Below are 72,089 nucleotides of genomic sequence, written 5' to 3' on the forward strand. Positions count from 1 at the left end.
TGGATCTGTGTGGACTCTGAAGAAAGTAAGGCTGCGAGATGCCATCAAAATCTTCCAAGATGAAGGTCAAAACCTGACTCGAAGTGGAAAGGGAGTTCTACCAGCAGCCTTGGGAGAACCGTGGGTAGAATTGGCAAAGATCATTCAGAATTACATTACCTGTGAAGGCAGAAAAGATGTGGTAAGACCATGCCACCTTAAGCTCTTAGTTGTATTAAAGCAAAGATGCACTGTGAATTTGCCTGCGTTTTTAAATTCTTTACTGCATGATGTTGCTCGAAGCATGAAGAAATCTCGCCACGTAGAATCGGTGGTAAGCCATCACGGGTTGATACATTTGATAGTTAGCTACAATCTTGCTCAGCAACAGAGCAGCTGGGAAGAACTAATTTTTACAATAGATGGGGGACTGGCTTTACCGGCCCCAAAACAAAAGCATACTACAAGTACATCAAATAGACCATTTAAACGAAGAAAATATATCAGATTGGCATGGATAAGGAGGCCAGAAAATTCCCAAGGGAACACCAGTCAACCGATGGAAATAGTTGATTTAGGGGATGAGCAACCCCCGCAATTGGAAGGAGAAGTGAATGAAAGAGAATTGAACGATGAGGGAGAAACAGAGGAAGAGACCGAACAATCTGGTCAGGCTAAAGAAGAAACAGAGCAACGTGAGGAAAGCCCGTTGCAAAATCCGCTGCGAGAGGATGAATTGGCCCAGATTTTGGCCAATATGGGAGAATGTACTCAACCTCTCAGCCCACTATACCTCCACATTGAATAAGAGCCACAAGAGCACTCTGTTCGTGATAAGAGTGCATCCGAGGAGTTATGCGATGAGGAAGAAGAAGAGAATCACTCCAGCCATGATGAAAGTGCATCTAGGGAGAAAAATGATGAAGATGAAGAAGAGGAGCAATTTGTTCCAAGCCAGAATACAACGGAAGAATTTGATGAGGAAGAGAGGGGGTAAGAAGAAGTTACCCAGGGGATTGCAGAGCAAGCTAGGGTTTCTAACCCTAAACAACTCGATCAGCAGAATAATGAGGAAGCACCCCAAGAGAAAAATAAAGAAATTGGTCAAGGAGAAAATCCAGGCCCGAGTGTGCAAACAGCTATTCCTTCCAATAAAACGGAAGAAATAAAAAAATTATGGAAGGAACAACAAAGACTGCTTAATGTAATTGCGCGACTTCGACAACAAATCAGGATTCTGAAGATGGGGAAGAGAGCAAAAAGGACCTCGGTGGTAAGGCATGCAACCACTCTAGCGAAACCCCTTAGGAAAAAGGTTAAGAGGACTCAGGTCCAGCCTACCATTCAAAATCAAAAGGAACAACATTCGGCTGTTACCCATGTCGAAATTCAAACAGATGACATAACGGCCTGTGACAAAGAAATTCAGACAGAGGCACAGTCCTCTGAGGAAATTCGAACCATAATTACGGAACGACGCAATAAGAAGATTCAAGTGAACCTCCCGCTTACAACTACTATGTGGGATAGTGACCCGAGGATAGTAACCCTATGAGAGGGTTTGATGCAAGCTTAGCAAGCAGTAGAAAAACTTACAGAACAAACTGTCTCTCGAGAAAAGTATGAAGAATTACAACAGCAGCTAAGGAATGTCAATTTATTTGAAAGTCAGGCTTTTGAAGGATGGCGAAAGGAAGAAGAAAGAGTCACAAAGGTAACTCATAGGTTAGATGTAGTTATCAAACAAATGGATACCTTATGCTCTTTGTACACTGACGTCCTAGCATGTAGAGCGCCTGCTAAGAATTATGCTTTGTTTTTAATGGAAAGATATTTGCAATTGAAAATTAAGGCTATCAAAGCAGGAGCCCCTATAGAAATTAACACTATTGATGATTTCATAAATTGTTGTAAGCACTATGGGGTAAAGGTTCAGAGATTATTATGCGAGTTCTATTTGCACAACCTTGTGTTAGATCAAGAAACAGAGCAGAATCCTGGCCCTTTCGTTGGGGATATCCAACTGCAACATTTATTTCATTTGGAGTTAATAAAATAAAATGGCTTAAAGCCTATAATGCCTTCCAAAGACAAGAAAATAGATTAGACTTATGGGTAAGAGCTGAGCCTAGAGATCCATTGCAGTTATGGAATAAACATAGGAACCTCATGAGGACTCTGGGCGTGATTGAAGCATTAGGACCCATTCATACAACAATCAATCGACAAGGGATAGAATAATTTTTTACCATCAAATACCTTGCCATTGCAGCTGCTAAATTTCGATATTAGACTTCTAATCCGAATATCCAACTCAGGGAACCGTTTAATTATGAGAACTTTAAGTTAGCTGTTGATCACTTGAGCCTCTATGGTGATCTTATTTTGAGGGAAGGGCCATCTTGGTTAGGTTGTAGGTTCCAAAGTCTGGTCATTTGGCATCCTGCACCAGGATACCAAGCCTTATACGAAATGCCTGAGGGCCAGACATGACATCTTTTTGAGCACCTAGCTAGGCATCATGGTTGTAGACCTCCTCATGAGATCCCATCTCTAGCCTACTCTCTCACCGCCTTGCATGTCAACTACAATGTTTTCATGAGGGCATGAAAAAGGGTAAGCAGGGGCGTGTGTTGGGCACTGGAGAAGGTATGTTATTTTCATTTACTTTGTTATCTTTTCTTCAAAACTCACAACCTTTTCACATCATGAGATAGGCATATGACAAAAGAACATGATAGAATCTAGAATATTTATATGTAATATGAAATAACTAATAATTACCCTTTTCTATGCAAAAAGAGGAGAAAACGAAAGACCGTCATCCCAAAGGAAAGAACGAGACCAAGTTAATTGTTGTCCCTTTGATAGGGAAACATGTTCAAACAAGGCGATCCAAATTGGAGCGTAATAGCCAGAAAAAGGAAAAGGAGATCTCCAATTAGCGCAAAAGAAAAAAAGGATAACTGCAAATTAACAGTTTGGTGAATCCCTCAGGATCCTTCGATCCTGAGGGATCGCTATCTTAACAATACTTTGCATTGTTGGTATCGCCGCTCGGCTGTTATAAGAAGGGGTAGCACTGTTAGCATGGGGGAGGAAGAACTATTATTATTTTCATGAAATTTTCCGTGATACGTGAACTTTGATCATCGACTCTCGTTGAAGAGCGACTCATTGTAACTCTGTTTAATGTTTTAATATAAAAACCTGGTTGATGTTCTATCGTTGATTCTGGAGTAGCCTTAAGCAGTGAGTCCCTAGAGGATAAGGGCCTGGTCTCGGTGGATCACTTGCTCCTGTATCATATTTCTGATTCATGTGTGGTTTGATTTCTTTCATTTACTCTGTTTAGTAATCTGATGCACTTTACTGTTTTACATATCAGCTCTGTTATATATACTTGGTTAAATACTATTGTTATCTGCAATAGGAATGCTATGTTATCATTCTAACGTTGTATCGCATTGTTGTTCCTTTTGACAATTGATATAACACTGTTGTTCCTTACAGATTTCCATTCGATTACAGTTTAACTGCGCTGTATGTTCCTAAATCGGTACTACTGTATGATTTATTCTTAAATTGTGACTGTTGTTCATTCGAAATTGCTGTTCCGTTACAACTGTTGTTCCGTTATAATTGTTGTTACTTTATAGCTGTGATTCATGCGTATTGTATCGAAGCTCAGATTACTGTTCCTTTTAATGTTAAGTGTGTCGCGTGTTTAACTTGGGTTGCTGTACATTCATATTTAAGTTGTTGTTCTATACTTTATTTCTGATAGTCTGCTGTTCCATTTCTGTTTGTTGTTCAATTCGAAAGCTGTTACTTAATTCTTGTAGATTATAATTATTGCTGCATTCATTTCCGTAGATTAAGGTTTTGCTGTTCAATCCTGTTTATAGAGATAGTTGCTGTTCTATTTCTTGTCATTTGAAGATTATCATTGCTTTGGTGTGCAGAAGGTCTGAGACTGTAGTGAACATCGACATACGCTGTCTAGTTCCCAGTTTGATGATCCTTCCTTTGAGTGCCTTTTTGATTGCATCAGTTTACAGAGGGAAGAGTTACCGTTACTGTACCCTTGACTGATAAATTGTTGGAGCTTTCTGAATGCATGATTTGAGTCCTAGGTTTCTTTTTGCAAATAGATTTCATTCCAAGCATCCGTATTGAGAACACTATACTACTAGCATTACTCTGCCAAATGACTGCCTCAAACTGAGTACACTCTTTGAGATAACAAATTGTTCCTGGATTGACAATTAATGTAGGGTAAATAGGGTGAAAAAGACCCTTTTTACTGCTCAACATTCACTGTCATTAGTAATACTGAAAGATTCACATTTATCCACAAACCGACAAAGATATATAAATAAGAAATGTTACTCTCACTATCATACTTCATATTAGAAAAGGATTCTAGTGGCTTCTTGGGCATGTCTCTAGTAGGTTTACATGAGCTAAAAACATGACCCAAAGTAGGAATGCTCATAGGAGCCATGGTTTTTTTTTTTTTTTTTAAACAAGACTCCACACAGATAGTCAATATAGACCCTCCTTCTAGCACCAAAAATGTTGATGGCAAAAAATGACCTCATCAACATATAAGTGAGACCACTTTTTCAGAGCCCCAACTAGGCCCTTATCCTTTTGATTTGGAGGTTTTGACTAGTTCTATTGTGATCCAGGTGGATATTGGTGGCCACCCACCTATTCCACCTAGAGGCTGGTTCCCCTCCAGAATTGCGCAATTTCTTGAGGGAGATGCTCAGCCTGCAGCTAGACCAAGTTTAGAGAAACAACCTATAAGCGTGATACAACGAGCTATCATGCACAACCTGGCAATTTGCTAGAAAACCATTGAAGCTCATGTACTTGATAGTGTAAGACATGCTGCTGAGGATGGTTGGTAGGGAGGCTCCAAAACGAAGCAAAGGAAAAATTTTGGAGGGTGGTTGTAGCTGCTACAAAGCTTGGCGACACACCGGTAGACCTCCATCTCTTTGAATGGACCTTTTTCGTGAAAAGCAAGTCTAACACCTCCGGAATTATTGTTTAGTTCTCTGTTCATCTTGGTTTCCACACTTGCTTGATTGTAAGATGTAGCATCTGCCAAGCCCTTGGTCGGTCGACACACATTCCAAGCCAAGCCAACACAGTTGTTTCGATTGGGGATGAGGGGTATATTGGTGCACAAGAAGTATAGTTGTCAAAGTTTTAGTTTCATCTCTGGTGTTGCTCCACTGCCAGTAGGCTTGGACAGTACCCCGACAGAGTCATGCAGGAACACAAGCATCGCTCCATTGCCAGCAAGCCTGGTCAGTACCCCGACGGAGTTACTTGCATCACCTCTCTGCACAGGAAGCCTTTCTCTTCTTTCACCTAATTCATTTTTCATTTTTTTGAAATTTTTTCACTTTTTCATTTTTTCATTTTTAATTTTCATAATTATGCATAACTCTTATTCATTTCAGAGGCGGAAGAGGGATCCCAACTTATTTGGAGCATAAGAGGTTGTTCCTTCAGAGAAGTAGTTTATGTATACCTCTGACGTGCTTATTAAGGTTTTCCCCCTCACCTTAGTCTACTTGACTGAGCTGACAAGGATTAACCCAAAAACAACCGACTAGAGTAGGTGATTCTAGTTAGCATGCAAGCATTGTGTTTTCACCAAGGTTCACTTTGAATAGTATGTATTTTCCATTAATGTATCATGGACTAAAGAAAACAAGTTCTTACATAAGAGAGTGGACAACATATACCCAAATGTTGATAGTTTTACAAGTCCTCTTGTACTTTACCCTACTTGTTTCAAGAGTCGCACACGGTCCATGCGAAACTAACCTATGGAAAATAACAAGCAAACAAACCAAAAGGAAAAGCAAGAAGAAGAAAATGTGAAAGAAAGGAGAGTAATAAAACAAACAAGCAAGCAAACAAACACACAAAGAAAGAAGCAGACATGCATTCAAGAAAACAACTCAAAAGCAAACACTACTCCTACTCCTAAGCTAATAGTGCACGAGCCTAATCATGTGAAGTGATATTTCCAATGCAGCCACCGGCGCATTGGTTAACCCATGTTGGTGAAGGCATGGTTTACGAACAAGACAACTATGTGAACCAGAAAAAAAGAAAGATATAATAGTTAAGAAAAACACACACCGAGTTTACAACGTCCACAGAACAAAAATGAGTGAAAGCGCATGACATGCACTCTATGGAATTGCCATGGTGTTGCGCTACACAACATGCAGATGTCGAGTGTATGCATTTTGTTGACTGTGACAGGAAAGAAAATGTGAGAAAGGTAGACCACTTACATTGTGTACGTGTGCTTGCTGTTTAAGATTCCTCCAATGCATGAGCAATGGGTTCATGTAGTTCGAGTGGAGGAAGTGAAATGCGAGTTTTATATTGATCTTGAATGAAAATCAGAGATTGATGAGGAGCCTTGCAAGTTTAAACAATTTCCTAATCAGAAGTGAAACTAACCTCAGGACAACGAGGGCCTGACATAACCATTAGCTCAGGATGAAGTGCCTCGACAGTTTGGGGGGTTTTGACTTCATCGATAGATAGATCATTGTAGACCAATGTGTTAGATATATTAACAATGATTGAATCAACATCGTGATTAGATAAAGAAGTTGAGAGATAATGACAAACAAGATCATAAAATTCAGGATGTTTTTCGGGATCCTCATGATTTGATGAATCATGCGGAGGGGTAGATGAGAAGCAAGGATGTTCACCCTCTGTGTTTCTAGAAATGACAGATGATAGATTGGATAGGTTTTTGGAGGAAGATGTGTCCTCTCCACAATGTAATGACAGACTGACATTTGATGTGTCCTCTGGATGATCAGAAGTAGAAACATTTAGAAATGAGTTTTCATAGGGGAAATCGACAGTGTAAGAATCAAAAGGCATGTCAGGATAGAGTGGGTGAGGCACAGATTGAAGGGAGTCATCCTTCATCGTAGGTTCTTCTTTAGATTCCCGCACACACTCATCATGAATGATGGCACAGGTTGGCTACATAACATAAAATCTGTCGACAAATTGATCCTCATTCACAATAGGTGAGGAGTCTAGAATGGAAGAGCACAAAATAGTAAAATTCGGAGGATCAACAGAAAGTGGGGACGAAGGTTGAGGGAACGAATCCACATGACAACCAACAAGCTTGCAAGCCACAGTTCAACATATGTGTGTGCATAATCTCCCACATCACTTTGCGATGGTGGAGTTGTTTGATGAGGTGAAGGCGGATAGTCACTCGTGATAGCAACTGTGCCTGCCTGTGATTGCGCAACTCCATCACTGAAGTGTGTTGAGCAGGATTCGAATGATTTCAAGAATTGCAGATTTTCGTGTTTGTAAATAAGATACTCAAATCTTCCATCGAGAAATTCCCAATCAATCTAATCTTTGGGAAATCGGTATGCAAGATTACAAAAGCGTGTGTAAAATTGTTCAATGGATTCATTGGGTGCTTTTCATAATTCCATAATTTCTTTATCGAGTGCTTTATGATTAAAGTGATTGAAAGCACAATCTATCTTAGCGACCAGATGAGCAAGAGAATGAATACATTTTCTAGGCAGCATGGCATATCTGTGCATTGGGTTCCCTCGAAGCATGTAGACGAACAACGCGCAGTTCATGTATTCTTCAAAGATTCCATGTCTTTTGCATGAGCCTACAATGTTGTCCGCATGCCTAACCAAGGCTATGTGGGCTCCACCATCGTATGTTTTATGTGACAAGTTATCTAAGAGATTTTCCAAGATAATGAAGTTGTTCCCATAAGATATACACTCTGGAAGAGAAACTCTGTGGTTAGTCATGATAGATATGTAGAGATTCAAAACATATGTGAGGACTCAGCTTGTCATGTGGCCCTCCTTCTAGCGCCAAAATGTTGATAGTGCTGGACCCGCCAACATGTCAGGTGATCTCCCTGTAAGAAGTCCCAATTAGACCTCAGACCGTTTGGTGTAGGAGTCCCAACAGTGGGTTGTACGGTAATGCCTTGATTGCGGTTGCGCATAGAGGCAAGTAAGATGTTGTCATTTGTAGCAAGGGTGTGACATATGCAGTAAGTGAAGGAAGGTGCATGAGAGGTTCTAACACATGGAGGGTGAGGTGAGTGCGCCCCTTGGAAACTTGTGATAGCACAGAGTTAAGAAGGGAACACACGAGCAAAGATGCATCACAACATGGAAGGCAAGTTAGCTAGAAATCCAAAGTGATGGTTAAACCAACAACACATTTTAGAAAGATTCATACATACATATACAGAAATAGCTACATATGCATGCATAAGCAAACATATACATATATCATTTAGAGTATTCAAGATAGCTGAAATACCATACAACATATGCATGAAACGTGCTGGCTCCGTTATATTAAGAAGTGTAAGTTCCAGTGATACAATACATCCATGTCCAACCACTAGTTCCAACAACGGAACGTTATAGCCAAAACCACCTACTCCTCCAAAGAGATATACTAGCTCTGCGTAGTGGAGAAGCTAAGGCTTGTTACAATATTGTCCAAGATTTCTCTAAGATACTCCTATTGGAAGCTTGGGTGACCAAAATCATATACAATGAGTTATGAGGGACTATTTATAGCAAAGGGTGGGGTGGCCCTTAACATTGCCTTTGAGACTGTTCATCTATCCTCGTGACTCTTCAACTACTCTATGATGGTTAAATTCAACCATTGACAGCTTGAAATTCCACTTGACAATATGTTACATTATAATGCACATGTGCCCATGTGAGACAAAATGGCTTGAGCAAGCCATGCAAGACATCACTAACACTCGGACTGTTGTGGTGAGACCAACTCTTTGACATCCTTGTGATGCTCGAAGGTGGTGAGATGATGCCAAGCTTGGTCAACCGTGCACTCAATGGTGACATCTTGCTGAAGCAAACTCTTGCCTTCGCTGCATCCAAGTGCACTGATATCACTCCTTTGTCCAAATCGTCTGATAGAATGCACATGGTCATCTTGGGTGCAACTGGAGTGGAAATATGTTGATGCATAGTGTCTACGCTATTCTCCAAGCATGTGCTAGTGGCCGTGCGCATCAACTTGTTAAAATACATGTTCAACTCCAGTTGGACTTGCTTCTTATCTTCACCTTGGCGAGTGTGCCAAATGGGTGGGATTGCCTGATTGTGGACAATGACATGCAGGTTGCTGAATTCCCTTGCATGCGATCAACCACACTTCTCACCTTGTCTTCTCTGCTCCAGCTGCTGGGATGGACCTATAACTTGTACAGGTACAGTTTCATTCATTTGTGCATGTTGCACTCCCTGCTGTACCTATTCCTGCTGAAACTCATTCTCTCGTCTATGCAACTCCTATTCTTCCTTGAGTTACTACTTCAACACATGCAACTCCTTCTTTGTTCCATTCTCTACCTTCGTGTGATCTTCATGTTGTGCTGTCACCTCATAGCCTTAGTCTCCAAAGTTTCTTTCATCACAAGTGGATCTGCTTGAGCTTGGAACTTTGTTCCGCCTCTATGTTGTCAACAACCTTCCTCTTGCATCCATTGCATGCAGGTGTGTTGCCTTCTGCTGTTGCTGATGGTGCTGCTTGCTGTAATGCTGCTGCCATATTATCTTGATGTCCTTGTCTATGAATAACTTGATGTATTCATAGGTAGGCGAGCTCATAAACACTTGCTTGGCTGCAAACCCCATTGGGCTCTCAACGGTGTCCTTTGACTCTACTGTCTTGAAGGCCATTGTACTTGTGCTGCTAAGAGACAAACAAACACATGTGATGCTTGGAGACATAACAACACTCATGGAAAGAAATCTGTTAGTTGAAAACCAAAAGAAACTTGAGGACTGACTTGTAACATACCCGTGTGATTGATCCTAAAGGTTGCGTGATTTCCATCGGAAGGTCGGGAGACTGACTACAAAAACTGCACAAGGCATAGCCTGGACTATCAAGAGGCTAACTAACTGCTGGAACTGCACAATGCATAGTCTAGCCTGGCCTGCTGAGGATTGAAACTGCGAAATGCATAATTTGAATTAGTAGTGACATGCAACCAGTAAACTGCATTGTGCAGTTTCTGGGGCCAACAGGACAATGCCTCCAAGAATTTCACAATGCAAGTCTGGAGGTCATTTCTGGGCCAAAATTACACAATTTATGGAGGGAAGGTAGAGCCTTCGCTTTCGGAAATGCGTAGTACTAGCCGGGTAGTGCACGGTCCGGGCCAAGGTAGCCCAGACCGGCAAACGGGCAACTGAAAACATGAGAAGTATGGATTCACGGTGAGATGGGTGAAAATAAGAGTGAATGATCATTCATGCAAACAACAAGTGTAGGATTCAGAAAATGGGAAAGCATGCATGTGTGTGAAGCGAGTCATCGCAATGATGACCATCCATGGAAAATAGTGTCATGCATGTGACAACAGTGAGATGCAAACGAAAACTGAAACGGTGCTTCTACAAGCTAATATACATCAAAATGACATCAAGCGCTCACTGAAATCAAGCAGACAACAGAAACAGAATGCAAGACATGAAAAGATGGCTTACTCCAAAACAACTGAGTTGAATGTGCTGATGACTCCTAGATAAAATGTGGGATGTCAGAGCTGCAAGGTCAACATGAGGAATGAACTCTGCGGTGTCTAGTTGATGAGTTTCAATAAAATCGAGGTTGTGATGGGCATGCCACAAATATAGGAAAAGTGACACTTGGCGGGAGGTTTCTGAAATGATCCTTGCATGTAACCTCCAGCTGCTAAAAATATATACCTGAATTAAGGGATGCCTTTGCATGCTGCCTTGGGAGAAGCAGTCCATGCATGAAAAAAAAAAATTCTCGATCCCGGAGGGAACTGGTCAAATTTGCGCATTTATGGGAGGGTGTTGGGCTGGCTGCCCAAAGGGATAGTGCAATTTATGCGCTAAGAAGCTGACTGCTACCCATAATTGCGCAATTTATGGGATGAGCGGTCTTGCTGGGATAGATTGCACAGTTTTTCCAGTGAATCTTAAATGGAAGAATTGCGCAATTCTAGAGCCCAACAGGTTGCCAGTCAGGAGTGCACAACTTCTAGAGGGAAGGCTGGTTCCCCTCCAGAATTGCATAATTCATTGAGGGAGCTACTCAGCTTGCAGCTAGACCAAGTCTGAAGAAACAACCTATGAGGGGGATGCAACAAGCTATCATGCAGAGGCTGGAAATCTTCTAGAAAACCATTGAAGATTGTGTACTTGACAGTGCAAGACATGCTGCTGAGGATGGTTGGTAGGGAGGTTCCAAAACGAAGCTAAGGAAAAATTTTGGATGGTGGTTGTAGCCACTACAACACTTCCTTTTCCTTTTTACTACAACCTTATGTGTTGGGCTGTAGAATATGTCGAGTGGTGGTATTTCCTCAATATTTATACAATTTTTGACGTAGGGTGTGCCAGGATGATTTCAATATCTTGAGTAGAGACAATTTCTTGTATCATTGTTTCTGGATTTACAACGTGCTGAGTGTGTTATGGAGTCTGGAATCCAGAAGTCCCTTCAAGATTAGTCTCTGTTTGGAGCTTTTTATTAAATTGTTCCCACTCCTGTTCAAGATTGATGACTAGGATCGTTTTTGTTTGAACCTGTGCGGAATCATTTTCCATGTGCTCTTTAGTTGATTCCTTTTCAGTTGTTTATTCGAGTTTTTCCTCTATGTCCTATTCTGGGTATGCCTTAGGGATTCCTTCTTTATTCTCAGATTGGTGTTTAGAGTCTTCTGAACCTTGAACTGAATTTTCTTGTGATTCCTCATCAGAATTGTGCTTGGAACTCTCCTCTAGGCTTACGCTGGGAGTAGGTTCTCTTACTTCTTCAATTTGTAACAGGTCCAAAGGGACCTATTCGAGCCTTCTATTTATGTATATGTGGAATTCTTTGAGGTCCTCTGGGTCTAGTTTTATTGATGCTAAATGTAAAACCTGTGAAAATGTCTCAGCTTGCTCAAAGAGATCATCAAACTCATCATCCTCATGAATGAATTGCCTGATTTTGACCATAGCAGTGAAACTCTTGGTGATATTATTAGGGTCATACTGTCTACCTGGCATGGTAGCTAGATTTAGAGACGTGATGTTCTATATTTCTTTTGTTGCATGCCCAAGATCATGTAATGCGAAAGCACCACATTGCAACGGGAAGGTTGGCCAGATGGATTTCTTCTGCTCTTTGAGGGTTTTGGTTATACCATCACCCACTGTCTGATAAGCAATCTCTCTTGCCAGTAATTTATCCAGAACATAATATGGAAGAACATGGGGAGTTGTAATACTCCCGAAAACTCTGATATAAGTAAATAATTCCTCACCAAACCATCTTGCCACTGGCAAGATGTCTATCTTTTCTTCCTCTGAAAGCCTGGGGGCTTTCTTATTAAAAATGGTCTGATAAATTGGAAACATGATGCCATGACAAATTTTATAAAAATGGGAGCCAAACTGTGATTCCCACAAAATTTTATGATAAACATGGATGGGTGTAGGATCCTTTAAAGTCCATTTCCAGCCCATGTTTGGAAAATGTGAGAAAAAACATATAGCATCCATGACATAATCACTCATGTAAAAGGGAGGGATAACCCGAGTGGAGACAATTATATTGCGTCTGTATTCTCTAATGGCCATGGCTAAATTGTCCGACAAAATAGTACTCCAGTTCATAATCATAGCATTTACAATTGCATCAATCAAGGGAACCCATTCAATAGAAAACTTGGTGGTATCATCTTTTCCAAATAGCCTACACAACATTGTGGCTGCAAAATTGTGTGGGGCTGACAGAGGTGCAATAGGGTACATACCAGTTTTCTCCCGCCTGAACTTGTTTGAGCCAGACCTCCAATTCTACATAACGTCCATCGGGTCTTCATTTTCTTTGGCAAAATTCTCAATAAAAGATTTAACATTGATCTTCTTTGACTGTGGCAGGTGGTACATTTCGCTCAAATTCTCTGGTTTGAATGACCCCATGATGTCTTGCATGGAGTTTCTAAACATTCTATCTGAAACATCCACATCATCAATAATCCATCTTACCATATCCATGTATGGTAAGATTTTCGGCCTTGCAACAATCCTGTGTAGGAAAGATCATGCTGCTTTGAAGTAAGAAGCATTGGATGAATCCATGGCATGTACTGTTGCTTTAGTTTCCATGGGCCTTGGGTTTTCTTCGTCCAATAAATTATACATTGCCTCCCAAGATATAGTTCACCATCTTTGTTACAAGTGGTATCAGAGAAGAGTGGTTGCATGTCTGACTGCTCAGGCACAGTAGCCTTTGCAGTCTTTTTTCCTTTCTTAACCATTTCTGTGAGTGTTGTCTTCTTTGAAAATTTCCTGAAATTCGGGCAAATGGAGAAAACAGGATAAAAATGTAGAGCGGTAAATGCAAGTGGAAACACAATTAGCACAATAAATTCTAATAGAATGTAAGGATGGAGCTTTTATCAAACACATATAAAAAATATATGTATAATTTCGAGCCGTTAAACAAATAAATGCATTTAAACCTCATTAACTATGCATTAAGGCTTATACAAGATTTCCTTTATGTCTTGTCAAAATATCGCATTGCAAGTTTCAAAATGATGTTTCAAATTGGTTTGTGTTATGCGTGATACTGATCTTGCGATTGCGATGAATCGCAATATCGCAAAGATCGCAAATCGTAAATCACAAATTTGGAAAGATCGAAAATCACAAATCGAAAATTTGGAAAGATCGCAAATCACAAAATTCAGAAAGATCGCACACCGCAAATCGTAAATTCGGAAAGATAAAAAATCGCAAATTTGGAAAGATCACAAATCACAAATCACAAATTCGGAGATCATGAATTGAGAAATTCAAATTTTCTTTAATGTTTTTTGCGATTTGCGATGAGTGGCATACCTTTTTCCTTTTAGAGCACATTTACTTTATGCAGAGGCTTATTTCATTAAAATAGACATTTACGATATGTTGGATCCAATTGAAGTTTTATAACTTTTTTAATATTCCACTGGTCTGGACCATATCACATTTCACATTTTCTTGTGGTTTGTATGTGTTGCACCCTTATAAAAGCCACGATGTGATTGCGATAAATAGTTTAAAGAATATTGTTGGGCATGGAATCCCCTCCAAGGCATGTTTTGGGGCTCAAAGCCCAAGTTTTGACCCAATATTGTTGTAAATCCCCACGAATTGCGGGCGCAGAGCGTTAAATATATGATAGAGTGATAGGGTTGTCCACCCTAGTTTTGTAATGTAATGTCGGCTGGATAGACCTACACATGGTCCGCAGACCATGGGATTGTATAAATAGAGCGAGGCTCTAAGTTTAAAGGAAAAAAGAGAGTAATAGAGAGATAGGAAGAGAGTCTAAGTGACAGGGTGAAGTGTGTCTTTGGGTCGTAGAGTAGGAGAAGGCTCTGCAGCTGAGTACGCAGAGGCCTAGTTGTCCGGAGCTGAGTGCGCGGACCCCTGCAATTGAGTGTGGAGAGCGAAGTCGAGTCTGTAACCAAAGAAGGAATTAATAAAGGGAAGTTTTATCATAATTTTGTGTATCTGTTCGTGGGTTAACGCATGGTTGATATAAACTACAAATATACTGTTTATTTACCGCGCGCACCTGTATGAATGGTTTATGTTTTTAAGTATAACTTAAAGCACGCAAGTAGGCTAAAATAATCAACTAACATTGGAATACCAGTAAGGACTTGGGTAATAGTGTAGAAGCACAGCGTTCGGCCCCCGAGTAGGGTTGCGCGAAGGCAGTATATCAGGCTGCAAGGTATGGGATAGTGTGCGAAGTGCCTTGTACGCAGGGTCGAACTACGGACCACTTGAACTCATCAGACATCTCCATGGTGTGGAAACATGGTTCTAGCACCCTCCCATGCTACTTCGGGTGAGACCTCAATCCGTGCTCCACGGACTATTGCCGAAAGGGCCAGTACTACCGGGATTTGTTTGGCTAACTTAACTCTGAACTTGGGTCAGGCCCCAATAAGCCAGCAAATGGTTCTGTTGCCGGGACCGGGATCTGCATAAGATATGTCTGATGTCATGTCACTGGAATACGACAAAGAAATAAATTGAAGAGTGGTTTGACATGAAGATTCATGAGTTCACGGCACAGGAAAACATGAATCTGTGGTTATCAAAGGAAGAGTGGTTAGATTGCTACTTATATATGGAAATCCATGAATTTTTCTTTGCATCCTTCCCCTCTGAGCTGTATGAGTGGATCGCGAAGCTAGCAGACAGTTAAGGAAGGTGTAAGCTCGAAAAACCTATTGTGTGGACTCCAGAGTTGGTGCGCAAACTCGAAGCATTAAAAGATAAGATCGCGCGTGCTGTGGGCCATTGGCTCGATCGAATTATAGGAGGGTTTATCACTGAGTTCGTAGTAGATACTTCAGTTAGCTATAGCAAGGCAAAATGCCACTTCCTTAAAGGACCGCGAGGTAAGTACGTTAAATCTTTGAACACTTGGATTAAAATTCTACTCCGTGAAAAGAGGGTTATGCGAATAAATTGATGTTTGGGGCTACGCAGAGTGGGAGGATCTACAGAAACGAAGGTAGTGCAGAACTAGAGTCTAGCCCCCTGATTTCACCTCCGCGGGAATGTGACGAAGAGCTCACAAAAGTTTCACCAAGAAGTGTGATCAGTTTGATAAAGCAGCGAATTCCGCGCATACCACCCCCACCTACACCACCACCAATTTCACCATATTCACCCCTGTCTTCGCCCACACCACCTCTGCCACCACAACAATTCAATATGGCGAGCGGGATAAAATTGCCGGTATTCAAAGGAGTAGGGAACGAAGATCTGGACTAGTTTTGGTTCGTGGTAAAGGCTGTATGGGAAGCGCAGGGAGTCACGGATGACAATATAAAGAAATCAACACTGGTCAGTGCTTTATAGGATCACGCACTGACGTGGTACATTAAGCATTCCAATGACAATCGAAATGCATGGATCACGGATATCCAAGTTGTGCTAAACAGGGAATTTAGCAAGCCAAAATTAGAGACATAGTCGGTTATTGGATTTAAGGAAATCACGATGCTTCTAGGCAAGACCCCCTAGGAGCTGGATCAGAGACTGAAGTGTATGATTCGTGAAGCCAACATGACCTTGATGGATGGGCAACACCGCACATGCTTTGTAGCGTCGCTAATGCCGCATCTAAGGAACGTGCTGTCACAACAGAAGCTATCCACTCAGGCCGAGGCTTTGGAGATCGCAATGAGACTGCATGAGACCCCGATACAAGATCCTAACCTAGGAGTCCAACAGATCCATGTGCAGTTGAAAAACTTGTTCCTTGAGATGCAGAGTTTGAAACATGATAGGATGGCTTGCTCGAAAGCGCACGAGGAGGTATGGTGCGTAAAGTGCAAAGGCTAGGGACATGACAAGGATCATTGTCCAATATTCCCGAATCACCTCGCGGCAGGAGGACCAATGCCATTGAGACTAGAGGCATAAGCAGGACTGAGCGTGGCGCCTGCATTATGGTGTGTGATTTGTCAGATCGGAGGAAATCATGCTATAGATAACTGCCATCCATTACAGAAGTATACACAGAGTTCCTAGTAGTTGTTTTGTAATTTCTGCAGGTCAGTAGGTCACGATGAGCGCACCTGTAGAAGTTATGAACTGATGATGGATCGTACTCCTAGCTACAGAGTCCAAACCAAAACACGGGCTCTTGATAAAAATGTATGGATGGCGCGCACTGGATTTTAGGGGCACGGACGAGGTCAAGGTGGAATGGGACCAGGAAGAGGTCGCAGACAACTCATTTGTTACAACTGCAGAGGGCCAGGGAATTATGCCTGCGATTGTACAAATCTGACGAGACCATCATGCTTATATTGTACCCAGTTTGATCATGAGATGGAGGACTTTCCCATGCTAATAGTGAGATTGCATGATAAAGGAGTGCTCCAATCTCCCCCAACTCAGAACCTGCAAATGATGAGGTCTGAGCTGCACGAGGAAGACCCGAATGTAAATATCGTGCTTTGAAGTGGTATCACGACAGGAGATGACAAAGGCAAGCAGCTCGAAGAGAGTGCTTGGGTTTGCAAGGCTCCAACAAAGGAACCAGAATTTGATTTGGAGCGCGCTAAGGAGACATTCATGGAAGCTAAGAAGAGCTTCGTGGAGGCCTCCACTTCAGGTAGTAAAGACAAACTGGAATCGAAAATGGACCCATCAATGCTCACTACCTTTTTGGAGACATGCATGAAGCTATTGTGTGACAGCAAAGCTATGAAGGGACTACAAGAACTCATCACTAGATGTGCTGGGACCGTGCTAGGAGAACCGCGCATAGTCTGGAAGCTCAGGAAGCATACAACATGAACAAGAAGGGAGATGAGATTGACCGCGCAGATCGGGGAATATGAAATGGATCAATTGATTTTGGATCTAGGATCAGACACGAACGTCCTGCCAAAGCATACATGGGAGTGCATGGGTAGGCCCATGTTGCAATGGTCTCTGATTCAATTATGAATGGAGAACCAACAAAATATCCTACCCATGGGAAGATTACAGGGAATAACAGTGGATATCGAAGGTGCGAGCGCGCTTGCAGATTTTGAAGTGATAGAGATTGTTGATGACAGCAATCCCTATCCCGCGCTACTGGGAATATATTGGGCCATTGACATGAAGGATGAAATAGATCACTTGACCTTGATCACATAAAGGATGAAATAGATCACTTGACCTCTGTCTTCAAAAGCATTGGATACAAGGAGTGGAACATCAAGAAAGCTATAAGAAGGGCCCGGGATAAGGCGCTCTCTGAACATCCCCCTAAAGACAAAAAAGAAAATCAAGGGAAGGTTTACCTTCCATACATCCAAGGGATTACAGATAAGATTGCAAAAATTTTAAAGAGGAAGAACATTCACACTCAATTTACAACCTGTGGAACAATAAGGCAAATAATGAGGTCGGTTAAGGATAACATTGATCGTCAGCAGCTCAAGGGGGTGTACAAGATCGATTGCTCCTGTGGCAAGAGTTATATCGGGGAAACAGGTCGATCTTTGAAAATAAGGCTTAAAGAACATGCCGCGGACATAAAGAATGAAAGATCCCGCTCATCAGCCCTTGCTGAGCACTCGTCCAAAACCAAACATCAGGTGTGTTTGGAAAGCGCGAGGGTGATTGCAAGAGAAGACAACTATCATAAAAGGAAAATCAGGGAGGCCATTGAAATTATGAAGTACCCCCGGAACCTCAACAGGGACAATGGGAATGAAATCAGTGGAAATTGGCTTCCTCTAATTAAACAAATGAACACCCCCCCGGAACCCTTGGAAGCTCAGGATCAATAATATTAATAAATTAAAAATAATATAAGTATATTAATATTAATAATATTAATAAAATAAAAATAAAAATAAAATTAATTTATATCAATTAATTTTATTAAACATTCTTATTAATTTATATTTTTTTTTAGGCTAAGACTAAACTAAGTACCCACGGGGAATTGAACCAGTGACCTATCGCAAGGAGTGTCTTAACAGCACACCCATTCACCGTCAATCCAAAGCCCCGTGGGTTCTTATTAATTTATATTAATTATATTATTAAAATCCTATTAAATCTTATAAATTATATTAATTAAAATTTTTATTAAATTATATTAATTAATTAACTTATATTAAAATATATTATTTATATTAATATAAATTAATTTACATTAATCTTATTAATTATATTAATTATATAATAATTCATATAAGTATATTAATAATTATTAATTATATTAATAATTCATATAAGTATATTAATATTAATAATATTAATAAATTAAAAATAAGAATAAAATAGAAATAAAATTAATTTATATCAATTAATTTTATTAAACATTCTTATTAATTTATATTAATTATATTATTAAAATCCTATTAAATCTTATAAATTATATTAATTAAAATTTTTATTAAATTATATTAATTAATTAACTTATATTAAAATATATTATTTATATAAATATAAATTAAGTTACATTAACCTTATCAATTATATTAATTATATAAATCTTATTAATTTATATTAATTATATTATATTAAAATCTTAAAAATTCTTATAAACTATATTAAAGATATCAATTAATGTTAAATTAAAGTAATTATATTAATTAGAATAATTATATTAAAATTTACATTAGATAGATTAGTTATATATATTAATTATAATAATATAATTAATATAAATTTGGTTACATCAATTAATATAGATGAATTATAGTATAGTTTATATCAATCAAATTAAAATTAAATATAATTTATACATATTGAATATTTTTAAATATATTAATATAATTAGATATAATTTAGTTACATATTAATTAATATAAATAAAATAAATTAATTTAGCTATATATTAATTAATATAAATAAATTATAATATAGGTTTTTAAAAAATTTATTCATTTATAATTTAATAATTAATATATTTTTATGATAAAAAGTTTATTCATAAAAATCTAAATAATAAAATCCTGATCTAATTAAAGGAAAAGAATAAAAACAATTAAAGCAAAAATTTATATTATTATTATATTAATTATATAAATTAATATAAAATTAATTTATATTGATTATTATATTAATCATATTAATTATATAAATCATATTATTAATTTATATTAACTAGTTTAAATCATATGTCGGCCTTTTTCTATGAATTTAGGGTTCTTGTATTTATTTCCAGGTCGCATTCTCTTCTCTCTCAATATTCTCTCATTCCTATTCTTTCTATTTGTCCTGATGATGGACCCCCTTTGGGGTTTGAAACGTTGGCAAAATGAACTAAGAACTGTGGTTAATCCAGATCATGAATCAAAAAACGCCCACAGAAGTCTAAAATCTAACATGAATGGAGTGATAAATCTAAAAAGTGCAAGATGATTTTTGGGAAAAGGTCACTACACGTAGTGGTACCCTAAGACCCTATGAAAGGATCGTGCTACACAGAGCCAGTGCACGACTATGAGAGTGATGACGATCTAGAATGTATCTACAAGATAACCATGTAGGAGTAGGACTCGGTGAATCCAATAGTGGATGGCAGGATTTCGTGGGAGCACAAATGCTCCTTCACCTCATATTCGGACGAAGAGATAGAACGATGGAATAACCGGTTACACGAGGTAACCATGCTCAACTACAACATGATGACAAGGTTGCTGTGCTGCGTGACAACAGAGGTAAGAGATCTGCCTATGTATGATGGATTGACCGAGGTGGATGATTTCCTGAACAAATTTGAAAGCGAAGTACTGGAACAACAACGTTTCAATGCTCTGAAATGGGCACTACGCGCTACGCCTACAAGATGGTGGGGTACGCATCAAAGAAGTTTTGAGGACTGGAACAAATGTAGAAGGATGATGCTCATGCACTTTGGAAAACCTCAGTTGCAGATGAAAGCCAGGTATGACGGACGAAATAGCCTACACGCCCACCTCTCCAGATGGGTACAGGCATATGGTGCGCAACCTGCACAAACACACACCGTCCTCGCGATAGGAAACATGACCAACAAGTAGGAGTGGGCAAGACAATGGCGCGAACGATGACCAAGAAGCATGATAAGACCAACCGCGTGGAATCCTTTGACAAAGTATGCAAAGTACTGAACGTGGTCCACCATGGGAAACAAATTGACTAGGACCTAAGCGTACCAGCTGTTCACAAAACCTTGACCGCGCGGACACTTCCAAAGTTGAAGTATGAAGTAGATGTTGTAATCCCTATGGAACATGTGAAGCCTAGACCACGCACAGTAGCACCCTTAGATACGATGGTTCTCTAAGCCTGGAAATGAGGGATCACACAACCGCAAGGAACAAAATGCATGGGACTTGAGGAAGAAGTCCAATAGAGAAACCTTAGACTCCACAAACTTGAAAAAGAAAGGGTATAGTTAAGGAAGAAAAGTGCTTTGATGGATGTGGAAGTCAAGAATATGGAGGATGAAATAAAGAAATATTTTCTTGGCAAAAAGACCAGAATGGTAAGGCAGGAGGCATGCGATCATGATGACAAGGTTAGGGCCTATTGCCGCGAATTGATCAGTCTGATGCCTTGGCTTGGACCACATATTGCTAAGCATAGTGACCAAGGTAGCGCGTTGCAAATGGTGAAGTGCGCGATGCCGACTGTAACAATACAAGGTGGGGATTCTCTAGGAACCATGATGGAGGACATGATGGAACTCTACACGGGTGGTGTGACCACCTGACTAGCTAAGGGAAGGACAGTCTTAGCACTCCAGGCAGTTGGAAGGGAGCGCGGGACTATAAACTATCCTGCTGGGAGCTGTGCGATATTGGAGATGCACGCAGAAGCAGCGAGTCACAAGGTCTGCGAACACGCACGGGGGGGCTGTGTTGCTGTGCGGGTTGGCCAGAAAGTGACTGTTTAAGTCACTATTCATGATGGGATGCTCGATTTGAGGCCAAATGGAGCGGGAGGCGGGCATTTAAGACGCGATTTATGGGCAAGATTTGGGAAAATATGCCGCTAAGAAAGCATTAAACCCGGAATTGGGGGGAACGGTCGAATTCGAATTCAAAAAGAACTATAAAATGCAAAGGGCTGCCCAACAAACAACACTTGGTCATTTGTGAATTGAGTGATTGAGCAGAGCCTTGAGTATTATGAGCTGAGCATTGATTGAACCCCTGAATTTGTGAGTGATAGATTGCAGCACAGATATGATGACATCAACTAAGGATGGTATGGGGATTGAATAGGTGACCGCCGACGAGGCTGCACAGGCCCTAATTGTGGAGGATGTTCCAGAAGGTGTCGGGATTGTGGCAGAAATCCCTAAATCACCACGTATGCCAAGACCCAAGAAGGATGAATAAGCAATGGCTCTAGTACGCGTGTCCCTGCGGAACCTGCTGTGCAGCAAATTGTCGATGGAGGAGAAAGGGAAAGCTGTCATGATAGAAATAGATGAAGAAGAAGAAGATTTGCAGGCCCTTATTATCATAGAGGAAGAAGACACAGGCATGGAGGTGGATATTCAACCTACACACTCTGCGAAAAAACTACTTGCCTATGTCCCCCCACAAAAAGGGAAGGCCAAAGTGCCCAAGAACCTGGACAAGACTAAGAGTTCGCTCCAGACCCCACTCCTCCCAGATGGCATTATGTTTGAAGGGATGCACCTAGGCCTTGTGCCGACCATGAGATTTTAAGTTTGGGACCTCGCTGATCGTGAGAAGTTCCCTTGAGACTAGAAATCTCATGAAGCAGAACACCGTGGGGGTGGTGACAACATTAGAGCCACGAAAGTGGTTGAGCGATGTGGAAAAGGCCGGGCTATTGAATCTACTATGGGTGTCGCATTTCCACCGCACCCCAATAACCATTTTCATCATCAGGTAGCTGCTCTGCCTAGTGCATGATGGGTATTTATGGCTGGAGGAGCCCATCCCCATCACGGAAGACCTGATTCATCGCATCTCCCGACTCCCATACAAAGGAAAGGACCCCGCGACCATATTGGAAGGGAAGGGCAGTGATTTTGCCGTCGTGGAAGCCATGAAGAAGAAGTACAAGTTGGAGAAGAAGAAGAGGGGCTATGCCATCTCCAACATCAAGGAAAAAGCAATACGCGTGGCAACCCAAATCCTGGCAGGCAAAGTTATGCGGAAGTGCCGCACCGACGAGGTACCGGTGCCGGTGATCGCACTGGCCAAGTAGTGCATGGAGGGGGTCCAGTTTAACTGGTCCGAATTCCTCTGCATAAAATTCTTAGAGAGTTGTCACGAAGCCCAGAAGAAGGGTAAAACCTTCCACTATGCATCAATGTTGTTATCCACAGTGCTCATAGCAGGGGAATTGTCAGAGGACAGTCAATTCCCCATAATTGATAGAGAATTACCAGAGGCTGCGAAGTACGCTTCACTCTGGGCCACGAAGGATGCTACCAGGATACACAACAACAAGATCTTCTGGGTGCTCATGGAGATGAACATCCGAATGTGGATCAACTGGAAGCTACGCTTGTCGCCAACAGTGTACAATAGTGTGCAGAGTTTTGCAGAATTTAAGGCAGATATCTACAACATATATATCATGGCACGTAAGGATCCGACAAAGCAGTGGACAAAGATACCCTTTGTAGCCACTAACGATGCCATTTTCACTATCCCCCATATTGCAGAACTCTAGAGGGCGACAGCATAGAAGAAGAAATATGATGCCAAGCTACGCATTGTAGAGTTGGTCGAGAAAAGGCAGAAGGAAATAGGAGTAGCCAAGGTGCGGGCAGCACAGGAAGTGGCACAGAAGGCAGCCAAGCAGGAAAAGGCCGCAGTAGCAAGAACAACATAGGAAGTAGCCACGAAGGCGGGCGAGGGCCAAGCAACGCCTTCGCAAGGGCAGGCAATAGAGGAAGAAGAAACAGAAGAAGGAGGTGCAGACCCATGGACCTCGTCCACACAGTTGAAATTCCAACACCCAGCAGAGCGAGCAAGATCGAGGAAGAAGGTCAAGGCCTCGAAATTGTCCATTGACCCGATCACCCTAACTGAGGGTGATTTGCATGACAACGGTGAGACAATGCGCGATGTCACAAATGAGGCTCTCCAGGATTTTATGCTGGAGCACCATATTTTGTTGGGGGCCCTTTGAGCACAGTTGCAGGAGTTACAGGTGCACCCCCCTCAGGTTGGTACCCTTTCAACCAACCACGCAGTTGGATCCACGACAGCAGAGCAGATGGTACATACGCAGAAGAAGAACATAGTAGTGTTGACGGAAGGGGCTCTGGTGACATCAAATGAGGATGACATGCTTTCAGTTACCCCAATGAAAGGCCTCGGTATTAATCTAGCTGCCCTTCTGCGCCAGACACTATATCTATTGCAAGATGGGATAACGACAGAGCTGCGCACTAGGGAGAGCCATGCGCTCCAATTCCTCAGTGAGCAGAAGATCAATATGGAACAAATCAGCTTGCAGCATGATGAATTGGTGTCACAAAATCAATAGCTGGTGTAGGTGATAGGCGATGCTTGCCGAAGCATCCCGAAGCTGGCCATCCCAACAGATTTACCAGCGGAGGTACAGATCCACAGGTTAGCAGCAGGAGTCCACGAGGCCAGGGAAGAAATGACAAAGGTTCAGCTAGAGCTGAATCTCCAGATCGACGAGCTGTGTTTAAAGGTGCAGCCATCCACTCCCCTAGAAGTCAGAGAATAGTGCGATAGCACTATCACAGTGGGATTGGAGGAAATCAGAGGTGTAGTGTGAGATTGCACTAGCATGTTGGAAGAATCACTTGAGGTCCTCACAACTTTGCAGGAGGACCCCAACATCCAGCGCTTAGAGACAGAGGCACGAGAATTCCAACAACAGTATGACAATGTCCAAGGAACTGCATAGACAATGGTCCTCACCCAACGACTTGTGACGATGCAACAAGCTAAGGCACTGAAGGAACAAGTGGACGCAACACGACATAAGGAGGCAGTTCTAAAAGCGCGCATCTAGCCTTAGATCGATGAGGCCTTCACCATCATGGCAGACATCAGGTAAGCTCACGCACATACAGGGGATGCACACATTAATGCAAAGAAGCACCCCAGATGAAGAGGTCTCAGAACAACGCATGCAGCAGATCCAGCAAGCAGGAGCTCAGTGCACTACTGACCTCCGTGCAGTTCAAGAACAGTTGGAGGTACTCCATGCAAATATCGATGCGCCGACAGAGTGACTTGAGAAAGAGTCGCGGTGTTTGTGTTGGAGGCCTATTGGTCATGGCATCCCCCCCAAGGCATGTTTTGGGGCTCAAAGCCCAAGTTTTGACCCAATCTTGTTATAAAGCCCTGCGAATTGCGGGCGTGAAGCGCGAAATGTATGATAGAGTCACAGGGTTGTCCACCCTAGTTTTGTAATGTAATGTCGGCTGGATAGACCTACCCATGGTCCACAGAACATGGGATTGTATAAATAGAGTGAGGCTCTAAGTGTAAAGGAAAAAAGAGAGTAATAGAGAGATAGGAAGAGAGTCTAAGTTTTATAAAAAGTTCAAATGTTATCTTTGGGTCTTTTAAGGGGGTTTCTTTCATCACATCTCATGGATTTTGACTCACGACTAACCTTTGTTACTTTGGATCCTGCGATTTGTGATAAAGCAGGAATGCCTAATCACAAAGTGACTTGGTTTGATATCTTAAGTTTATCCAAAGTTTTATTTCGAATGGTTTCGAAAGGAAATCTCTTATTTGCTAAGTTTTTTGAAATTTTTTTATAGGGTCCCCATTTATTAATACAATTCTAACTATTAATATAATAAATGGGGGGGTTGTTGAACAGTACAACAGGTACGTACAGGGATAATTTTGCTGACTGGAAGGAATATCGTCGAATGATGCGATTAATATTTGGCAACGCAAACACCCTACTCACAGAAAAATACACAGGAAAGGATGATCTGCACGAACATCTAATGTCGTGGACTAAGGTGTGGGGTGAAATACCTCAACCTGTGTGGGTGCATATCTTTATTCATACCTTGGATGTTATCTCGAAGAACTGGTATTTAGAAACATAGTTGTGACATAGAACTGCTGACTGGGATGAGATGAAAGAAATTTTCTTGCTCACGTTCAGTTTTGAAGATGGGTTCGCATGCATTGATGAAGCGCTTCAGGAAATTAAAGTAGCAATCTTCTGAACACCCATCGAAATTATCATGTGGGTACAACCTCATTGGAGTACGTAGCTGCAACATGCTTTAGAATGTTACAATGTTACAACAGAAGAATCTGATGAGGATCCATGGAAAATTAATATCCCTGAATCCGAGGGACAACATGAAGTTGGGGGACATAGTGTGGAAATCCTTGATATTTCACAACTAGTGCACATAAAGCAGGTTAACATTGGTTCAAAAGTAGAACCAAAATTTGTGAACATTGGCACTATTGGGATGAAGATACTGTGGATACGGTAACTGAATTATTAGATGAATATCATGATTTATTTCCAACCAAGTTCTCTGACTTGAAGGGGACAGTAGGAGATTTGGGGGTGATGAAGACCAATTTAAAACCTGATGTGAATCCAGTTAAACAACACCCATATCAGTTGAACCCCAAATACAAGGAAAATCTATGAGAGGAACTCGATAAAATACTCTTAGTCAGAATAATCAAGCTTGTAGAAGAATTCGAGTGGGTCAGTCCTATGGTGGTCCAAGAGAAGAAAACAAAAGGCGATATTAGGTTTTGTGTAGATCTAAAAAAGTTAAACGATGCATGTTTCCATGATCCATTCCCTATGTCGTTTACAGATCGAGTTCTCGATAATGTTGGGGGACAGGAAGCTTACTCATTTACGGATGGATTCTTGGGATACCACCAAATTAAGATCGCGTCGGAGGATAGAAGCAAGACTACCTTCGCTACAGAATGGGGGTCGTTCTAGTATACAGTTATACCTTTCGAACTTAAAAATGCTCTTGCAATTTTTTCTAGGGTGGTTGTCGCGGCATTGAAGGAGTTCATTCATAAATTTTTGGAAGTATACTTTGATGATTTGATGGTGTTTGGGTTGGTCAAGAAGCATGTCTCTAGTTTGTGCCTGATGTTGGATACCTGTAGGAAGTACGATATCTCTCTGAACCTAAAGAAATGTATTTTTTGTGTACCTTACGGAATATTGTTAGGCCACATTGTCTGTAAGTAGGGATTGATGGTAAACCCTGCTAAGATCGTCATCATTATCAATCTGGAGCCCCCTAGGAATGTAAAGTAGTTACACGCGACATTGGGTCATATTGGGTACTATAGGAATTTTATTAAGGCATATGCGCAGATCACTACGCCCATGGAAAAGCTATTAAAGAAGGATGTTATGTTTCGCTAGGATGATGATTGTCATAAGATCTTGGATTCTCTGAAGGAGAAGATGGTTACAACACCAATCCTAGTATTCCTATATTAGAAGAAGGAATTTCATGTGCATGTGGATGAATCTTGCATAGCATTGGGAGTCGTCTTATTATAACCAGGCATAGGAGATATCGATCACCCGATTTCCTTCGCCAGTCGGAAACTATCTAAGGCCAAAAGGAACTACTCAACCACAGAGCATGAAGGTTTGGCCATGGTTTATGCACTATAGAAGTTCAGGAATTATCTACTAGGTGCACACTTTAGGATGTACATGGATCATTATGCTTTGAAGTACCTTGCCAATAAGCCTATGTTGGGGGGGGGGATATGTAGATGGTTTCTCCTTTTTCAAGAATATGATTTTGAAGTCATAGTGGAGCCCATGAGATTGAATGTTGGACCAAACCACCTTTCTCATATCAAAAATGCCGAAGAGGCTACAAATATTAAGGAAGGATTATCTCACGTGCAACTCTTTGCTGCCAGGTTTGCGGATGAACATTTTGCAAATATCATTTAGTTTTTATCTACTGGCATAGCTCTTCAAGGTTATACGATGCAACAAAAGAAGGAACTAGTTTTCAGGGCTGTTGATTTTTCTATGATAGCAAGAAAACTATATAAGATGGGGTTGGATGAAGTTCTATGCTGATATGTGCCTGAATATGAAAGGGATAATATTATAGTTGAAGCACATGGTGGTGTCGTTGGAGGACACTATGCAGGTAAGGCTACTAGATAAAAGATCCTATGAACTAGACTATGGTGGCAAACAATACATAAATATTATAAGGAATACTACAGTGTGTGCAATGTGTGTCAATGGACCGGGAGACCATCACAGAGGGATGAACTTCCATTAAATTCATAGGTCACCTTACAAGAATATTATAAATGGTCAATAAATTTCGTTTGACCTATTCATCCACCAGGAAAAAATATGGGAACATGTTATATTATCACTGCAATGGAATACTTAACCAGGTGGGTTGAGGAACAACTTGTGAAGGATTGTAGCACTGAAACTGCTTCGAAGTTCATATTTGAGTTTATTTTGTCAAGGTTTGGATGCTCGAAAATTTTGATGAGTGATAGAGGGTCACACTTCCTAAATGAGACAATTGCAACTTTAACAGAGGAGTTCCATATGTACCATCAGAAGAGTACACCATATCACCCCCAAACGAATGGCACTGTTGAATATTTCAACAAGATCTTGGAGAATTCCCTCACAAAGGTATGCAATATTAATAGGAATGATTGGGATGTGCGCATACCAACGTTTCTATGGGCCTATAGGACTACCTGTAAGAAATTGACTGGCCCAACACCCTTTTGATTGGTTTACAGACAAGAAGCGATAATGCCAATGGAATACATAGTGCCCAACCTAAGAATCATAGCACTAATCGAGATGGAAGATCGCGACATCATGGAAGAATGCTTCACACAATTTCTGGTGTTAGAGGAAGACTTCTTTTTGGTTGGTTTCCATCAACAGGTACAAAAACCTAGAGAAAAGGTGTGGCACTATCAACACATCAAGAAACACACCTTCAAAATTGGCGATTTGGTACTAATGTATGTTAGCAAGTTTACAAGTTTCTAGGAAAGTTTCAGATGCACTTGCTGAGACCATATGTAATAAAGAACATTTCGGATGGTGGCACAGTTCAACTCGTGATGCTGAATGAGGAAGTATTTTTGGCCAGGATTAATGGGAGCAAGCTGAAGGCTTATAGGAATAATCCCACCCCTGTGCAATGAATACATGGATGCAGGAATGTCTTAGTGCTTTTGGCAATTTAAATAAAGTACAGGACTGTAAAATACGCTGCCAAGGAAAAATTTTGTCAAATAAAGAAGGTTGTGTGATGTGTTGGAAGAGCGCATAGATGGAAGCTACGTTGAGGTAGTTGCTCCACAAGGAGGATTTCTGCACAGCCTTCCTAAAAAGTAACCGTTGGAGCAGCTACAATTGATTTGACAACTATTTTTACGTTAAAAGTGTTGACACCTAATCATCAGGATTGGGTGAATAAGTGTAACTGATGTAAATAAATAATAAGAAATATGAATAGTCACCGGGAGATGAAGTGAACAGTCTCTCCCTCATGTATATAATAAAGACCAACCTAAATGAATATGAATGAATTGTTTTTGAGGAGTTACTTCCTGGTCTAACATGGCATCAGAGCCAGCGCCTGTTTGGCCTCCACCTGCTTTGTAACTCCCTATTCTACCAATGTTCTGCCTATTTTACCAAACTCACACCTCTGCTCTGACATGGTATCATATGTGTTCTCATAGCGATGCTCTCTGGTGCTTCCCGAAATTCTTCTCTACTTTACATAAACGTTGTATTTTTGTTGTGTGGTATCACCGTTTCTTCTGTGTGGAATGCTTGACTGGAATACCGCTCCACAATACGCTCCATACTCCACACCATACACACTGCTTGACTAGAATACCGCTCCACAATATGATCCATACTCCACACCATACGCACTGCTATGTGTTCCACACCAAACACACTGCTATCTGCTCTCATACACACTATCATTTGCTGCCTTACTCAACTCCAGTGTTTGATGCACTTAAAGAACCAACCTGTACGTGGTCGTGGTCCTAATGAACGGTGTCTGAGCATGAAAATTTTGGTAAAGAATGTGGTGCAATGAGCATAAAGTGGTGGCTAACTATGCTCGATTCCACGTTGCCTCAGTGTGCTGATAAACTGAGAGCGATGGTTCATTATGTTCAATACTATATTGACTGGTACGTTGCAGCGTAAAGGTGCTCTCTTTTGACGGTGCTCCCTTGCGCTACTGCCCATATACTGCCATCCTCCCGTGACATCACACCTATCTGCTGCGCTGTCTCATTCCCAAAATACTACAGTATCCTCTATCCACATCCATTTTAATACTCCTGGTACATTGAATGCTGTAACGCTATTGGTCTCATAACAGATGTGGAGATGAACGCATACGACCTACAATGTTGAATCTGGAATGAGAGGTGCGAAATGGTGCGAAATGGTGCGCCACTTTGAACTCTGTGCACTAACATGAAGCAGCAGAATTTTTTGAAGGGATTCATTTGGTAAATTGAATGTTATTTTCATATATACGCTGGTCCAGAATATTACCATACTACGGGTGTTTTTTTAATATAACTATGGTGTAATATTACACATACAACCAGTTCTCTGATATGGTTTTTATGACAGCGTTTTTATGACATGGTATGACAGTACTATATTGAAATATAGTATTATAATGAAACGCAATGGGTATTCAAATGCACTTTGATATTCGCTCTAATACCTCTATTAGAATCGTTTTTTTAGCAGTAGAAGTTTTTTTTATTTCCACAAAAGCACATTTTTTTTTACAAGCAGAAGTATTTTTACAACACTCAGATTTTATAATGCATTCAATCATATCTATTGTGGGAATAGTTCTCACTGGCAAGAAGAACTATCCTGAGTGGTCCCAGATGATAAAGCACACCCTCATTTTCAATGAGTTGTGGAAAGGAGTATGTGTTGGAGATGGAGACAAAGAGCCAGAACAGCCTACCTCAGACAAAGAGTTCGCCATCTGGGAAAATAAGAACATCAAAGCCTATGCATTAATTGCAGCATCTGTAAGTGAAGAGTTGAGTCACTATATTTCGCCATTTTCAACTACTTTCAAAGCCTTACAAAAATTGAAAGAACTCTATGACTCACATTCTACACTTGAAGTTGTTCAACTTATGATTAAACTCTTCACTCTTGAATTACAAAATATTGATCCTCTTACTCTTGCATCCGAAGTAAAATCTATAATGCAGATATCAAAGCCACTAAGGTTGAATTGGATATTCCTCTTATCACTTTTCTCAAGGCACTTTATCCTATTTACTCCAATTATATTGAGTCATTGCAAGAAAATGGAAATCTCATAGATATTACCTTTGACTCTCTTGTGAAAAAATTTGTTGAAAGAGAGAAAGCTTTTCAAAAGAAGACAACCCCTGAATCTTCTGAAGAGGCTGTGTGCCTTGCTCATAAAGAAAAGAATCTTTCCCAAGATTCTTCCAGAGGAAGAGGTGGTCGAAGAGGAAGAGGAAGATATTTCAGAGGTAGGGGGGGCAGACACTCTTAAGGAGAAAAGTCAGATTTGCACTGCATACGCTGCAAAAGAAATGGATCACATGATGCCTCTACATGCAAGTTACCTTGGGACAAAATTGAGTAGCAAAGAAACCAACCCAAAGGTAAAATGAATGACATAGACAAAGGTAAAGCACCTGAATCCACTCATTATGTTGTGGCACAATGTAATATTGGAGTAAATGAAGACTTATTTAATGCTTCACTTTGTTCTTGGAAAAATGATTGGTTGCTTGATTCAGGAGCAACTTTCCACATGACTCATAGAAAAGTTTTTTTTGAAGAATTTACTGACAATGTTGATGGAGCAGTATACTTTGTAGACCAATAAAAAATCAAGCCATCAGGATTTGGCACAATCAGGCTCAAATTGCCTGGTCTTCAAGACTTTCTTCTGCATCATGTTCTATATCTCCCACAACTGAAGAGAAACTTTCTATCCTTGGTCCACATCTACCAACAAGGTCACTCCATTCATATGTTTGATGGCAAGCTTGAGGTGAGAAAAGCATATGACCACTCACTTGTCATGAGGGGGATAGAAGAAGAAAGGCTTCTCAAGCTACAGGGTACCTCTGCTCGTGCACAACATTTCTCATACAACTCTCATTATGAAGAAGGTACACTTCCATCAAGTTTATTATGGCATGCTAGATTTGGACATTTGAACTATGAGAGACTTCGCTTGTTGAAGAAAAATGGTGTTGCTGGTTTGCCTACAATTCCTACGAAACTTAAGCAATGTGATTCTTGTATTCTAGGAAAGCATATCAAACAGTCTTTTCATGATTCACATTCAAGAGCACATAGAAAACTTGAACTCATTCATTCAGATTTATGTGGTCCAATGCCTGCTCCTTCTGCAAATGTAAACAAATATATGATGACATTTATTGATGACTACACCAGAATGTGTTGGGTTCATTTATTGAATAACAAATCTGATGCTTTTCAAACATTCAAGAACTTTCATACATGGATTGAAAATGATGTACAATCTCATATTAGCTCTATTCGCACTAATAATGGAAAAGAATACACTTCAAATGAATTTGAAAACTATCTTCGCCAACATGGGATCAAACATCAAACAACTGTGCCTTATAATCCCCAACAGAACGATGTAGCTGAAAGAATGAATAGGACAATCTTAAATATGGTGTGCTCCATGATGTTTTTCAAAAATGTAAAATTGATGTTTTGGGTTGATGCAGTTCTATGTGCTATATATATAAAGAATAGATGTCCATCTAATGCTATTAGAAACAAGACTCCATATGAAATGTGGTATGGGCACATTCCTTCGGTAAAGCATCTCAGGGTCTTTGGTTCCACCTATTATGCCTTGATACAAAGGTACATAGAAACAAACTTGGTGCAAGAAGTCGTAAGTGTATCTTCCTAGGGTATTCAAACACCTCCAAAGCATACCATCTCTATGATGAAGTCAATAAAAATTTTATTGTATCTAGAGATGTAATCTTCCTTAAATCATCCAAAACTGACAATCTTGTTGAGCGGCAACTTGATCGCTTGGATAGATTTGCAAATGCAAAATCATTTCAAGAATTTGATAATCAGATTCCACATCTTGAAGGGGGGATTCCTATACTAGATCAACATGTGGAATCTTCTTCTGAAGCACTCTCTCCCCTGCATGAAACTCCAACAACAGATGATGCTTTAAGTGATGTGATTGATAGAATTGGGAGACTCAATCTTGATTCAGTCCCAACTCAATCAATGGAGCAGCCTGGACCATCTAAGAAAGGTCCCCCAAAGTGGCTGATAAAGACACTTGAAAGTGTTCATTCTGATGAGGTTGGAAAGATAGGAACTAGAAATTCAAACCGACAAAATGGAGGTGATGTATATGACTCTGATTCACTTGTTGATATGGATGTTTCTTATGATTGTGAATTGAACTTGTCTACAGATTTCGAACCAAATTCCTTCAAAGAAGCAACTTATCATGATGAATGGAAAGAAGCGATGCAAAAGGAGTATGATGCCCTGATAAATAATGGCACTTGGAAGCTGATTGATCCTCCATTAGGAACCAAACCAATTGGCTACAAGTGGGTCTACAAGAACAAGTATAAAGCTGATGGCTCACTTAACAAGCACAAAGCCAGGCTTGTGGCAAAAGGTTTTGCACAGAAGGAAGGGGTCGATTATGAGGGGACTTTTTCCCCCACAGCAAAGTGGGCTACCATCCGGACACTCTTTGCCCTAGCAGCTCAGAATGGTTGGAAAGTCCATCAAATGGAAGTAAAAATTGCTTTATTGAATGGAGATCTAAAAGAGAATGTTTTTATGTCCCAGCCTGAAGGATTTTTTGTGAAAGGACATGAACATAAAGTATACAAACTTGTGAAATCCTTGTATGGCCTCAAACAAGCACCACGAGCCTGGTATGAAAAACTAACTGAGCATCTTCTGAAACTCAATTTCAAACATTATGATCTTGATGATGCAACTTTATTTGTCAAGAAAGTTGGAAAAATAGTTTTATATCTTGTGGTATATGTAGATTATCTTTTGATGACAGGGAACAATGAAAGCTACATTGCATCCATAAAGAAGGAATTGAGGAAAGGTTTTGAAATGACTGATTTGGGCTATGTTCATTACTATCTTGGGATTGAATTAGGTGTTGTTTGAAATAGAATTATGTATGGTGATTAACTAAAAAGCATAGTTTTCACCCACTCTTTTCGAATAATATTATCGCATTGCAAATTTTAAGGTTGATTTCCATCATGCATACATCCATGCGAGGCGCGATCTGACGAAGAAATGGACGGTGTTGCCATTTCTGGTCACTGAAGACAATATCACATAGTTAGTCCTCTAGTGGTCAATGGACTGGATCCTTCCAACAGATGTTGTCGAAGGTATCATAGGGACTAGTGATGAAGGCGTAGCAGGTACCAATAAAGCGATGTAGAAGGAAAAGAATAAGGTGACCATCGATCTAGAGAAAAATATTGTTTAGGAATGACAGGGTGAGCGTGACAAAGAGCAACATACCGAAGAACTAGATCAGGGTACTGAAGACACCTTTGTAGACCCAGAGAATGTTGATTCTCCTTTTATTCTTAAATGGCAACAAAAGTTAGGTGTGAGAGGCACACACAAGAAGCACAAGTCTGATAAGACTTGTTGGCTTAGTGGGGCTTGACCCAGGTTTAGAGGTGATTTAGCCAAACAAATCTCAGTACTACTAGCCCTTTCAGCAACAATCTGGGGAGCGCAGACTGAGGTCTCATCCGAAGTAGTATGGGAGGGTGCTAGAACCAGGTTTCCACACCCTGGATATGTCTGATGGTCTCAAGTGGTCCACGGTTTGACCCTGCGCACACGTCATTGCGCGCACCTATCTGTGCCTCGCAGCATGAGATGCTGCCTTCACGGAGCCTTACTCGGGGGCGGAACATTATTATTACTCAAGTTCTTGCTAATATTCCACTGTTAGTTGATTAACTTAGCATATTTGCATGTGTAAAGTATACTTAGCAATATTCACAAAGAAACAATATATTCGAAAATGGTATCAAACAAGTAATAACTCAGAACAGATACACAGAATTGGTAACAAAACCTTTCTTTATTAATCCCTTTTCAGATTACAAACTCAACTCCACCCTACGCACTCAGCTGCAGGGGTCCACGCACTCAATTGCGGACTCTACTAGGCCTCTGCGCACTCAGCTACAGAGCCTTCTCCTACTCTATGACCCAAAACACACTTTGCACTTTGACTTAATCTCTAAGACCCTTTTCTGCCCATGCTCTATTTTCTATCTTTACAACTTAGAGCCTCGCTATATTTATACAATCCCATGGTCCGCAGACCATGGGTAGGCAGAATTACATTCAAAACTTAGGGAGGACAACTCTATGACTCTAACATACATTTCGCGCCTGCATTTCGCTGAGCTATACAAATATATCAACTCAAAACTTGGGCTTTGAGCCCAAAAGCATGTCATGGGGGGATTCCATGCCCAATAGGCCCCCAACACAAACATCTTGACTTGCCCTCGAGTCACTCTATCGGTGTGACAATCTTGGCGTAGAGTCCCTCCAATTGTTCTCGAACGATACTGATGTCTACAGTGCACTGAGCTGCTACTTGCTGAACCTGCTACATCTGTTCTTTTGAGACCTCTGTGTCTGGCGTGCTTCTTTGCATCTACATGTGCATCCCCTGTATGTGCACGAGCTTTCCTTCGATGTTCGTTGTGATCACGAAGGCCTTGTCAATCGATGGCTGAATGCGTGATTTGAGAACTGCTTCCTTATGGCACGCCGCATCCACCTACTCCTTTAATGCCTTAGATTGCTGCATCCTCGCAAGCCGCTGAGTGAGGACTACTGTCTGCGGAGTTCCTCTGACACTGTTGTATTGCTGCTGCAGTTCGTGCACCTCTATCTCCAGGTGTTGGATATTGGGCTCCTCCTACAAATTCGTGAGGACCTCAAGTGCTTGTTCCAACATGCTGGTACAGTCACGCACCGCACCTCCAATTTCTTCCAACCCTGTTGCGATAGCACTAGTGTGTTGTTCTCTTAATTCCATGGGAGTGGAAGGCTGCGCCTTCAACTGCAGCTCAGCGATCTGCAGATTTAGCTCCAGTTGAACCTTTGTCATCTCTTCCCTGGCTTCGTGGACTTTGGTTTCCAATCTGTGGAACCGCACCTCTACCAGTAGATCTGCTCAGATGGCCAGCTCCAAGACGTGTCGAAAAGCGTCATCTACCACCTGTGCCAAATGTTGATTATGCGTCACTAATTTGTCGCACTGCAAGCTGAGCTGCTCCATATTTATCTTCTGTTCGCTAAGAACCTAGATTGCACGACTCTCCCTCACGCAGCTCTGCCGTTATCCCATCCTGTAACTAATACAACGTCTCTCGCTGAAGGGCAGTCAAATTAAGGCCAAGGCCTTTCAACATGTGAATCTAAAATCTATTGGTCATATTCGCTACAACTAGGGCCCCTTTCGACAATACTACCGTGTTTTCCATCCATGCGTGCAACATCTGTTCTGCTGCTGAGGAACCTGCTGCAAGGTGGGTGTTAGCGTTTGAAATTTCACCTCAGGCTGAGAAGGCAAATCTCAAAGCTACATCAAACCATTCAGCCTCGTAGCTAGCCCTACGGGGCAGGAGAAGGCTCTCTCCGGTAAATCTCGACAAATTTTCAATGAAATGAGATGACCAATCAAAGGTAACACTGATATTAGGCTAGTAAACTGATTAAAAGGTTGATTTAGGGGTTTTTGGGGTTTTGGGAATATGTTTAGGGAGGGATAGGGTTTGACATTTGGAGATGGGAGAATTTTAATTTCTTTGCAAATGACATATGATAGAGATGTATAATGACAATTGCGAAATCAATGGGAAAAAATGGAGGGAATATAAATGGGAATAAAAACCTTGAAAAAACACCAACCCTAGCACTATGCCTACATGAACAAGCAATAACTAAAATCCATTTCTCTTTACATTCTTGGTAGCAAAAATATATATAAGCACAAGCCCAACATCCTTGATTCAAGCATCCAACACGTTAAAAGACCCTACCTCGATTGATTTGGCAAGCACGAGGGCGATTGAGCAAATTTTGAAGCGGTTTTGTGAGTGACAGGTTGATGGGTCGCGCACAGGCTTTGACAGGTCGCGCACGGGCTGACAGGTCACGCCCGTTATGTTTTTACACTGCGGAGAGGCGCCTGACAGGTCGTGCACTGCCCAACAGGTCGCGCACAGTCCCTGACAGGTCGCGCACCTGAAAAACGACCAATTTCTCTGCACTTCGCCTTCGTTCGCCTCTTCGCCCTATCTCTTTGCCTTGCAAGCTCTTAGATGCACAATGAGGGTGTTTTAGAGGGAATTTGACTCTTTATAGGCCCAATTTGAAAAAATTTACTTACCAAACCCACTTTCTAATGTTTTGTTTTGGCATTCACTTTTAACACTGATTTGAGTTTTCTTTGTCCTGAATTTGGCTCTTTGAGTGCTTTAACTCCGTTCTTTTTGCAGGTAGACCATCTGATGGACTCTGGCGAGAAGACCAGGGCTATTGCCGACATTTTGAAGAATTTTTGAAATTTCCTTATTTTTTGCAAAATTGACATGACCTTGGCTTTAAAAACAGGGTTTTTAAATCCAAGGTATAAATGAGCTGTACCTGATGAAAATATCAATGAAACATATTTACATACCTCCTTCTGGCTTGCTGGGGACTCATGGACTTTTGACTCATGACATTGCAAAGACTTTTGAACGAAACCCTAGACCTAAGACTTTGGACTTCAAGACAAAGCAAAACAAATGTGACACAAGCTCATTAACTGATATGACCTGATCCAGCAAAGCCAAGAAGGGAACAAGGACCAGCTCCTCCATCAGTTTTATGGCATGCCTAACGAAATGCAAAACTGACATTGATGAGACACCTACCTATGCATAATGCAAAGAGCTTTTGATCACTGATGGAGGGCATCATGACCGACACTAACAGTGGGTATAAAGAATACCCACCTGAGGGGGCCGCACTTGTAACTCCTACAGTTGTGCCCTGAGGGCCCCCAACACAGTCTGGTGCTCCTACATAAAATCATGGAGCGCTTCATTCATGACATCGCGAACCGTCTCACAGATGTCATGGAGATCACCTTCGGTTAAGGTGATCGGGTCAATGGCCAAATTCGAGGCCTTGACCTTCTTCATTGGTCCCGCTCTCTTTGCGATGCATGGGCGCTTTAACTATGTGGACGCGGCCCCTAGGTCCGCACTCCCTTCTGTTGTTTCTGTTTCTTCTGCCTCCTGCCCCTGTGAGGACGTTGCTTGGCCCTCATCTTCTTGTGCTGTTGTTGCCTCTGTTGCCTGTGTTGTTGCTGCTACCTCTGCGACTTTCTTCTACTCGACAGCTTTCTATGCCGCTTCGCCCACTGCCCTTACCTCAGTCGCTGTAGTTTCCTTCCACCTTTTTTCTACCAATTGGGTGATGCGCAGTTTGCATCATCCTTCTTCTGTGTTGCCACCTTCTCCAGTTCCACTAAATCTGGGGCACGCCATTTGGGAGGCCATGTCTCCATGACAATAAAAATTGTGTCATTAGTGGCTACAAAAGATAGCTTCATCCACTACAGGTTGGATCTTTTCACACCTTGATATAAATGTTGTGCATATTTGCTTTGAAGTCTGAAAAACTCTATAGACTATTGTACACCGTGGTTGACAGACGCGGCTTCTGGTTGATCCACATCCAGATGTTCATGTCCATGAGCACCCAAAAAAAATTTGTGTCACGAATCCGCTTCACATCCTTTGTGGCCCAGAGCGAAGTGTACTTCATGGCCTTTGGTAAGTCTCTGTCAATGTTAGGGAATTGATTGTCTTCTGGTAGTTCCCCCGCTACGGGCACATTGGATAACAACAACCACGCATAGTGGGAGGTTTTACCCTGCTCTTGGGCTTCGTGATAGTTTTTCAAAAATTCCTCGCAGAGGAATTCAGACTAGTTGAACTGGACCCCCTCTGCGCACTGTTCAGCCAATGTGACCACCGACGCTGGTACCTCATCAGCACAACACTTCCTCATGACTTTGCTAGCTAGGATTTGGGTTGCTACGCGTACCCCTCTGTCCTTGATGCTGGAGATGGCGTAGCCCATTTTCTTCTTCTCCAGCTTGTATTTTGTCTTCATGGCCTCTGCAAGGGCCAAATCACTACCCTTTCCTTCAGCGATGGTTGCGGGGTCCTTTCCTTTGCAGGGGAGTCGAGAAATGCGGTGAATGAGGTCTTCTGTGATGAGGATAGGGTCTTCCAGCCATAAGTACCCATCATGCACCAGGTAGAGTAATTGTCTGATGATGAAAATTGTGATTGACGCACGGTGGAAATGTGGTATCCATAATAAATTTAGTAGCCCGGCCTTCTCCACACCGCGCAGCCACTTTCGCGGCTCTAACATTATCACCGTACCCTTAGTGTTCTACTTCATTAGATTCCCAGTTTCTAGGTGCGAGAACTTCTCGCGGTCAGAAAGGTCCCAGTCTTCAAACTTCATTGATCCAAAATGGATCTTGGATAAACCTCTAAGTCTAAAAGACTTCATATAAGAGGTAAGGTGCTAAATGGCACAAACCCTTTGTAAATCCAGGTTGGATGAAAGTTAAAGGATGCTCTTGGGAATATTCCCATTACATAGATTTCTTCAATCTAAATCTAATGCAATTTGAATGGGCTAGAATGGACTTCGGATGAAGAAGTTATTACAATAAGAAGCTTGCCCATTATCCTTAGAAAAGGAGGCATTTCTTAGAAAAATGGACTTAAAGGCTCCTTAATGAAATCACATTGGAAGAGGTGCAAAGGGAAGACTTAGACCAAAGGCCAGAGGGATGCTTGATCAGCGATCTCTGATATATTGCATCTGAGGTAGGCCTACATGCGATATCGGAACCTCGGGTGAGGCGATTATCGATTGCGATTGCAATTGGCTGATTGACGGATCGACAATCGGCATAGTCAAAGGGAAGACCCCCGGGGCCGTTGCGACAACGATATTGCGATATGCCGATATAGCAATGGGGCTGATAGCGATACACCGATATCGGTGATCGACGATCGGTGATCCCCGATACAAAGGGCCAATGCACATCGCGATTGCGACTTGCGATAAAGCGCGGACCCGATAAGGATTATAGACATGGTTTCATACCGTTTGAGATCTGGCTTGGCGCCCGATAGTGGATTTCCTTTGTATTTCCGTGTATTTGTCAAATTCATGGGTTTTAAGCATTTTGCTGTGCGACATGCGATCTGCAATAAAGAGCTCGAACCCGATAGAATTATGGACATGATTTCATAAATTTTGAAATTTGGAATTATGGGATTTCTATGTATTTCCCGTGTATTGGGTTGTTTTGGCCTATGCCATGCGATTGGCGATATGTGTTAAAATTGGCAACTAGGGCCAAACTCCATGTGGGTCATCTTATTCATGGCTAATAATATTTTTATTAGATTCCTCTTGTCGAGAGGTGTAGGATTGATCTAAAGATCATCCGATTCCGATAATTATTTATGGAGATATGAATTTATTTTGATTATGGAATAATTATCAAGCTGACCTACAACTCATATAGGCTCAGAAGCCCAACAATCGCATCTATTCAAACATCAATAGTTTTGTATAAATACAGGAGGACTTTTCCTCATTTGCACTCACTCATCTCATCACATCTCTCTCTCTCTCATGCGCAGAAAAGAGGCTCTTCTCTACTGTGCAAAAAAGAGACTCTCTCTCACACATGTGGAAGGAAGGACGCAGTTTTAGGGAAGCAACTGCATAACCAAAGTTTTACCAGCATTGACCAGAAGACTTCCTCCTCAAAACTGCACTGTAGGTCCATCTAGATCTCCTCTGAAGGCCACATTTTTTGGTGGTGGAATCAAGCCGATCCGACGGTCGGTTTGCGAGATATTGTTTGCCCTAGTTTGGGACTGATCTAAGGTTTGATGCTGCTGATGTAAATAAGATTTATGTACTATTTCTCTCGGATAGATTATTGAAGATAAAGTAAGATTTGATCAAAGGGTTTCCCCACATTGGGGTTTGTCCCTGGCTAGCCGCCACATCTTGTGTCTCTTGTCTTGGCTTTTTTTCTGTTGATTGTTTAATGTTCTATTTGCACTTTACTTTATGTAAATGTGATTGCTAATCTATGGATAATACTAAGAAAGATATGTAAATTTTTATAAGCACAGAACATACCATAACTTAACATGGTATCAGATCTGAGGTGAAGACAAACCCCGAGCAAGAGCAAGAGCAGTCATCAAAGAGAAGATTGGCAAGGCTATCATAAAAGAACTATGGCGTCCTCAACACTCTTCCCTGTCGAAGACAAGCTCCGTGAGAAAGCTGACTATCACGGATGGAAGATGTCTATCGATCTAACCTTGGAAGATCAAGGAGTTTTGGATCATGTGAGAGGCAACATTGTTGAGCCTCCATCAAATGCATCCACTGCTACCAGGAACAAATGGAAACTGGAGAAGTCAAAACAAAGAAGATCATCCGGGACTCTATCAACAAGTGCTTGGTGGCCTACATCTCCGACAGGCACACCTCCAAGGAAATCTACGATAGACTTGTGAGTTTATTTAAGTTAATGATGTAAATCAAGTTTTGTTTTTGAGAAATAAGCAGGATGAATATTATCTACCAGCTGCTCTATCTGCCTCTGATCCTTTGGACTCAATGGGAATTTGGCTCATTGATAGTGGTGCCTCAAGGCACTTCACTGGTTACAAAGAAGTTCTCCATAATCTGATAGAGAAAGAAACTAACCTAGAAATTGTCCTTGGAGATAATATGAAATATCTCGTGAAATGTGTAGGCAATGTCTCTCTCAAATTGAATGAAGGTAATACAATCCACTTATAGGATGTATTATATGTACCTGACCTCAAAAAGAACCTGATATCCATCTCGGCAATGGAAGACAAAGGCTACCAGGTAACCTTCAGTGATGGCAAGGTATGTATATGGAAAAATAATGTTAAAGATGCCTTCACTCTTGGGTTTCGAGTTGATTCATTATATCAGGTCGGTGGAAGTCCGCTAGGTGTCATGTCTTGTGACACATCTCTTCAGTCCGAAATTTGGCATTGGAGGTTTTCCCACCTTCATTACAAAGCTCTACCCGATGTAAGACAAATGGTAACAAGGATGCTCAAATTCCGAGTAGAGAAAGGAGGTGTATGTCTGGGATGTGCCGAAGGAAAGATCAAAAGGGGACCATTCCCCTCAAGCCAAAGCAAGACCTCCAATATATTACAACTGGTTCACTCAGACATATCTACTATGATGCCTGTAAACTCCTTGGGAGGATATTCATATTACCTTACTTTAACATATGACTATTCTCGAAAGATGTGGATATACTTCTCGAAAAAGAAGGATGAAGTGTTCTCTTGGTTTCGACACTTCAAAGCCTTGATCGAGAATCAAACGGAAAAGAAGATCAAAATCTTAAGGACTGATAATGGGACTGAATATGAATCTAACGAGTTCCATGAATTTTGTAAAGAGGTTGGCATTAAGAGGGAGACTACTACACCATATACTCCTGAGCAAAATGGTGTGGCAGAAAGGAAGAACCATATAGTTGTGGAAGCGGTCTGTGCCATGCTCCATGATCAAAGACTTCTGAAGTTTCTATGGGCCAAATCTGCAAACACTACTATATATATACAAAACCGATGCCCTCATCAAGCATTGGGTTCCAAGACTCCTGAAGAAATGTTCACTGGTAAGAAACGTGACGTATCTCATTTTAGAATTTTTGGAAGCCCTGTATATTTTCATGTGCCAAAAGAGAAAAGGAATAAATTGGGTGCATCTGGAAAGAAAGGAATCTTCGTGGGCTATGGAGAAAATACTAAGGGCTATAGAATCTATGTAGCCAGTCAAAGGGAAGTCGTGATTAGTCATGATGTCACCTTTGACGAAGATATGGATCTCAGCAAGGTAGACAATCTTCTGACTTTGAGGAGCTCTCAAGAAGCCGACACCAGGGAACTGAAAGAAAAGGATGATGAAACAATGCCTGATGTGGAAGAACCCATGGATCCGATTGATCCTCCTCCACATAAGCCTTCCTCTTCTAGGAAGAGGCCTTCATGGCTCAGGGTCCTACTTAATGATGCTGAAGGACATGCTGCACCCCGAGGAACCTTCCATGAAAGTAAGAAACCTAACAGGTATCAGGGATACCTAACCATCATGAGCACGATCATACAAAATGAGCCTTCATCATTCTCAGACGTCGTCAAGCATCAAGTATGGAAGGATGCTATGACCGAAGAATATGAGTCTATTATGAAGAATGATGTTTGGGAAGTAGTTCCAAGACCCTAGGACAAGACAATTGTCACTTCTAAATGGCTTTACAAGATAAAGCATGTAGCAGATGGAAGTACGGAAAAGTATAAGGCTCATTTTGTTGCTCGTCCCAGAAGGAAGGTATAGACTATGATGAGATATTTTCACCTGTTGCCAGATATACGACCATCCGCTCGATCATAGCCCTTGCTACTTCACAAGGATGGAACCTACATCAGATGGATGTCAAGACTGCATTCTTGCATGGTTCGATCAAAGAAGAGGTCTACGTGGAGAAACCTGAAGGATTTGAGATTTATGATCGAAAATCTCTTGTATACAGGTTGAAGAAGGCTCTCTATGGGCTGAAGCAAGCACCCCGAGCATGGTATGAGAGGATCGATAGCTACTTGATGAAGCTGGGATTCACTAGGAATGAAGCCGATCCTAACCTTTACTTTAAGGTTGAAGATGACAAACCTCTCATACTAGTGTTGTATGTGGATGACCTCTTTCTAACAGGTGCAGACCCTCTCATTCACAAATGTGAGAGGGAGTTGGCTTCTAAATTTGAAATGAAGGACCTAGGACCGATGCACTATTTCCTAGGACTTGAAGTGTGGCAAACGCCAGGGGAAATTTTCCTATCTCAAGGAAAATATGTGGTGAAGATATTGGAAAGATTCGGTATGGTGGACTGCAAGCCTGTGACTACCCTGATGGAGCTTGACTTCAAGAAGTTAAGCGGTAGTGCTGCTGGACCTGTTTTACAAAATGCCACTGAGTATCGGCAACTCGTTGGAGCATTAATGTTCTTAGTGAACTCCCATCCAGATATATGCTTCACAGTCAACACGTTAAGTCAACATATGGTTGAACCTCACCACATACATTGGATTGGTGCCAAGAATCTGTTGAGATATCTTCGTGGCACAATTACTTATGGGTTAAGATACACTGCTAGAGATGTGAGACTACTTGGATACACTGATGCTGATTGGGCAGGCAATGTGGAGGACCGTAAGAGCACTTCCGGGTGCTGTTTCTCCATGGCATATGCTTCGATATCCTGGATGAGCAAGAAGAAGAAGTTGGTGGCTTTGAGCATCGTCGAAGCAGAGTATATTGCTACTAGCATGGCCTCATGTGAGGCAGTCTGGTTGCAAAAGCTCTTTAGTGAGCTGTTTGGATTTACATTGGATACCACCGTGATCCTATGTGACAACCAGAGTGGGATTCGTTTGTCAGAGAATCCTGTATTTCATGATCACTCCAAGCATATCGATATCAGGTATCCCTATATTCAAGATATGGTGTAACGGGGAGCTATAAGGCTCCAACATATTGGTACAGATGAACAAGTCACCAACATTCTGAAAAAGCCCCTAGGGAAATTCAAATTCTTTACTTTCTGAGAACAACTTGGTGTTGTTCAAAGACCCTCTGATGAGGGTCCTGTATGATGTATTGAGCTTTGGGAGCTTCGGGGGGTGTGGGGTACTTCTTGGAGCGACATATGACCACAGGGTGATTCACCATTCCCTGGTGGTATACACGTACACCCCATGGTGACTATGTAGCAGGATGATTGGTTCTCTTGTGAGGTTTGGATGATGTGTTCTCCATGACAACTATGTAGCAGGATGATTGGTTCTCCTGTGAGGGCTGGATGATGTGTTCTCCATGACAACTATGTAGCAGGATTATTAGTTCTCCTGTGAGGCCTGGATGATGTGTTCTCCATGGCGTTTATGTAGCAGGATGATTAGTTCTCTTGTGAGGACAGGATTGATTAAGTTCTCCTGTCAAGGCATCCTACCCATGTAGTCTGGGACTCACTGGAGGGAAATGAGGATAGGGACCATAGTAGTACTGATGGACGCATCGCCGTATCTACCGTACTCCCTATGCTAGGATGACCTTCACTGATCTGGGATCAATGATACTGGTCTGGGACTAGTGGTACATACTCTGAGATTGACTTCAGGTCAGTGAAGGACTAGTTTGGGACTAGTGTTAGGAGTGGTACATACTATGATGCTGACTTCGGGTTGGTTGATACTGGTTTGGGACTAGTGGTAAGCACTCTAAGAGTGACTTTGAGTCAGTGGAGGATGATACTGGTCTGGGACCAGTGGTAGGAGTTGTACCCACTATGATGCTAACTTCAGGTTGGTTGAAACTGGTCTGGGACCAGTGGTACATACTCTGAGATTGACTTTGATTCAGTATGATACATCCTCGATCATTTCTTCCTCTTCATAATTCAGACAAAGTAGAGCAAAGCAGAACAGAGCAGATCATAATAGGGCATAACATAACAGAGCAGAGCAAGAAGAACAGAGCAGAGCAGGCAGGATAGAACAGAGCAGAGTAGGGGTCAAGCTGTACAGGGCAGTGCATTTGATGGATGAATAGTAGTGACCAACAGACAGATTGCAGATGGAGTTCTCCCTAGTTGAGAGGGAGTGTTAAAATTGGAAACTAGGGCCAAACTCCATGTGGGTCATCTTATTCATGGCTAATAATATTTTTATTAGATTCCTCTCATTGAGAGGTGTAGGATTGATCTAAAGATCATCCGATTCTGATAAGTATTTATGATGGATTTATTTTGATTATGGAATAATTATCAAGCCGACCTACAACTCATGTAGGCTGAGAAGCCCAACAGTCACATCTATTCAAACATCAACAGTTGCATATAAATATAGGAGGACTTTTCCTCATTTTCACTCACTCATATCATCACATCTCTCTCTCTCTCTCTCTCCTGCGCAGAAAAGAGGCTCTTCTCTACTGTGCAGAAAAGAGACCCTCTCTCACACATGTGGAAGGAAGGACGCAGTTTTAGGCAGCAACTGCAGAACCAAAGTTTGAATAGCGTTGACCAGAAGACTCCCTCCTCAGAACTGTGCTATAGGTCCATCTGGATCTCCTCTGAAGGCCGCATTTTTTGGTGGTGGAATCAAGCTGATCTGACGGTCGGTTTGCAAGATATTGTTTGCCTTAGTTTGGGATTGATCTAGGGTTCGTTGCTGCTGATGTAAATCAGATTTATGTACTATTTCTCTCTGTTGGATTATTGAAGATAAAGGAATATTTGATCAAATGGTTTCCCCACATTGGGGTTTGTCCTTGGCTAGCCGCCACATCTTGTGTCTCTTGTCTTGGCTTGTTTTCTGTCGATCGTTTAATGTTCTATCTACACTTTACTTTATGTACATGTGATTGCTAATCTGTGGATAATACTAAGAAAGATAAGTAAATTGTTATAAGCATAGAACATACCATAACTTAACAATATGCAATAAGGAAACGGACCCAATAGGTTTATAGATGCGGTTGCATTCCAGTTGAAGTCTGGTTTTTCCGCCCGATAATGTATTTCCTTGTATATTCTCTGTGTATTGGAAATATGGTTATTTCACGGATTTTGTCTTGGAAAGAGGTTGTTGATTCCTTTGTAACTGTCCCTGTTCTTGAATCATTTGTGCCACGCTGTAAGCAGGTGTTTTGTAACAATGATGCGTTGTAACAGGAATGCGTTATATGTAGAGAGCCACAGAGCCACAGAGCCAGATGGCCAATTGCAGAGCCAGAGAGCCAGAGAGCCAGAGGGCCAGTCGAAGAGACAGAGGAATGATTACAAACAAAGAAATGGACAGGAAGTCGCAGAGCCAGAAGGATGCCTCACAAAAGCCAGAGAGACACGCCAAAGCAAGGGCCGAGGGATTTGGATGATCCGCAGAGTTTAATAGATAACTCCAAGGCCGAGAGCAGGTGGTGCTGGAAAGAAGAGAAACGATAGAGAGCTCGAGAGCTTGAAGGTCAGAGAGTGAGAAAGCAAGAAAGCTATAGAGCCAGAGCACCGAGTAGAGGCAGAATCCACTAGAGGTTTGAGGCAGAGCCGCAGAGCCAGAGAGCTCAAAGAAGACTTCTAAGAGCCATGATGTTGTAGTGAAGTTGCAGAACAAAAAAGAGATCAAATTATCAAGTTGTTGCTGGTGTCGAGAGTGTGCTGAAGACAGAAGAAGGAATTCCAGAGATAGTAAAAGAATTCTAAGGGAGTTGGTGCAAGCCAGGAGCTCAAGATAGCCTGGAGCGCTGATTGAAGGAATCTAGTCCAGAGAAGCCTAGATCTGTCTGCAGAGTGAGGATAGCCAGGGGTAGGATGGTATTATAAACCCATAAGTTCAGTTGTAAACCAATGGAGTTGAGTGTGGAACTTGTAAAAGAAATATTACCATAATCCTAGAGAGTCTAGTCGAGTTGATTAGAGCTCAAGGAGATGTAGCCCAAGATATCAGGGTGAACTCCATATTAAGCTTGCTGTCTTACGGTTTGTTTACTTGCTGCATCTTGTTGCTATGTGTATGATGCTTATTTGCTGCACTATTTCACTGTTATATGCTACATATCAGTTTTAAAGAAAATAAACTCAAAGCAAATAAATAGATAAAGGCAAACACAAGCATACACCTATTTAAAGTTCTTTTGATTCCGCAAATTGTCAATTATAAGCATAGATCTAGGAATATATATAAGCTTTGGAGTGGGAGAGGTTCTTGTAATCTTGACAAGAAGCCTTTAGTGCCCCATTTCAGGTCAGGTGGTATCAGAGCATTAGGTTGATTAACCCCACCTTCAAAGAATGTTATATCAGAACTAGTTATACTAGAGTAAGTTGTATCATGATTAAAGTGGTATCAGATCAGAATGCTTGATTGACAACACAATCTATTTTCTTGCTTAACTTGAAAGGTGTTTTAAATAGTCGAGGATTGATTGTTTGATTGTTAAACTGACTGTTGTGTGAGTTTGCAAAGGTTCAGGGAAAGCTATTGATAGCTAAGTCTAGAAGAGGACAAGAAGGAAGAAGGGCTAAAGGCATCATTCTTATCCCAAAGGACCTCAAAGCAATCCTGGAAGCACAAGAGGTTTGTTGCAAAAGGTTGCTTGAATAAGCTCTTTGTTAATCTTGTTTGAAGTTCTTTTTTCTTTTTCATAATGAAAACTTCTACAAGTGAGTCCTCAAATCCTTCCTTCATCACAAGATTCTTTGATGAAGACATGAAGCAAGACTTGTTCATCATGATGGATATGGTGAGAGAAATGAGTGTTGGACTTCGAGAGCAGTTGAATTCCATGAAGGAAGAGTAGCAGTTGCTTTCTAACAAATTGCAGGAAGTGGAAGGACAACTTCATATTACAAATATGATCCTAGAAAGGGTGCATGAGTTGGAGACACAACTCGTTGTTACTTGTTGATGCCTCGAAAATCGTTGCATCAACATCAGGGAAAACCACCCTGTCCGGACCTTAAAGGCAGCTCCTTTTCCGTTTGGTGTGGTGGCTTCAACTAGATATAATGGGACTAGTTTCCCAATGATTTATAAATGGGATGGATAGGTGATTGATTTTCTAATATCTAATTGTAATGATGGATGATTTATTCTAAAATGCAACAATATAAATAACTAATCTATCCCGGGAAGTCTTTCTCTTAGTGCAATTCTTTATGACTCTTGTTGATAAGTAGGCATATATATGACTCCACTTATAAACAAAATATTCATTCATATGATAATTAATTTGTTCAAATAGTTGAAAAAAGTAGTCATTAAAGCATTATTGCACTAATCTTTATATATCATTGACACACATATATATGAAAAATAACAACTCTTAAACATTCAATAGTGATAAGCCAAAGAATTGTTGTGAAAGCATATACATACATCAATAATAGCAAAATGAATAAATGTTGATTCACATAAAAGAATGAAGCAAAAACATAGATAGTAGTACCATATGTATTTGAATTCCCTCCAATATAAATCGCATTCAGATCCCGCCTTTCAACTTGGAAATACTTTTACAAGAAGCAATAGTGCATATCACATAAAAGTACTCTTCATTAAAACTCAGAATTCAGGTCCAGTTTTTATAAAAAAAATTATATATCGGAAGCACAGTAGTGCAACTTCCGATCCAAGTCTTAATACAAAATTTGAGGACCCTTTCTAAAAACATGAAAGGGTCTATAAATACTATCTAAACTAACAAACTATGAAATAAAAATGTTGTGTGCTGGTATAACCAAATCACAAATATATGAAAATCTCCCTGAAATAGGCATGCTTGCAGTCGGTCAGAATGGTTCATTGTTTTGGCTGACTATCTTGTGGCTTGAGCTGGCAAATGGCAAGCATCGGTTGCAGTTTTGGAGGATGACTCATGCGCAAATGTAACTGGGCAGTATATGTGGCATCAATAATTTCAGGAATCATGTAACCGATTGCATCGGTGAGGCATTTTATCACTATCCTCTAACTATGTGGTTTAACAAGGAAGAACCAAAAGGTTTCCCATGTTAAAGTTTGAATACCAGCGATTAATCTTTCCCTCTGCTCCAGCTCCTATTTCCATGTCTTTTCCAATGCTTTCACCAATGGAAGTTTCCTTGGAGAACATTCTGAAATTAAATTTGTCAAATAAAGAGTATCATTAATCAATTCAACCAGATTACTAGTCACCGATCTACATCTTGATGTCGCCCTTTCTGCTTTCATCAGTTGAGATTGCCACTCAAGGAATAGGATTTCTTTATGCGATTCCAGAATTTGGGGTAGATTTGCAGCTTGTCCTTCCTTGGTTTCTTGCCAAGAGAGAAACTCTGTTAGTGTTTCATCTGCTTGCTCCAATTTTTGTCTTGCATCAACTGACTTATCAATCATAGATGAGGAAATTTCACATAAGGGAAGAACGAGAGAGATATTATGACATAATAAGCTCAACTGATTAGATAGTGTTTTGGTAATTTGGAGAGCCTCTTATTTGAATTCTTCCACTTGGGGATATCCTTTGAACCTTTCTATTTGCAGTGATAGTTGAGCGATCTATTCTTCTTTTGATTTTCTCAACTGTTCATTTATTGATTTCAGCTTGCTCAACGCTTGGGATAGTTCCTGTTGTTTCTGAATTGCATGTTGATCAATCCTTTGTTTTTCTTTGAGTAGTTTCTCATTCAATTGGTCATTGGACTACCTCTGGACTGCTAACTGCTATTCTAACTGCTCTATCCTCTGCTACTTCTCTTGTACCTGTATCTCCAGCGAAATGATTGCTTGATCTTTTTCTTTAAGCAAATTGCTTACCTCCGATGCTTTGTCCATAGTAGCTGCTGTGTATGCTCTAGCATACTGAGAGAGTTTAGTGAGATCTTCAGAAGGGTTGACTTCTTCTCTCCATACCACATTTGTTATCTCCATTTGTGAAGGCAAAAGAGAAGATTGATCAAGTTTTCTCTTTTTCCTTTGTCTCTTGATTACAGCCCTATGCTTAGGGCTGTAGAAGACATCCAAGGGTGGTATTTCTTCTACATGTAGAACAATTTCATCGGATGGATTCTCGAGGATTATCTCTACATCCTTTTGAGTCATGGGTGGGCCGCTAGTTCCTTCAGTCGGAACTGTATTAGTTGTTGTCTTCTGACCAGTTGTCACCTCAGGTGTGCTGAATCCTTGTAGGTTCTCAGTATTACTGATGATTGAGTCAAATTGTTGCCATTCTTTGAGCAGTTTGGGATCAACATAAATGTTTGAATCAATGAGTTCACCACCTTTTCCTTGTCCCTACTCCTGCTCTGGCAATTTTTCTTTTTCAGGAATCTTTTCCACTACAGGGGTCTTGTCAGCTGCATTCTGTTCAGTTTGACTTGGTGGCTGAACTATAGGGGTTGTAGCTAATAGGTATAAAGGCAGAGTTTGCAACCTCTGGTCTCTGAGCCTATTGAATGTTTCTAACTCTTCTTCTTGATACTTGATTCTAGCCAATCCTTTAACTTGAAAAAATGTATCGGCCGAAGAAAATAAATCATCAAAGTCATCCGCTTCATGATCGAATTTGGCCAGTTTAGCTTGAGCGGTGACATTATGGGCAACCTTATTTGGGTCATATTGCTTGTTAGGAATGGTGGCAAGATTCAACATCTGAATCTTCTCTGCCTCTTTTTCTGCATGCTTGTAATCATGTAAGGTGAAGACACCACATCGTAAGGGAAATATAGGCCACATCTGTTTCTTTGAATCCCTAAGGGTTTTGGATGTCCCTTCCACTGTTATCTGATAAGCCAATTCCTGAGCTAACAATTTGTCGGGAACATATAGGGGAAGAACATGGGGTTTAGTGAGACTACCAAAAAGCCTCACATAGGTGAATTTCTCCTCACCGAACCAACTACCTACTGTTGTCAAGTCAATTTCTGCTTCCTGGGATATCCTGGGGGTAGGCTTATTGAAAATAGAATAATATATAGGTAAAATAAAACCATTGCAAATTCTATACAGGTGATTTTTGTAGTGTGCCTTCCATAACTGCTTGTGGTAAATATGGATTGGATTCAGATCTTGGGGAGTCCACCTCCATTCGAGTACTGGGTATTTAGAATTAAAACAAATAGTATCCATAATATATGCACTGTAATAGAAAGGGGGAATGATCCGGGAAGTTGTAGATGCATTCCTTCTGTATTCTAATATCTCAGTGGCTAGTCTATCAGACAAAATATTTGCCCAATCCATAACATAACCATTGATTGCAGCTTCCATTAGGGGGACCATCTCTATAGTGAATTTGGCAGAATCATGTTTTCCCCATAGTCTACACATCATAGCTCCAACATAGCAATAAGAGGAAGCTAATGAGTCAACAGAGTACTTACCCAATGACTCGTGCTTGTGTTTCTCCGAGAAATGCCTCCATTGCTTGATCGGGTCTGACTCCGAGTCGTTTTCCTTTGCAAACGCTTCTAGGAATGCCTTGTTGTATCGCTTCTCGAGTGGTGGCAGATGATACATTTGCCTGAGATCTTTAGGCTTGAATGAGCCAAATATCCTCCCATCAGCTGTGCAAAATGTTCTGTCCGTAGTTGGGATTTTTTGAATCACCCATCTTACTACATCACTATATGGTAGGATTTTAGCTCGCGCTGCTATCTTGTGAAGATAAGAACAAGCCAACTCCTTGAGAGTTCCCTCTGACTTGTTGGTTGAATCGACTATGGCTTGTTCTTGTAGTTCTTCGAGCTCCTCTGCTTCTATCAGATTATAAATTCTTTCCCAGCTAGTATTTCCCAGGCCAAGACATGTCGTATCTGAGATTAATCCTTTCTTGCTCGGTGCTGGATCTTTGGCTGCAGGAGTTGCTGTGGACTTCTTTGATTTCTTCCCCATTTTCTCTGGATTAATGGGTTCGGAGAGACTCTGCACAAACAATTGCAAACCGTAATACAGAGATAGTGTTGTTGCAAGCCAATATGAAAATGAATAGAATTGCGGTGATTGACATATGATAAATGAAATACAATTAAGAATTACCACGGATGAAATCTTTTAAAGGATCTATCCTTAACTGTAATATTAAATAACCGTTCGAACTGCCAATCGTGGTGAATTAATATCATAAATACCCATCTCATCAATCGTATACTGAATGATTATTTCAAGCGTGCTTTAGATTTCATCGATCGACGATCGGCGATAAATCGCAAATCGCAATCGGGAGTGTCAAAGGGAAGGGATTTAGCACTTGCAATGAATATCTCCGATTGCCGAAAGGTAATATTATAATATAATGGAGCGGGGTATTATGCATGCAAACCGTTTTTCAACGTATATTTACCTTTTGAGATGCGTGCCCAATTAATTGATTGCAGTCGGGATTTGGCTTAAGCTTTTATCCTTTTGTCATATGACTCCGCTGATTGCTGATTGCGATTTACCTTATCACATCGGGAGATTTGATGAGGCCTTTACGTATGTCCCTTTATTAACGAATATCTCCGATTACCGATTGCGATATCGGATCGGAAGATATGATGAGCCCTTGTGCGTGTACCTTTGGCATTTGATTTCCCCGATTACCGATTGCGATTTCCTTTTCGGATCGGAGAATTGGATGGGGCTTTGTTTTTGTGTATGTCCCTTTGTCATTGCGATATGCGATATCTGATTGCTTTATCGCAATGTAGAATTTTTTGTAATTTTTAAAAGGAACACTTTATTTTCTATCAAAAGGCTTTATAAAATGATTTAATTACATCGGGTCTTTTAATAAGGATTTTTCTTGTAATGAAGTTAATACCAGTTTTATTCATTAACTCACAAATCTAAGTAAGTTTATTTAAAAAGGGACCCATTTCATAATAAATTTTTTTGTAAAGGTTTTATAGAAATGGGGGGTTGTTGTACAACACAACATTACCAAAGAAGCCTTAGTCAAGTATCAGCTTGAAGAAGAGGTAAATAATTCCAGTTTGTCTTCAATTTCCTCTAAGAATGATTATATTGGTTCTTTTGAAAAACATACCAGAGGCATAGGGTCCAAGTTAATGTCCAAGATGGGCTATGAAGGAAAAGGCTTGGGCAAACATGCACAAGGTATTGTTGAGCCAATAATGGTTGAGGAAATGCCTAAGTATTTGGGTCTTGGCTATGAATAGTCTTATGGAGAAAGTTCCAAAACTGCCATGAAGGCCATTGAAACAGTTCCAAGAAGGAGTTTCATTTCAGGTCTTCTACCTCAAGAGTGTAAAGATTGTATTCATAGAGAATGCAATTTCTTGAAACATCATTTTCAAGAAGAAGATGTTCCTAAGCATACACTTGAACCAGAGAGTTGTGGAAACTCTGAAACCTTTTAAGAGGTTGATGGTGTTCCAAAGGGAGCTACTTCTTCATTCAATTCACCTCCTCATGAAGGTAATAAAGGTGAAAAAGAAAGGTATAAATATGGTTCTAATCATAGTCCTTTTGATTATTTTCAACATGATAAATTTCCATATAAGTATGGGAAAATAATTTCATGTTCCTTTTATGGTTTGGTTAACCATAATGTTTGTAGATGTTGGAAGAGAATGGCCACATATAGGAAACGTTTTAAGGAAAATAAGTAAGAAGCCAAAGGTCCGTTGGACAAGGAAAATCACGCTATTGAGGAGATGCACATGTGTTTAACTTACTACCATAAGCACGGAGATATTGCTGAAAGGTGTTGGACTCTGAATCCAACAATGCTTCCACGAAACTTGAAGAAGGTGGAAAGAGAGAATGGCAGGAATGGAAAGAAATATTCCATGAATGATGTGTTTCAAGATGATTCACATGTTGATGCTGATGTGCAGACAAAGGAAGGACCTTTGAAATGGATTGGAAAGAAATGGTTAGAGTTCTTATCCAATTAAAAGTTGCATGTCTACTGATTTAATGCATCTATTTTCATTTCTTTGTTAATGGAATGCAATTTGTAGGTTTTTACCAAGAAGGTGAATGGAAAAAGTTGAGTAGGAGACTCACTTTATTGCTGCAACATTATGTTCATTTCAGCTTTGAAAGTACATTGTACTTAAGCAAAAGTTGAAGGATGAAATTCATGCATAAGCATGATATGCATGAACACAGGGATGTTGATGATTTCATTGTATTTGAACATGTATGTGTGATTAACTTGAAGGGTTGATTACTTTGTTTTTAAAGATGCATGTAATGCAATATTGACTTGAGAAAAGTTGATTTGGTCTCCAAGATGGAGATAATGATGAAGTGTTTCATCTTTGGAAAAGCATGTAGAAAAAGATGTAAAGACATGCTTGACTTGAAGGGTCAATTGTTTTAAAGGCATGCTTTGTTGGCTTGTTATCTAGTCAATCATTTGTATGCATATGTAAAGACATGAAGGTGTTCACAAGATGTAAAATATGTTTCTTTTGTTGAAGCAGGAGTTTAGGCCATCCAGTTGTTGTCTATAATCCTGTTGTTGTTGATAGCATGTCAGACAGGTACAAATGAAAATTTTGTGAAGCAGATGTAACTTCACATTGGTTTGAGCCACCTTGGATCAATGATCAAGGCAAAGAAGTTCAAACTACCTTTTGTGACCTTCTCAGCAGGAGTCCTGCATGAAGTCAAGGAGGAAAACAGTTCTTCCCAGGAGGACAAGCACATCCAGGAAGGAAAGTGTTCAAAGGCTTTGGTTCAGAGGCACTAGCCATGTAGGCAAGTGTATGAAGGTTGAAAGAAGAGGGTGTTGTACTCTCATCTACTGTTCAGATCAGTATATCAGAATTTTGGAGACCAAAAGATTTTTAGTGGGAAGGCGTGATCCAAAATGGATCTTGGATAAACATCTAAGTCTAAAAGACTTCATATAAGAGGTAAACGGTGCTAAATGGCACAAACCCTTTGTAAATCTGGGTCATATGAAAGTAAAAGGATGCTCTTGGGAATAGTCCCATTACACAGATCTCTTCAATCTGAATCTAATGCAATTTGAATGGGCTAGAATGGACTTCAGATGAAGAAGTTATCGCAATAAGAAGATTGCCCATTATCCTTAGAAAAGGAGGCATTTCTTAGAAAAATGGACTTAAAGGCTCCTCAAAGAAATTGCATCAGAAGAGATGCAAAGGGTGGACTTAGACCAAAGGCTGGACGAACCCCTGATCAGCGATCTCTGATATATCGCATCAGAGGTAGGCCTACATGCAATATCAAAACCCCGGGTGAGGCGATTAGCGATTACGATGAGCGATTGCGATTGCGATCGGCACAGTCAAAGGGAAGACCCCCGGGGCCGTTGCGATAGCAATATTGTGATATGTCGATATAGAAATGGGGCCGATAGTGATATGCCAATATCGGTGATTGGTGATCCCCGATACAAAGGGCCAATGCACATCGCGATTGCAACTTGCGATAAAGTGCGGACTCGATAAGGATTATAGACGCGGTTTCATAGCGTTTGAGATCTAGCTTGGCACCCGATAGCAGATTTCCTTTGTATTTCCTTGTATTTTTCAAATTCATGGGTTTTAAGCGTTTCTCCGTGCGACATGCGATCTGCGATAAAGAGCTCGGACTCGATAGAATTATGGACGCGATTTCATAAATTTTGAAATCTAGAATTACAAGATTTCTAAGTATTTCCCGTGTATTGGGTTGTTTTAGCCTACACCATGCGTTTGACGATATGTGATAAGGAAACAAACCCGATAGGTTTATAGATGCGGTTGCATTCCAGTTGAAGTCTGGTTTTTGCGCCCGATAGTGTATTTCCTTTTATATTCTCTATGTATTGGAAATATGGTTATTTCGTGGATTTTGTCATGGAAAGAGACTGTCAATTCCTTTGTAACTGTCCTTGTTCTTGAATCATTTGTGCGATGCTGTAAGCACACGTTTTGTAACAATGATGCATTGTAACAGGAATGCATTATACGTAGAGAGCCACAGAGCCACCGAGCCAGATGTCCAGTCACAAAGCCACAGAGCCAGAGAGCCAGAGGGCTAGTTGAAGAGACAGAGGAATGATTACACCCAGAGAAATGGATAGGAAGTCACAGAGCTGGAAGGATGCCTCACAAAAGCCAGAGAGCCATGCCAAAGCAAGGGCTGAGGGATTTGGATGATCCACAGAGTTTAACAGAGAACTCCAAGGCTGAGAGCAGGCGGTGCTCGACAGAAGGGAAGGGATAGAGAGTCCAAGAGCTTGAGGGCCAAAGAGCCAGAGAGAAAGAAAGCTGCAAAGCCAGAGCGTTGAGTATAGGCAGAAGCCACCAGAGGTTGGAGGCAGAGTCGCAGAGCTAGAGAGCTCAAAGTAGACTTCTAAGAAACATGATGTTGTAGTGAAGCTGCAGAACAGAAAAGAGATCAAATGATCAAGCTGTTGTTGGTGTCCAGAGTGTGCTAAAGATAGAAGAAGGAATTCTAGAGACAGTAAAATAATTCTGAGGGAGTTGGTGCAAGCCAAGAGCTCAAGATAGCCAGGAGCGTTGATTGAAGGAATCTAGTCCAGAGAAGCCTAGATCTGTCTGCAGAGTGAGGAAATTCAGGGGTAAGATGGTATTCTAAACCCATAGGTTCAGTTGTAAACCAATGGAGTTGAGTGTGGAACTTGTAAAAGAAAGATTACCATAATCCCAAAGAGCCTAGTCGAGTTGATTAGAGCTCAAGGAGACGTAGCCCAAGATATCAGGGTGAACTCCATATTAAGCTTGTTGTCTTATGGTTTGTTTACTTGCTGCATCTTGTTGCTATGTGTATGATGTTTATTTGCTGCACTGTTTCACTGTTATATGCTACATATCAGTTTTAAAGCAAATAAACTTAAAACAAATAAACAGTTAAAGGCAAACACAAGCATACACCTATTTCAAGTTCTTTTAATTCTGCAAATTGTCAATTATAAGCATAGATCTGGGAATATATATAAGGTTTGGAGTGGGAGAGGTTCTTGTAAGCTTGAAAAGAAGCCTTTAGTGCCCCATTTTAGATCATTCATGGTTGGCACGGGGCCTGGGTGCGTGCCTTCAAACACAATAGCATCTGGGAGGAGCGGGGTCTGAAGCGGACTCTTGGTTTCATCCAGATCCTTCGGCACTTTAGTCTTCCCTTTCCACAGAGGGACATACGCGAGCAGTTTTGTTACAGAGCATAACGGTTGAATATCCTCCTCCATGTCTTCTTCTTCTTCTTCTTCTGTGGTGATCAGGGCCTGCAAGTCTTCCTCTTCCTTATCCGTTTCTATTGTGACTAATTTCCCCTTCTCTACCATGGATACTTTGCTACGTAGTGGGTTTCTCGAGGACACACATACGGGGGCCATTGCTTGTTTGTCTTTCTTGGGCCTCGACGTTCGCGGTAATTTGGGGATTTTTGTCACAACCCCGACACCTTATGGGACATCCTCCACCTTTGGGGTTTGCGCCACCTCACCAGTGGTTACCTCTTCAATTCCCAAACCATCCTTAATTGTTGTTATCATATCTAGGCTGTAGTCTATCACTTGCGAATTTGGGGGCTCAACTATTGCTCGGCTCTCACTACTCAATACTATGCTCAAGTGCTCAATTCTCAAAGGACCAAGTGTTATTCGCTGACCAACCCTCTCTGTTTTATAGCATATTTTGAGTTTGAATTCGACCGTTCCCCCCATTTTCGAGCCATTAATGCTTTCTTGGCAGCAGATTTTCCCAAATCTTTCCCATAAATCGTGTCGTAAATGCCCGTTGCACGCTCCATTTGCCCTCAAATCTCACATCCCATCATGAATAGTGACCTCAACGGTCACTTCCCAGTTAACCCGCGTGGCAGCGCAGCCCTCTGTGTGTGGTCGCGAACCCTGTGACGTTCTGCTCCTACGCGTATCTCCCAGAGCATGCAGCTCGCAAGCAGAATACTTTATAGTCTCGCACTCCCTTTCAACTCCCTGGAGCACTAAGACTATTCTTCCTACGGATAGTCAGGTGGTCGCACCACCTGTGTAGGGCTCCATCCCGTCCTCCATCATGGTTCGCGGAGAATCCCCAGCTTCCATTGTTGTGAACGACACCGCGCACTTTACTATTTTCAATGCACTACCATGGTCACTAAGTTTGGCGATATGCTATCCCAGCCAAGGCAGCAAGCTAACTATTTCACAACGCTAGTTCTCAATCTCATTAGTACGATTGTACGCACCTTGCCTTACCATCCCAGGTTCTTCAAAAAACGCTTCCTTTATCTCGTTCTCCAGCTTCTTGACCTCCACGTCCATCATAGTGCTTTTCCTCTGTAATCGTACCCTTTCTTTTTCAAGTTCACAGAGTCTAAAGTGTCCCTGTCAGATTTCGTCCTCAAGTTCTATGTGTTCTGTTCTGCGCGGCTGTATGGTTCCTTCATTTCGAGCCTCGCAAGCCATCCTATCTACGGGTGCTGCTATTTGCGGGCTAGGTTTTGCATGCTCCAGAGGGATTACAACATCTACTTCATACTTCAGTGTCGGAAGTGCTCTCACGGTCATGTTTTTTCACATGGTCCTATAGGCCCATAGAACTGCTGGACCGTGTTTAGCACTTCACACATCTTGTCAAAGGTTTCTCCATGTATAATCGTTGGTGCACTTGGTCTTATCATACTTTATCATTCGCACCCTTTTCATGGCCACTCTTGTTTGTTGTTCCTATTTCCTATCACGAGGACGGTGTGCGCTTGTACAGGTTGCGTACCATACGCCCGTACCCATTTGGAGAGGTGGGCACGCAGGCTGTATCATCCATCACATCTGGCTTTTATCCACATCTACGGTTTCCCAAATCATAGGCGCATGATCCTTCTGCAGTTGCGCCAATCCTCAAAACTTCTTTGATGCATACCCCACCACCTTGTAGGCATAGCACACAATGCCCATTTCAGTGCATCGAAATGCTTCTGTTCTAGTACTTCCTTTTCAAACTTGTTCAGGAAATCATCTACCTCGCTCAACCCATCATACATAGGTAGATCTCTTGCCTCTGTTGCTACACATCGTAATGACCTTATCATCATGTTGTAATTGAGCATGGTTACCTCGTGTAACCGGTTCTGCCATCGTTCTATTTCCTCGTCCGAATCCAAAGTGCAGGAGCTTTCGCGCTCCCACGAAATCCTACCATCTGCTATAGGATTCACCCAATCCTGCTCTCGCATGGTTATCTTGTAAATACAGTTGAGATCATCGTTTATTTTGTCATCGCGCACTGGCTCTGTGTAGCGCAATCCTTCCACAGGGTCTAAAGGTACCACTACGCTCAGTGACTTTTTCTCAAAAATCATCTTGCGCTTCTTTAGATTTATCACTCTGTTCATATCAGTGGCTCAATCTATTCCCAGCAGCGTGGGATAGGGATTGCTGTCATTGAAAATCTCTATCACTTCGAAATCTACAAGCATGCTCGCACCTTCGATATCTACCGTTATTCCCTGCAATCTTCCCATTAGTAGGATATTTTGCTGATTCACCATTTTCAATTGAATAGGAGACCATTGCAATGCAGGCTTGCCCATGCTCTCCCATGTCTGCTTTGGTAGAATGTTCGCATCCGATCCTAGATCCAAAATTACTTGATCCATTTCATATTCCCCGATTTGCACATTCAATCTCATCTCCCTTCATGTTCGCGTTGTGTGCTTCTCGAGCTTCCAGACTACGTGCGGTTCCCCTGATCCAGCACATCTAGTGATGAGTTCTTGTAGTCCATTAACAACCTTGCTATCGCACAACAGCTTCATGCATGTCTCCAGAAAGGTAGTAAGCATTGATGGGTCCATCTCTGGTTCTAGTTTGTCCTTACTAACTAAAGTGGAGGCCTCTGTGAAGCTCTTCTTAGCTTCCATGAATGTATCCTTCATGTGCTCCAAATCAAACTCTGGTTCCTTTGTTGGAGCCTTGCGAACCCATAAACTTTCTTCTGGCTGCTTACCCTTGCCATCTCCTATCATGATATCGCTTCGGAGCAGGATGTTTACATTCGAGTCCTCCTTGTGTGGCTCAGACCTCATCATTTGCAGGTTCTGAGTGGGGGGAGGCTGGAGTATTCCTTTATCGCGCAACCTTGCTATTAGTGTGGGGTAGTCTTCTGTCTCATGATCAAATTGGGTACAATATAAACATGATGCTCTCATCGGATTTATACAATTGTGGGCATAATACCCTAGCCCTCCGCAATTGTAACAAATTAGCTGTCTGCGACCCCTTCTTGGTCCCATTGCACCTCGACCTCGTCTGCGCCCCTGAAATCTAGTGCATGCCATCCCTGCATTTTGATCGAGAGCTCGTGTCTCAGTCTGAACTCTATAGGTAGGATTTCGATCCATCATTAGTTCATACCTTCTATAGGTGCGCTCATCATGGCCTATCGACCCGCATAAATTACAAAACAATTGCTGGGATGTTTGCATATACTTCTGTAATAGGTGGCAATTATTTATAGCTTGATTCCCTCCTATCTGACAAATTGCGCACCATAATGCAAGTGCCGCACTTGGTCTCTCTTGTGCCTCTGGTCTCAATGGCATTGGTCCTCCTTCCACCAGGTAGTTCGTGAAGATTGGACAATGGTCCTTGTCATGTCCCTGGCCTTTGCATTTTATGCACCATACTTCCTCGCACGCTTTTGGGCAAGCTATCTTGTCTTGTTTCAAGCTTTGCATTTCGACACAATTTTTTTTCAATTTCGCGTGGATTTGTTGCACTCCCAGGCTAGGATCTTGTATTGGGGTCTCATGTAGTCTCATTGCAATCTCCAAGGCTTTAGCCCGAGTACATAGCTTCTGCTGTGACAACACAGTCCTTAGATGCGGTGTTAGTGACACTATAAACCATGTGCGGTGCTGTCCATCAGTCAAGGTCATGTTGGCTTCATGAATCATACTCTTTAGTCTCTGATCCAACTCCTAGGGGGTCTCGCTTGGAAGCATCGCAATCTCCTTAAACCCGATAATCGACTGTGTCTCCGATTTTGGCCTGCTAAATTCCCTATTTAGTGTGGCCTAGATATCTACGATCCTCGTGTTTGAATGGTCATTATAATGCTTAATGTACCATGTTAGTGCACGATCCTACAACGTGCTTACCAGCATTCCCATTTTTATGTTGTCATCCGTGACTCCTTGCGCTTCCCATACAGCCTTTACCATGAACCAAAATTGGTCTGGATCTTCATTCCCTACTCCCTTGAACACCGGAAACTTTATTGCTCTCGCCATTTTAGACCGTGGTGGTGGCGGAGGTGGGGTGAGCGAAGATGGGGTTGAAGATGGTGAAACTAGTGGTGGTGTAGGTGGAGGTGGTATGCGCAGAATTCGTTGTCTTATCAGAATAATCATACTTCTGGGTGAAACTTTCGTCCTCACTCTCCTGCAAAGGTGAAACCAAGGGACTAGTCTCTAATTCTTCACTACTTCTGTTTCTATAGATCCTCCCACTTCACGTTGCACCAAACATCAATTTATTCGCATAACCTGCTTTTCACGTAGTAGCATTTTAATCCAAGTGTTCAAAGATTTAATGTACTTACCTCACGGTCCTTTGAGGAAGCGTCATTCCACCTCACTGTAGCTGACTGTTGTGTCTACTGTGAATTTGGTGATAAACCCTCCTATAATTCGATCGAGCCAATGGTACACAACACGTGCGATCTTATCTTCCGATGCTTCTAGTCTGCGCACCAACTTTGGATTCCACACAATCGGTTTGTCAAGCCTACACCTTCCTTGATTGTCTGCTAGCTTTGTGATCCACTCATACAACTCAGAGGGGAAGGATGCAAAGAAAATTTTGTGGATTTCCATGTATAAGTAGCACTCTAACCACTATTCCTTCGATACTCATGGATTCCTATTTTCCTGCGCCGCGAACTTGTGAATATTTCCATCCAACCTCCCTTCAATCTCTTTCTTTGTTGGATTCCAGTGACATGACATCAGAAATCCCTTATGCAGATCTCAGTCCTGGAAATGGAACCATTTGTTGGCTTAATGGGGCCTAACCTAGGTTCAGTGGTGATTTAGCCAAACAAATCCTGGTACTATTGGCCCTTTTGGCAACAGTCCACAGAGCGTGGACTGAGGTCTCACCTGAAGTAGTATGGGAGGGTGCTAGAACCACATTTCCGCACCATAGAGATGTATGATGGTCTCAAGTGGTCCGCAGTTCGACCCTGTGTGCATGTCGCTGCATGCACCTATCTGTGCCTCGTAGCCTGAGATGCTGCCTTTGCGCAACCCCACTCGGGTGATCTGATAATCACCCTATGAGTGATCTCAGTTAAGAATTATTGAATGAAGGTATTACGGACTCATGTGCTAGTGTGTGTCTATGTTATTTAGGCAATGGATCAATCAGATTGCAAATACACAGACACTAGAAAATGGAGAACAACAAAGAAACACAGTAAGCAAATACAAGAACACAACAAGTTAATAAGGAGTTCACCCTATCCTCCAGGGCTACGTCTCCAGTCCAGCTTTCAGTGGTGGCCTTCTTTTATTGTGCCTTAAAGCAGAGAATTACAATGAAGGAGCTCAATCTGAGTCTCTTGAAACAGAATTGCTTGGTAGGGTGGCTTTTGGATTCCCCAAGCCACTAGAGTGTATAGACTCTTTTCCTTACTAGCTCTTTGACCTCTCTAGTCTTTAATGGAAGGAGCCCAATGTGGTGCTTAGTCTTGATAGATCCTCTCAGGGATGGCTTGAGCCTCTCAAGTTCTCTGGTGCTCAATGCTACCATTGGTCAGCTCGGCCGTCTATCTTCTTTCTACTTTTTGCTTCACTGTCTTTTCCTCATTTTCTCTGTCTTCTTTCCTTTCTTCTCTTTCCTGTCATTTGTGTTCGGTCTTTGGTGTCTTCTGCTTTGACTGTTCATGGCTTTAAAGCCATTCGCTCTCATGGCTATATGATTCCCCTTCCACTTCCTCGGATTTCCTGCTACAGCTTCGCTTGGAGTTCCCTGTCTCGACGTCATAATCATGCTCACAGGGAGTGGCTAAATGTCCTCCTGCAAACTGTGCCAACTTGCTTCGTTGGTTCGGTTTTCCAGCTACGTCGTGGAATGAGTCATCTTCCACCTTGGTGGTCAATCGAACGTCAAACTTCTCTTTGTCATGGCTTAATCCCCTGTTAATTCTGGTTTCCCCATCGGGCGCGATCTCAGCCGTTAGATTTGGAGCCCCCAGATCCGACGCCATTTGCACATTTTGCGTGGTTGACTTGCTTGACAATTAGCGTGCGATGAGCGGTGGTTTTCTCTCTCCTCCGCTTGCCACGTGTCGAGGACTGAGTGGAATCGCTCCATTTTCGCCAAGTCTGCTTACCACCCAAGGGTGCCCCTGATAAATACCGCCAGTTTTTGGAGCGCGGGTCCCGCCTTTTCCTTTAGCCTTTTCCCCATGTTTTTCCCCGACTCCCATGTGACCAAGTTCTCGGGGCCTCTCCTTCTCGAGGGGTTTTTCCCAGCGATGCGCATTTATCGCTAAGCGCTAATCGCGCATCAAAAACTACCTCATTTTCCTGATCTGGGCTTCCCAGGGGCTAGTTTTGCCTCTGCACAGTCTCCATGGGCCTCAGTCAGCGCGCTTTGACCGAGGTCCTTGTCATTCCACGCTGGCTACTAACTGCCACTGTTTAGAGGTGTTTTTTTATCATTTATCTTAATTATTTGAAGTCTGTCCCGACCTAATACAGTCATGGTTCTTTTGATTATCCTTCATGGATCCAATTCAGATGACGACCTTCCCACTGAAAAAGCTTTTGGACCACCAAAATTTGGTTTTTCAAGCATCGACTAAGTGAGGGTACTGTTGTCTCACTTGTCCAATCTCAATCCACTTTGCACTGCTCAGCTTTGAACCTTTGAGCACAATTCTGAGGTACTCAACATTTCCTCTGCGCGTTGTCCTCACCTTCCTATCCAGCACTGTGTCTTCTTGCAATTCATTAAGATATTCAGGTAGCAGGTGATCAATAGAAGGTAATTGACTCTGCTCTTCAGGATCCTCAATCATTGAAGGTTCAAACAATCTCAACCAATCTGCATTTACGACTGAGTAGATGTGCATGTAAGCTGGTAGATCAAGGTGAAAAGCATTTTCACCAATCTTCTCAAGTATTTTGAAGGGTCCATACTTGATAGGATTTAGCTTTTTACCTTCACCTTGCATCCTGTCCTTGCTGATATACAGCCAGACCTGGTCACCAACTTGGAAACTATGCTCCATCCGATGCTTGTCATGCCTAGCCTTGTATTTGGCTTGGCTCTTTTCCAGCTATTCTTGTACTGCCTGGTGGATCTCCTAGATTTGTTCAATGAACCTAGTTGCCTTGTCCACATCACTGTGTCCATCAACCATGGTATCTTTACCAAAGACAAAATCCAAAGGAGACCTTGGTGTGAAACCAAAACAGGTCTCAAAAGTAGATCTCTATGTAGAAGAATGTTTTTCTTTGTTGTAAGCATGTTGCACATTGTTAGCGCTTGAGATTTCACCCTAGGCTGAGGAAGGTAAACCTTCAAGGCAACATCAAACCATTTCACCTCGTAGCTAGCCCTACGGGGTATGAGAAGGCTCTCTCCGGTCAATCTCGGTAAATTTTCAATAGGAAGAGATGACCAATCAAGGTAACACAGATATTAGGCTAGTAAACTGATAAGGAGGATTGATTTAAAGTTTTTTGAGGTTTTTGGTGGCAATTGGAGGGAGTGCAATTCAGGGTGCGGGGATTGAGCTCAGTTTTTGCAGGTGGGTCTTTGGTGCAAGGTAGGAGTTTCTGCTGATGCCTTTAGCTGAGATGGATGATCAAGGAAGAAAAATGAGAAGCTAAAGAGGGCAAACAATGACTTTGAATCCTCTCTAGACAGTGGAAAACATAAACATTAAACAAATTTGAAAGCTGAGCATGGCAAGCATGAATTCAAACTTTATCACTTCATTTGTTTAATAAGCTGCAGTAAAGAAAGAGATGGAACACATAAACACACTTACAATTACAATAAGAGAACACACCATCAACACAAGAGTCCACAAGAATCCCAATGATGTCTGCAAAACCCTGGTCTTCCTTTTCCTCAAATTGCAGAGATACAAGTAAAATATACAATAGGAGCTTCTCCCTCAAGAGTCCAACCATGAAAATGAGCAAGAGAAGGCATAATATAGATGATCTAACTCCTTTCCCCACCTCTAGGGGTCGAGCTCAGCTTCCTAGGAGCTGTTTCAACTAATTCTAAACTGAGCACTAGATAATAGGCAGTCAAAACAACTTGCCTCTAAAACTTAGGAAACCTATCCATGCATTAAATATTTACCATTTACATCAAAGAATCTTCTAGAAGTGATGAAGGAGAGTAAAAGTATCTAAGTGCCATGAAAATTACACAAAAATCCATCATTTACATGCCTCAAAAGTCAACCAAGATGAAAATAGTGTTTTGCTGGCCGAACTGGTCAAAACAGGCAAATTTCCCTGACAGGTCGCGCACATCACTCTGACTGGTCGCGCACATTCACAGCTTTGTTTGAGGGCCTTCCCGGTGTCCAAATCAGGTTTAAGATATCTTGTTGGAAAGGTCTGCGAGTCTACTTTCCAACGCCACCGGAATTTTTGAATTTGGACTTGATTTGACCCCTCAAAAGTCATTTCTCCCAAGACAGCTTTCTGCAACTCAAAATAGGGGCAGAAAGTCAAAATTTGCATGTATTTTGAGCTTTTGGAAGCCCAAATCTTCATAAAATCTGAAACACATCCATAGGCAAGTGTATTTTTGCATGAAAATTCCAAAAATGTAGAGTTTTCCCCGTTCTGAGCTGTCCCCATGACTGGTCGCGCGCGGGGTGAGACCACTCAAATGGCCAAAACCTGTAAAATTCCCAAAAATGCTAAAAATGCCTCAAAACTCTCAAAATTTCTTGGGTTCCTCTCTTTTATGATGACCACCTTTGCCTCCCCTACGAGGCCTCTGCTGTACCTCAACCTCTGTGGAAGAAGACCGGTCATCACTTTGCTCATAGGTTTCAGTGGTTGACATGGTGCTTTTGAGCAAAGTGGAGAAAATAGATAAAGTAAACTGCTGCCCTTGCCTGCAAAAATGCTGAGAAGTATGTTGTTTTCAAGGGGAAAAAATCATAAGGGAAATGTTAGGGGAGGGATTTTTAATAAGGAATGGGAAAATATGTAAAAACAGGGATTTTTAAGGGATAATTCACAAAATGTCAAACATATCATCTCATCTTCCATCATTAGGAAATCATTTGCAAAGAAATACTTTATAAGGGAAAATACGTATGATAGTCATCAAGGGAAAGGACATGCATTTGCAACAGGAGTATAGGACAGCATAGATAGCTTGCTCCTTTGAGTTTTTGTTTTTTCAATGTACATCATAAGGTAAACAGTGTTTTTCAAAGGATTTTATGTACATTTAGTCATAGGGGAACAAGGCTTCTTTTACATCTTGTCATAAGGGAAAAGGGATCTTAATTGAACAGGATTTTAGGGAAGGGGTAGAGAGGAAAACAGGGCTTGGTTTTGGGGAGACACAACAATATTCTTTTGCAAACAATATTTACAGCAATATGTCCATTTTATACATATACACAGCTGCATTTTTCTTGTTTTTGCTATGGATATGCAACAACAGTGTGTCTTCTATTTTCCAATGACTATGCACAACAACATCTTTTTTTTTATTTGGTCATTTTGCCATATTATTGCTCTTTTCTATTTTTACATAACATTTTTTATCCTTGCTGTTGTTCATTTATTTTCCTTGCCATGTGGAGGGTATTAGGGTTTGGGTAGAATACATGAAAGGGCATTAGGGTTTTGTAAAGGGATTTGGGGGAGGGATAGGGTTTTAGGAATTTTGGGATGAGAGATTTAGTATTTATTGCAAATGAGATAAGATATATATGACATTTGTGAATTTAATAGGAAACAAGGAGGGAATAAATAGGGATTTAAAGCCTTGAAAAAACATCAACCCTAGCATAATGCCTACATGAACAAGCAATCACCCAAATCCATTTCTCCTTACATTTCTTGGTGATAAACATATATATGCAAGCCCATCATTTCATGTTTCAAGCATTCAAACGCACTAGAAGACCCTACCTCGATCAGTTGAGCAAGCAAGAGGGTGATTTAGTCGATTTGGAGTGGTTCTGTAGAAGACAGCTTGAGTGGTCACGCCCCTGCTCTGAGTGGTCGCGCCCTGCCTGAGTGGTTGCGCCCTTTAGAAAAATACACTGCAGAGGGGTCGCTGAGTGGTCGCGCCCTACCCAACTGGTCGCGCACTGAGCCTGAGTGGTCGCGCCCCTGAGAATGACTCCAACTTTCTGCAAATCGCCTCTTTTGACCTCTCACTCGTTTTTGCAAGCTCTCAAATGCATAATGAGGCTGTTTAGAGGGAAATTTACTCTTTATAGGCCCAATTTGAAAAAATTAACTTACCAAACCCACTTTCTAATGTTTTGTTTTGACATTCTCTTTAACACTGTTTTGAGTTTGCTTTGTCCTGAATTTGACTTTTTGGGTGCTTTAACTCCGTTCTTTTTGCAGGTTGACCGTCTGATGGACTCTAGTGAGGAGACCAGGGTTATTGCCGGAATTTTAAAGAATTTTGAAAATTTCCTTATTTTTTGCAAAATTGACATGACCTTGGCTTTAAAACATGGTTTTTAAATCCAAGGTATAAATGAGTTGTACCTGATGAAAATATCAATGGAACATATTTACATACCTCCTTCCGGCTTGCTGGGGACTATTAGACCTCTGACTCATGACCTTGCAGTGATTTTTGACCAAAACCCTAGACCTAAGACTTGGGACTTCAAGACAAAAATAAAACAAGCGTGACACAAGTTCATTAGCTGATATGACCTGATCCAGCAAAGCCAAGAAGGGAACAAGGACCAGCTCCTCCATCAGTTTTATGGCATGCCTAATGGAATGCAAAACTGACATCGATGAGGCACCTACTTATGCATATGCAAAGAGTTTTTTTGATCACTGATGGAGGGCACAATGACCGACACTAACACACATAACACAAATGTTCATCCCAAAGCTTAGGATGTTTGCTGCAATATCCTTTGAGTAATTGGATCACTGTCCTGTTAACTACTTCTATCTGGCCATCAGTTTCTGGATGAAAAGTTGTTCTTTTCTTTAGTTTGGTGTCCATTAGTTCCCACCTTCTTGACCAAAACTTACCCACAAATCGGGTGTCTCGATCAGATACAATAGAAGTGGGTAATCCAAAATGAACCCATACATGTTCAAAGAACAGTTTTGAAGTTTGTTCAGCTGTAATCTGTTTATTACAAGGTATCAAAATACACATTTTGCTGAACCTATCCACAAAAACATATAGATAATCATGACCTTTCCTAGATTTAGACAGTCCTCCAACAAATTCCATGGAAACACTTTCCCAAGGGTGAGAAGGAACTGGTAATGGAGTGGACAGGCCTAGTTTTCTGTTGCTGGGCTTGCTTTTAGCACACATAGTACACCCTCTTACATATCTAGAAACCGTCTCATTCATTTTTGGCCAATAACAAAATATTTGTAGCTGTGCAACTGTTTTACTTACCCTAAAGTGACCTGATATCAAAGAAGTGTGTGCTTCTCTAATTATCTTTACTCTCTCAGTTTGTGGAATGCAGAGTTTCCCACAATGATATAAGATTCGGTCCTTCACATGATAATCCAATTCTTCTACCCTTTTGCCTTGACTCAAAGTTGCATATACATCTTTAAAGTCTATATCTTGAGCATATTGTTCAATGTAGCTTTCATGTAGCACAAAATTATGCTTAAGTATAATAGATGCATTTATAATGGGTCTAGATAACATGTCTGCAACTTTATTATGTATGCCCTTTTTATATCTAATGACTAAATGAAACTGTTGTAGAAAACCCATCCATCTGTAGTGTCTTGATTGCTGCAACTTAGTTTGGGAGTGTAGATATTGAAGTGGTTGATGATCAGTATGTATTACTGTCTCTTTGCCCATTAAGTAATGTTTCCACTTTTTCACACTTTGAACTATTGCATACAATTCTTTATCATATGTAGGATAGTTAACTACTGCAAGATTAAAAGTCTCAAAATTATAACATATGGGTTTATTGTGTTGTGTCAACACTGCTACCATGGCATAGTGAATGGCATCTGTTTGGATCTCAAATGGTCTTTGCAGATCAGGTAGTGCTAGTACAGGTGCTGTACTAATCTCTTCTTTTAAGGTGTCAAAGGCTTTCTGATGTTTGCCTCCCCACTGACACACATTGTTCAATCCTGTTAAAGCATGTAAGGGAGCTGCAATTGAGGAAAAGTTAGAAATGAGCTTCCTCCAATATTGTGTTTCTCCTAGAAGCTTCTCACTTCCATAGCAGACTTGGGTTTAGGCTAGTTTACAATGACTACAACTTTAGAGGGATCTATTTTCAATTCACCACCCCCTACTATATGACCCAAATAATTTAGAGATGTTTTTCCAAATGCACATTTTGAGAGTTTAACATGAGGTTTTTCTCTTTTCAAAACATCTATTGTCTGCTTAACATGATTTAAGTGTTTTTCCCATGTTTTACTAAAAATCAGAATGTCATCCAGATACACAATAACAAAATCATCAATAAAAGGTCTGAGTACATCATTCATTAATCTCATGAAAGTAGTAGGAGAATTAGTTAAGCCAAAAGGCATAACCAGCCACTCATACAATCCCTGCTTTGTTTTGAAAGCAGTCTTCCATGCATCTTGCTCTACAACTCTGACCTGATGGTATCCACTGTGCAAGTCTAGCTTGGTGAAATAAATAGCTTCTTTCAATTGATCTAAAAGATCATCTATGTGAGGAAGGGGATAATGGTTTTTGATCGTTATCTTATTCAGTGCTCGGTAGTCAATGTACATTCTCCATGAGCCATCTTTTTTTCTCACCAAAACGATTGGTGACCCACATGGTGATGTGCTAGACCTGATGAACCCCTTCTCAAGTAACTCTACACTTGCTTCTTGATTTCAGCATTCTCTAAAGCAGACAACCTATACATTCCAATGTTAGGCAATGGAGCATCTTGCTGCAAAATAATATCATGTACTATGTCCTTTTTGGGTGGCACACCTTTAGGTTCTTGAAACAAGACATCATACTCTGAAACAACCTTTTCTATATCAGCTTGCTGCTTAGCATTACAGCCCTCAAATACATTGGTTTTATCAAGTTTCTTTTCCTTTACAACTATCAATAAGAATTGTTTGCATGAATTTATCATTCTTTTCATCTGCCCTGAGTTTATGAGAGTATAATTATTCTTGAGCTTATGAGCTCTTACAAAGTATTCGATTCCATATTTAACAAGCAGATACTTTTTCTCAGCTCTATAGAAAATAGCTTTTCTATCATACAATTAAGGACTTCCTAAAACAATTCCACATATATCCAAAGGAATTATGTCTAACTCAACCTCATCTACAAATGCTGACCCAAAAGAAAACTTGAGTTTTCACTGTCTAGTCACTTGCAGTTGTGCTTTATCATTCAACCATCCTAAAGGGTATGGTTTTTTGTGAGGTGTAGTTGCTAATCCCAATTTCTTTACAATTGCTTCAGAAATTAGATTTACTTGTGAGCCACTATCAAACAAAGTATCAATCTTTTGATATTTGGAAACAACTTGAATATGGAAAAGCTCATGCCTTTTTCTCTCATTTTCTTCATCAATAATAGATTGAGTAGAATTACTAGTAGATGCTTCAGAATTCTTACCTTTTATACCTATGGCTGCAATGGTTGTTTCATCTTCCGAGTCTGACCCCAAATCTTTCTGAATAGCTGCAATAGTCTTATTCTTCTTGCCCTCAAACGTCTTAGGTCTCAGCTCTGGATGCAGAATCCAACAATGCTCATCATCATGCCCATCCTTTTTACAGTGAGTGCATGAAGCCTGGCTTTTCTATGCAGTGTTAGCCTTCCTTGCTTTCCACTTCTGTTTTCTTTTCTCCTTGCTCTTGCTTGCAGTGGGTTGGGATGGTCTCCCAACTTCTGGATTTACATTCTTTCCTCTGGCTTCTAGATGAGTAGCTTGTACATATACCTCATCTATACTAGTGGGATTAAACATGAGGATGGTATGCCTCATGTAGCTGTGTAGACCACCAACGTAATTCAAAAGAGTCTCTGGTGAGTCTAATGAGATTCCTAGAATCAATGTTTTCTTTCTAAATTCTTGAGTGTACCCTTGCACACTTTTCCCTTTCAACTGCCGAAGAGTTTTCCAACTCATCATGGCTTGTTGCATGTAGGCCAATGGATAGAACTGCTTTTTGATTGCAGAAAAAAATTCACTCCAAACAGAGATGGTCTTACCATGTCTTTTCATGTCAACTTGGGTTCTGCCTTCCCACCAAACCAAGGAAGTGCCTCCTAGGCGCAGGCTTGCCAGCGGAATCTTGCTCTTGTCTGAGTCGATGTTCTATACTTTGCAATAAACATCAATTTGGCTAATCCAATTGTCCAACTTTTTTGCATTTAACTCTCCATCATATATAGGCAAATCAAATTTAACATCTAGTTTTATCAAAGATGCTTTCTTGTTATGCACAAGGCTATTAGGAGATGTGAGAAAGTTTTCCTCTTTCC

Source organism: Pinus tabuliformis, chromosome 2_1 (assembly GCF_031772625.1).
Source record: "Pinus tabuliformis cultivar Carrire ecotype Pingquan chromosome 2_1, CPIR1, whole genome shotgun sequence".
NCBI lineage: Eukaryota > Viridiplantae > Streptophyta > Pinopsida > Pinales > Pinaceae > Pinus > Pinus tabuliformis.